The 70,216-nt window shown below is 51.3% G+C and overlaps 2 protein-coding genes and 3 long non-coding RNA genes across 5 annotated transcripts in view; 3 read left to right on the top strand and 2 right to left on the bottom strand.

The window, feature by feature from the left end:
* The first annotated feature begins 32,564 nt into the window (after positions 1 to 32,564).
* Positions 32,565 to 35,539, top strand: LOC137454033 (uncharacterized). The gene is made up of 3 exons (XR_010990524.1): positions 32,565 to 32,588; positions 34,323 to 34,442; positions 35,471 to 35,539. It is a non-coding gene; the product is annotated as an uncharacterized lncRNA (long non-coding RNA).
* Positions 35,540 to 46,818: 11,279 nt separating this feature from the next.
* Positions 46,819 to 50,637, bottom strand: FOXD2 (forkhead box D2). Its single transcript, XM_068163838.1, is given in 5 exon segments — positions 46,819 to 46,972; positions 48,744 to 49,386; positions 49,388 to 49,431; positions 49,434 to 50,025; positions 50,027 to 50,637. Coding segments are annotated over 4 exon segments (1,341 nt in total). The 5' UTR covers positions 50,222 to 50,637; the 3' UTR covers positions 46,819 to 46,972; positions 48,744 to 48,876.
* Positions 49,235 to 52,841, top strand: LOC137454011 (uncharacterized). Its single transcript, XR_010990522.1, has 3 exons — positions 49,235 to 49,343; positions 51,983 to 52,145; positions 52,718 to 52,841. It is a non-coding gene; the product is annotated as an uncharacterized lncRNA (long non-coding RNA).
* Positions 52,842 to 66,965: 14,124 nt separating this feature from the next.
* FOXE3 (forkhead box E3) lies at positions 66,966 to 68,819 on the bottom strand. The gene has a single exon (XM_068163839.1). It carries the CDS (start codon positions 68,757 to 68,759, stop codon positions 67,584 to 67,586), a length of 1,176 nt encoding a protein of 391 aa, XP_068019940.1. The 5' UTR covers positions 68,760 to 68,819; the 3' UTR covers positions 66,966 to 67,583.
* A 229-nt stretch (positions 68,820 to 69,048) lies between these two features.
* Positions 69,049 to 70,216, top strand: part of LOC137454017 (uncharacterized) — a 2,452-nt gene continuing 1,284 nt past the window's right edge. Inside the window, exons 1-3 of the long non-coding RNA XR_010990523.1 lie at positions 69,049 to 69,275; positions 69,595 to 69,857; positions 69,958 to 70,098. This is a non-coding gene — a long non-coding RNA (uncharacterized lncRNA). The remainder of the gene's footprint in view (positions 69,276 to 69,594; positions 69,858 to 69,957; positions 70,099 to 70,216) is intronic.

The raw sequence follows: 70,216 nt of genomic DNA, 5'->3' as shown, positions 1-70,216 counted from the left end.
GAAGTGCATTAATTGGAATATTGAGGTGGTGTTGGATTCCTCATCAGAAAGACACTTTTTTGCTGAGCAAAACTGATTATTAGCATTCAAGTCATGCAGGTTACACTCCAGCAGGCAAGAACTTTCCATAGTTACTTTAATATTTTCATAATATTAAGGTGATAGACAGTGAATTCATTTTCAGCCAATTATGCAGAACAAACACCAATATTTGGGTGGATCTAGGAAAGCAAATAACATTTGTTTCCAGAAGAGCTACATGGAACATTCATTGACTATGCTGCTAGGTAGCTCTCCAGTTATTCACTTTTCAGCAGTGTTGGCAGGGACCTCAAGGATCATCTACTTCCAACCCCCCTGCCAAGGGCAGGGAGACACCTCTCACTACATTAGGTTGCTCACAGCCACATCCAGCCTGGCTGCAAACACCTCCAGGCATGAGGCTTCCACTACCTCCCTGGGCAACCTGTTTCAGTCTCTCACCACCCTCATGGGGAAGAACTTCTTCCTAACATCCAATCTGAATCTACCCATTTCTAGTTTTGTTCCATTGCCCCTAGTCCTATCATTACCTGACACCCTAAAAAGTCCCTCCCCAGCTTTCTTGTAGGTCCCCTTCAGATACCAGAAGGCCACAATTAGGTCTCCTCAGAGCCTTCTCTTCTCCAGACTGAACAGCCTCAACTCTCTCAGTCTGTCCTCACAGGATAGCAGCTTCAGCCCTCTGATCATCCTCATGGCCCTTCTCTGGACACCTTCCAGCATGTCCAGAACCTTCCTGTAATAGGGGCTCCAGAACTGGACACAGTACACCAGGTGGGGTCTCACCATCACATAGTCAGTTTGCTCTACAGTAAACGTTAGTGGATTCAGGAGAAGAGAGGATAGAGAGCATCTTGCATCCTTCAGACTCCACATCATCAAGATAGTTCTGGATGGAAGTTTGTGCTGCCTTGGAAGGACTTACTGACACAGTTGCCTCTCATGGGAATACATAGAAAAATCTACCTTGGAGAAAAACCTGCAGAGTTGGAAGGAAGTACCTGAGAGGTTGTAAAAGGGGGGAGAAAGCACAGGTTACACCCTGTGAGCAGGGCCAGGACTGCTCTGAGAAGCAGCAAGTTCAGGAGCCCAGCACCTGCTTGGGGATGCTCACAGAAAGAATGCCCCTCTCATCTAGCAGACAGCAGATTGTGTTCTATGGTCATTAGCAGGACAACAAAACAGGTGCAACAAATATTCAAGTTATCAAAGTAAGTGGCAGGTGAGGAATATCCTCAGCTTCGGCATACCTGATTCATAGATTCACAGAATGGTGGAGGTTGGAAGGGACCTTGAAAATCATCTGGGTCCAAACCCTCTGGGACACCTTGCACTAGACCAGGTTGCTCAAGACATGATCCAGCCTGCCCTTGAACACCTCCAGGGAGGAGGCATCCACAACCTCCCTGGGCAACTTGTATCAGTGTCTCACCACCCTCACTGTAAAAAAATTCTTCCTAATATCCGGTCTAACTCTACCTTCATCAAGATCAAAGCCATTCTCTCTCATCCTATCACTACAACCCCTTATAAAAACTCCCTTCAGAGATTTCTTGTGGGCCCCTTTCAGGTACTGGAAGGCTGCTCTAAGGTCTCCCAGGGAGCCTTCTTTTCTTCAGGCTGAACAGCCCCAACTCCTGCAGCCTATCCCCATAGTTATTCTTCCTTCTGTTTGTTTCACCTAAATTTCTACTCCTATTCTTGAAATGCCAGAAGATTAAAGAAAGAGAAGACAGTAAGTGAATTGCACAGTTTACAAAGCTCCACTGAGCTTGGCAGCAGACACTGAATTTCCTCAGAGCACTCAAAATTTAATGCCTGAACCAATTCCCACTGGAGTTTTCCATTCATTCAGCAACAGAAGGATTGGGATGGTCAGTAAAAGGATAGGCAGGGGAGGGGCAGCTGCCCAGGAGAGCAGACAGCCAGGATGCCTGGCTTGCTTTCCCATCCCTGTCCCCAAACTCACAGCCTAACAAGCCCCTGGACCTCCCCATAACTCTTCCTTCATCACCCCATCTTTGAGAACAGCATTTGGCCATTTGTGCTGCTGCAGCTCTGCCCAAAATTCAGCCTTTTCAAAAGAGTTTCCCCTCCTCCTGATCCACAGGCTCAGAGACCAGAGATGAAGCCTGGGAAAGTCCAGCCCAGAAGGGAACATTTTGGATAGACATGAATATGTAAGAGCAGGGTGTGGAGACTGCACAGGCTTTGCCAAAACCAGACTGCCCGTGCGATAGTCAAGTCCCATTCGACATCCCAAGCTCCTGGAAAAACCTCTTCACTTCTCTGGGATACTTGAGCAGAGTGGGGAGGTGGGAGGCAGCTAAGCATTAACAGCTTGCACTACAGGATCAGGGCCTCCACCGAGGTCAGAGATACTCTTTATTCCTGGAACATCTCCAGTCCCTGGCCACCCTTGAAACCTGGGAACACAGCCACCTTTGCCCCACCTTCCCTGGCCATGCCAAGCTCAGGCTGGCTACCAGCCAGATTTGGGGCCACCAATTCTCATTTTTAAGTATAATAACAAAAAAAAAAAAGGGGGGGGGGGGGGGGGGAGGGGGAAAGGGAAGAGAAGAGGAACCAAGACACGGAAAGGGGTCAAGTGCCTTCGCCAAGGCTAAACGGCACATGAGTGGTGGAGCTGGCATTGGAGCAGAGGGGAGCCTGCTGTCTACGCCAGGGCTGAAGCATCCAGACCACCCTGCTGCCTCCAAGACCACACCGCCTCTGTGAAATGTGTGGAAATTCACAGGCATTTTCCCTGATTTTTTACAGGGCTTTTTTTGTTGTTGTTGTTGTTCCACACTTGGCTCACAGCTGTTTGCCAAAATCAAATTGCTGAGGTGTTTCTGTCTCTTTAAAACTTCATAAACACACACTTGGACAAAGACCATCAGTGAATCACAGCTGCAGTGAGGGGATTTGAATTAGCTAGGGCAGGCTGAAAGCGAGACACCCAAATCCAGATACATCCCTGCCCCTCTGCCAGCGCAGGCAGAGGCTCACAGCTGCACACAACCCCGCTGGCATCACCCACAGCCCCTTCGCTTGGGTTGGAAGCTGAGAGTGTCTCAAGAAGTGGACATCTCCAGTTCCCCCCTACAAATAAACCAGCATTTACTCCAATAACCATTTTATTCCTTACTTACAGAGGAAAATAAATCAAAGCAACATTCAGGTTCCCTCCTGTTCCAGTCTGGTGGCTCAGTTGGTAGCACATAAGACCCTTAATGGGAAGGTCTTGAGTTCAAGCCTGCAGTGGGCAGTAGTGTCCTCCCTACTCTAGTCTTGAGGTCTGTGGTGACAGGTTGGACTCGATGATCTTTGAGGTCCCTTCCAACCTTAGGAATACTGCTTACTTCACTCCATGTATACAAGGCTCTGTTGCAGCATGTCATCCATATTTCATAGTATCAGTCAGGGTTGGAAGGGACCACAAGGATCATCTAGTTCCAACCCCCCTGCCATGGGCAGGGACACCCCACACTAGATCAGCCTGGCCAGAGCCTCGTCCAGCCTGCGCTTAAACACCTCCAGGGATGGGGCCCCAACCACCTCCCTGGACAACACATTCCAGGGCTTCACCACTCTCATGGGGAAGAACTTCCTCCTCACCTCCAGCCTGAATCTCCCCACCTCCAGCTTCATTCCATTCCCCCTAGTCCTATGACTACCTGAGATCTTGAGAAGTCCCTCCCCAGACTTCCTGTAGGCCCCCTTCAGATACTGGAAGGCCACAATAAGGTCATCTTGGAGCCTTCTCTTCTCCAGACTGAACAGCCCCAACTCCTTCAGTCTGTCCTCACAGGAGAGGTGCTCCAGCCCTCTGCTCATCCTTGTGGCCTTTCTCTGGACACCTTCCAGCACATCCATATCCCTCTTATAATAGTGGCTGCTGAACTGGACGCAGTACTCCAGGTGGGGTCTCACCAGAGCTGAGTAGAGGGGGAGAATCACCTCCCTTGCCCTGCTGGCCACACTTCTCCTGGTGCAGCCCAGGATCTGATCGGCTTTGCGGGCTGCAAGTGCACACTGAGAGCTCCTGTTGAGCTTTTTGTCCACCAGCACCCCCAAGTCTCTCTTTCAGCAGGAGGATGTCAACTTCCTCAGCTAGACATCTGCAACTCACGCTTACCAGGCCCTATGTCCCCAGCTTATCCCCTTACTACTCTACTTGAGAGACATGAAGAGCCCCAACATCTTGAAAGCCAGCTGGAAACCCCTCCTGCCCCTTCTCAGCTCTCATCCCTGTTTCAGATAAACAGATTTCTTCTGCCCAGCACACTTGCCTTTGACATCCCTGCCAGTCCCACCGCCTTCCCTCTAGACCCCACAACTCCCAGCAAGCCAACCCCACGGCCCATCAGAGGAACAAGGAAAGACATCCAAGGCGGGGGCAATACTGCAGGCAAAGCACATGGAGATGCTCTATGTTTTCCCTCCTTTTAGTAAATACACAAATCAATAGAAAGAGGTAAAACATCAACACATCTGCAACCAAACCACATCCTGCAACTTGCCACCGAGGTCCTGCACAGCAAACAAAAGGTTAAACAAACAAAGCCTGAGCAATCTCTCAGGCTTGCCAGATGCAGTAAGTAAATAAATAAATAAAGCAAGCTCTCAGCCAGTGACATTTCTCCTTCCCCAGCTGTAGGTTCATATTTTGAATGTCAGATTGCAAAAATCATTTTTAAAAGGGGGGGGAAGGCAAAAAGCAGCAAAGGTTCAGCTGGCAGCTGGCTGGGAAGCTGCCTGGAAGCTCACCATTTTTTCTCCCTGGTGAAGAGAAGCCCACTGGTATGTGTAAGGTCCTGAAAACCTGTCCTGACATCAGCAGAAGTGTTGACCAGCAATTCCTCTCCCGTGCTGGCTCATGGGTTTCCTCCTATCTCACTTCATCTCTCACTAAGCTCAGGCAAGGCCAGGCTATTGCAGATTTATCGCCATCTGAAAAACATTAAATATCTCAGGGTTTCAAATATTTGCAGACAGCTGAAGAAGTGGCTGTGATGGAACTGTCTCTTTCTGGCATAAAGCTATCAATTTTCCATGAAAGTTGAGGCCTGGGGTTTTGGGTGGTTTTTTTTTTTGTTTTATTTTATTCCTTTCCCCCCCCTCCCCCCCCCCTTCTTTTTTTTTTACCCCTGGTAAAAACACTGTAACAAATGACTTATTCTCCTTGTAGCAAATGCAAAGGGAGCAGACAGTCATTATTACCAAATGTGTGCACACACAAGTAACTGAGGGAAAATAAATCCCATTTGAAGGTTAATTAACTAAGGCAGGGTCACAGCTTGACAATCTGCCCTCAGCAAAGGGGAAGCACAACGTCGGAGGGTCTACGAAGCAGAGCCATAATGAATTGTGACTTGAAGCTTGTCTGTGTGGGGAAATCACCATGTAGCAAGCTACAGGCTGGATTTATAGTGCTCACTCCACATTTATAGCATTAGACCCTTTGTGCAGACTAATTAGGAGCCAGTTTACCTCATTTACCTTCTGACAAATGCTGCTTTGCACAGAAGCCCACAAGAGCAAATTGAGATCCATCAACTCGTTGGGTTTTGCCTGCACCACTGGCCCTGCACAGTGACTAGCGAGTCTGAGCTGAAAAGTCAGGGAGGCATTAAAAGAAACACATTCAGCTCCCAGTATGTGAGCAAGAGCTTGGACTCAGCACCCTTAAGCATCCCCAGAAAGTCCCCAGGTTTGGCCAGAAACAAGTTTGTAACAACAGTTCCATACTCCCATGGGTGAAAACTGAGGGTGAAGCAACAGAGAATCCATGCATTTGTCATCCCAACATCTTGCCTAATCCACTTCCCAACCCATCCCTGCCTGCAGCACATGTCATAGCTTCCTGTGCCCAGTGGAGCAGGAAAATCCACAGCAATTTATCCCAGCAGGCTTGATGGAGTAAGAGCAGTGATAGTGAAGAGAGCCACGCTCTTCATGAAAGGCACCAAGGAGCTCTGACGGAGGGCAACAGCGCTAAGCCCAACCTTGATTTCATCCAAGAAAGTTTCTAAGAAGGACCTGCTGGCTCACTTGGCCAAGATGAAGGGCACTATGCCAACATCAGGCCCCTCAGTGCTGAACAAATACACTCGCCACAGAGGTTTTGTGCAAGTCAGTCACTCTGCTTGCACTCGTCTACCATACAAGAACAGGAGTTTAGGGTCAGCATGTTGCAAAGGTGAGCCATCAGCTGGCAAAGGGTGCAAGGGCTAGAGCTGGCACAGGCCATGCCAGGCTGGAGTCTGGACAGGAAAGGTGACAACATCATGGCACTATGCACCGATTAACAACTATCTAAAGCCACATCTTTCAGGGTTGTGTCACAGATGCAGGGTCACGCACGCAAAACTAGTCAAGACACCAGGTGCCAAAAATCACTGGGGGAAGGCTAAATGTGCCACCAGTGGTTGGAAACAAACACACATCTTCTGGCATTTGGGCCTCTTGAGGCACCATACAGACAGGGATATTAGCAGATGTCAGAAGGAGGAGGTGCGTGAAGAGCTGTCAGTGTGGGATCTGTTGCCAGCCCCAGTCATTTCAGCTCCCTGTTCTGCTCTGTCCCTTCAATAACAGATGGCAAGTGACCTCCTCTGAGGGCAAGCTTTCCAAGTCTTAGGGAGTAGCAAAACTCTGATGAGAAGCAACTCAAGCCATGGCTTTCTTAGTAAAGTGTGACTGCTTTCACACCTCATTTCCCCACACGGCAGAGAGGATGGTTGAGCTTGAGCTAACTGCAAGGTGCAAAACAGGCTGTCCACCATGGTCTCCACCACAATAAAACAGACCAGCCAGTGGGGAACACACTATATGGTGGGCTAAAAGCTCCCCCTTTTGGGGAGATCCCTTTGGACACAGCTCCAGCACAGGGAGGAGGTGTCTGGCAGAAACATTTCCATGCTAAAACCAGACATTGGTAGACTTCTCTGCTCTTATCTCTCATCTGCTGTGGAGCTAATGAAAGGGGTTCACTATTAATGTTCAATCATGCTCCTCCCCTTGGGGCTTAGAAGTCCACCACCTCCTGTCTGCAGCAGAAGTTTCTCATTTGCCACTTTATCTCCTTTTCCTCCTCACAAACAGTGGGTTCCACAAAGCTTCTGAGGCAGCTGCTTTACTGAAAAGGAAATACTTAAAAGCCAGCTTGACTACAAGGCAAGCCCTGCTGAAGGTTCCAAGTCAGCTGGTAAAAAGACTGTCTTGTCCCCAGTGGTCCAAAACTCAAAGGATGTGGATATAAAACATGAAACAGGTCATGAAAAGACAAAGCAAGTCACAAGAGGTACTGCTGAAGCAGAAGCAGATGGCAATATTGACCCTAGCCATCAAGAGATGTATGTCCACCCAGTGCCTGCTGGCATGCTCTCCAAGCACCTCATACAACACAAGTGACCTGCCCAAACTGGAAACTCCAACCAAGCCATTCAGCTAAGACTTCTTGAATCTCCTCTAAGACTTTTTTTCATCCTTTCCCCTACCTTGTGCTTTCTTTACCTTCCATTTTGCAGTCCTAGCTCATTGTCATCATCACCTAAGACTCTTCTCAAACTAAGCACTGAAGAACCACAGAGCCATAGAATGTTAGGGGTTGGAAGGGACTTCCAGAGATCATCTAGTCCAACTTCTCTGCCAAAGCAGAGACCTAGGCCAGGCCACACAGGAACACATCCAAATGGGTTTTCAAAGTCTCCAGAGAAGGACACTCCATGAACTCTCTGGATATCTTTTCCAGTGCTCTGTCACCCTCACAGTAAAGCTTCTCCTCATGCTGAGGCAGAGCTTCCTGTGTTCCAGCTTATACCTGCTGTTCCTTATCCTATTACTGGGCACCACGGAAAAGAGACTGGCAACTAAACCATGGCACCAAGCACCCCATCCAGTCTCTTCCTAAACACCTCCAGTGATGGTGACTCCACCACCTCCCTGGGCAGCACATTCCAATGGCCAAGCACTCTCTCTATGAAGAATTTCTTCCTAACATCCAGCCTAAACCTCCCCTGGCACAGCTTGAGACTGTGTCCTCTTGTTCTGATGCTGGTTGCCTGGGAGAAGAGACCAACCCCCACCTGGCTGCAACCTCTCTTCAAGTAGTTGTAGAGGGCAATAAGATCTCCTCTGAGCCTCCTCTTCTCCAGGCTAAGCAACCCCAGCTCCCTCAGCCTCTCCTCACAGGGCTGTGCTCCAAACCCCTCCCCAGCTTTGTTGCCCTTCTCTGGGCACCTTTCAGCAACTCAACATCTTTCCTAACCTGAGGGGCCCAGAACTGGACACAGGACTCAAGGTGTGGCCTAACCAGTGCTGAGTACGGGGGCACAATGACTTCCCAGCACCAGGCAATTCTGTGTGAAATCAATTACAAGCTGATGCTCCATCATGGTGAAAGGGCTCTTCTGATGGGCCAAGGTGAAGAGAAGGGGAGGCTCATGGGAGACCTTATTGCTGTCTACAACTACCTGAAGGAAGATTGTAGCGAGGTAGGGGTTGGTCTCTTCTCCCAGGCAACCAGCCCCAGAACAAGAGGACACAGTCTCAAGGTGTGCCAGGGGAAGTTTAGGCTGGAGGTGAGGAGAAAGTTCTTCGCAGAGAGAGTCATTCACCATCGAAATGTGCTGCCCAGGGAGGTGGTGGAGTCCCCATCCCTGGAGGTGTTCAAGAGGGGATTGAATGTGGCACTTGCTGCCATGGTTTAGTAGTCATGAGGTGTTGGGTGACAGGTTGGACTTGATGATCTTTGAGGCCTTTTCCAACCTTGTTGATTCTATGATTCTATGTGCACAAGAAATTTAGGGGATGGAGATAAAACAGAGTGGGGGAAACCTCTGTGAGGTTTTAGTTGTATCTCCAATGGTCTGTTTCAAGGTATAGCTTCACCTTCACCACTGCACAGACAGATGGCATGCTCCTGAAAGTGTAGATGGTCCCTTCTCCACGAAAAAGACCCTGGGGAATAAAATAGGTCTAAAGCTACATACTCTGCAGGCTGGTCCTATGATGTCACAGCCCACGGATGTGTGCATACTGTCATATGTTTACCTACTAAAATATAACTAATATTTTATGTAGAAGCCTATTTATGAGGCAGTATTTATGCAGAAATGAGAGGGCCTGTTCTACAGGAGAGGGGGAAGGTTAAAAGGGCTGTGTTGCTGCACTGATTTACTGGCTGCCTGAGTTTATTAGGATTTGAATATGATTATTTGGGGGGCTGTGGGTGGTCATTCACAAGGGAATGCCAATATCATCATCTGAAGGCTTTTCATTTATTTCACAGACTCATTTGACTGGATGGAATCTAAATACATGAAACTGCCAAAAACCTTCTTTTTAGGTGCTTTCTATAGTACTTTACCCAAAAATACCCCAAGAAACTGGTAAGAACCTTTGCTCCCCAATCTCTAAGGGCAAGGCTGCAACATCCATTCTACAGATGCACACTCTGGGGAACAGAGAGGTTAGGCAGCCTCATCCAGCACAAGGAAGAGCACGGTTTCCACCCATGTTGTCCGGAAGATGAGGCTCCCCTCCTTCACACCCCCACCTGCCTCCCATTCCTAGGCTCTGTGTGCTCATAGAGCCTTCTTTTAAGAACATTAATATACACATTTGAAAAGCTGAGCCATTAAAGAGTGGTTGGCTCAGAGTTTTACTGGAACACGTGCACAAATACCTTGTTTGGATATTTTTACGGCCATTAACTTTTCCATCCATAACCCAGACCTCCCATTAGGTGTTGTGAACTGGATCACCTCTTTACTTGCCAAGTTATATTTCAATTAAATTAAAGTCACCTTTGGTCCTAATGAACCCCTGTTGTTTGCCTAATGCCATGATTAATTCCAGCTGCAAGCAATGGTATTAGCTTGGGTGGGTACACGGCTGAAGACTGAGTCTCTTCCAAAATTTATGGGTGCTAGTGAGGGCTCCATAACTCATGTTGATGAGTCTTACTTCTCAGGCCATAAACAGAGGCCTCTGTCACAACAGGTGAAAACTAGCACTTAGAAGTTGAGTTTCACCCTAAGTTTGTTCCTTCAGGAGCACAGATACTCAAGTCCCCTGCAGGAAGGAATGCATCTCAACTACCTTGCACAGTCACCACAGGTGACAAGCACCCCCATGAGTGGGGACAGCATAACCAGGAGGAATTGCAGCCTGTACTCTCCATTTACACCCTTCAGAGAGGAAGAGTTTCCTCAGACCGTTGCACAAGGTTCAAAAGAGAAATGCAAGTGTAAACCAGACTCTTGTCTCATGATCCAAGAAGTTCTGAACTCTGGTTCTAGGGCTGAAGATTTATTCTGGACCCAAGACTGACTAGTTACTATGCCAAATAGCATTGGAAGGAGAAGCCATGGGCCACCAAAACCTGAGGTCTCTCACATATTTATCCAGCCCAGTAACATGCTTAGAAGGAAAGGTCGTGAGGTCTGTGTTGATAGGTTGGACTCGATGATCCTCGAGGTCTCTTCCAACCTTAGTTATACTGTGATACTGTGAAAAACACAGCTCTCACCACCCTTGAGAGGCTGTACTAAGTGGTGAATGTCAATGCCTCTAAGAGTGATCTTAGACACAGCTGAAGCACAGATCCCAAACCTGCAGGAGATACAGACCTGAAAATCTTTGCTATGAGCCAAAGACCACCTTTGGGATGAGGTCCCAGCATTGACAAAAGGACACTGCCTTAGTGCTGTAGCAGGAGCAAGTCTTAAGGTGCCCCAGCACTTCAGAGCAAAGATCATCCAAGTACACAGAACTTCTTTTTAAACAGTTTCCTATGGATCAAAGATTTCCATAACCAGTGGCCACTGATGATGTGACTGTATCTAATCCCTCTTGCACTTGTGATCTTCAGGGCATCAGAGTGCTACTGCTTTATTATCTCTGAGGTAGAAAAGGCAGGTGCCTGCCAGGGCACAGCCTGGTGCTCAAGGAGTTGAATCAACTCTGGCCACAGTACCTAAATTCTGACTGCACCACTCCATGAGATCCAAAGAGAAGTTCATAATGATCTACAAAGCTCTTGGCTTTTCTTTTTTCTTGTAAGACACAGGCTTACAGATTAATTTATTTGTGGCCAGTCCCTTCTCCATCTCCTTCCCCTCCTCCTCCTTCTCAATATTAAGTCCAGAGAAGTTGCTTCAGTATTCAAAACCATGAGTAGATTATCAGTCCTTTTCTTAGTGCCAGTAGCAATCTGATACCATGACCAGCCTGGCCACTTGCTTCACACCTTCCCAGTCAGCAAACACTGTCCTTAATCATAGCTGCAGGAGGATTTCCAGAGAAGAGGGAGATCTCAACAGCTCTGGCAGTACAAACTCAGAAAATAAAGCACAGTTTCGACTGTCCACTGACAGAACAAGGTAAGAGCAGAGGGATCTCATCTGTTCTCTTGCCAGAACTATGCTTTAGGATTGGATCTTTGTGAAATGATACCTGCTGCTGGCATCCAAGCCTGTCCTTCCCTGACAATCAGCCTACAGGATTAATTCTTAAGGGAATTCTTCCCTATTTAAACCCAGATAAATCAGGAATAGCTCAAGCTGGACAGAATTTAAGACAGAGATGAGAATAAAGCCTATGACATTAGAGAGGCCAGGGTAACAGAAGCAAATATCCATTAGCCTAACATTCAGAACTGTCTTACCTTGTACAATACAAATCACACTTTAAGTATGACACTAAGAAACAGTTGCACAATTAGCATATTCAGTTCCCATGACATCCCTGGCACCTCACCTCAGCCAGGACTGCATTTGAGCAAGAGTGAAAAGGCAGAGCCAAACCATCTTACATGCATAACTCCAAGAAGAAACACAGAGGTCCAATAGGCTTCAGACAAACCCAAGAATAACCATTGCACTGTGGAAAGTATTTGCCATTAAAACATTTTTCATTAAAACTGGCATTTCTGAGACTTCCATCCTGCTGAAAAGCAGCACCAGCCACACACCAGAAAGTCTTTCACAAAAGATTTCCATTGCTATATAATTAACTTCTCTGTGGAGCTTGTACCGTTCCCCTTTCATGGGGAAAAGCTCAGGGAGAAAAATAATCCTGGTTTAAGGGCAGCCCAAAAGGTATCCTGTTCCATTTTTCAGGAGCAGCTTTTGGTCACAAGGCATCTAGAACTTCAACTATACACAGGGTGCAGAGCAAACACAGGGTAAACATCTATCCCAATAAAACCATAGGAGAAGAATGGAATAGACCTTCGAGATCATCAAGTCCAACCTATCACCCAACACCATCTAATCAACTAAACCATGGCACCAAGCACCCCATCCAGTCTCTTCCTAAACACCTCCAGTGATGTTGACTCCACCACCTCCCTGGGCAGCACATTCCAATATCCAATCACTCTTTCTGTGAGTGATGATGAGGGATGAAAGGTCCAGTCAGTTCTATAAGCCAGCTTTCATGCTGAAGCAGCTACAAAGCACTATCCATTGGCCAACAGTTACCACAGAACCACAGAAGAGTCCAAAATGTTGCAATAACCAAGCTTTTACAGCATGTTAATTCTCCTGATACACCTTTCTTTTCAAGCCCCATTACTGACTTGCAAAATCAGATGTGAAGAGTCTGCAGAATGAAGACAAGAATCTTAGAATCATACAAGCAACCAGGTTGGAAAAGACCTCAGAGATCAAGTCCAACCTGTTACCTAATACTTAACACCTCATGACAACTCAACCATGACTTCAAGTGCCACATCCAATCCTTTTTTGAACACTTCCAGGGATGGGGACTCCACCACCTCCGTGGACAGCACATTCCAATGGCCAATTACTCTTTCTGGGAAGAACTTTCTCCTCACCTTGAGCCTAAGCTTTCCCTGGTGCAGCAAGGAACCTAAAAGCCAGTCCAAGAAGCTCAAGCAAGCTGCACCCCTACTGCAGTCCACTTCTAACCCAGCTTGCTTTCAACCCTGTCATTATTCCAGCAGGGAAAGACTTTAATACAGAAATTGGTATTGGTACCAGCACAGCACCTGATGTAATGCTGCCTTCTTACATACAAGTGACAGAAACTTCAGTAGTGGCCTTTTGTGTAGAGTTAGGCTTCCAGGATCTGGAGCTGATGTTGCCAGAGACTAGGACTCTCTTTGTAAACACCATGTCCCATTTTGCTACTGAACCTTGGCCCAGCAAAACTCCATCTTGGACAAATATCCCCTCTCCCAATCACTTACATATCACAGACACATGTGATTAACACCAGGTGAAACATGCCACTCAACATTGCAGCAAAACTGGCTTCAGGTGTTCCCGTGAAGCTCGTTGATTGTGGCAAACACAGTTAAGAGGCATCAGGACATAAAGCAGGGTTATGAAATAGCTGCAGAAAGTTCTCCACCTAATCAGCACTTTAATCTGCATTTTAATTGATAACTACAGGAAAAGGCATTTGTTTGGATTAATGTCTCTTTACTGTTGTAAAACCTATTGACACACAAAGAGTATATTCCTGTTTTATATAGGGAATAAAATCTTGTACAGACTTAAATCATCCCCAAAACCATTCAAGAACTGGTCCTAAAGTTGAACCATTTATCCTGACCCTCATAGTCAGGAAGACGAATCACCCATAAACAAAAAGAAACCAACAAAATTACTTCATTTTCCTTCCAGACCTGCTTGAGTCCCACTGACTAAGCAGCACCACAAAGAACTTTGCCAGAATGAATTTTTCTACCACCACAGGAGATCTGGTGACAGAAATGAACAGGGTAAAGTTGTGATAAGCTTCAGAGGACTACAACAAAGCAGTAACAATGACAACAATCAGCTTCACCTTTAAACTCATCTCTCCAAGAACAGTAAAGATTTCTTACCTGTGAGCCCATGGAAGTTGGAGACAAAGTGAAGATGACAAGCTGGCTGCCCAGCATAGCTGGTAGAGCTCCTCCTTTTCCTTCAGAACGAAGCATGTCCTTGTGTCCTTACCTTGTAATCCAGGAGCAAGTTTACAGTCAAGCACTGCTGTCCTGTTTGACCACTGATCCCAGTCTGCTGGCACGCCACAGAACCTGGACAGAAGACAAAGCATAGATCCATCACAAGCTGCCCTCGATGTCCCTCTCTTTCCAGACCCCAACCACCCAATTCTATCACTTACTAACATCTTCCTGGTGGTGGGGTGGGTCCATGGAACATGAACTGCCCTAGCAACAAAAGCCTGAAAGCTGCAGCCAACATCTCCATGCAAAAGGACAGATGAATCCAGAGCATGTCCTTCCCTTTCTCAAACAACAGCCAAAATGGATGTCTCCTCCTCCAGACAGACAAAGGCTGACACTGCAGGCAGGTTTGATAGCTAACTCTTTTCACCTGGGGTACTCAGAACTAAGCCCCAAATGGCTCTGCTGGCAGTGCTCACGCCCTGATGTCAAATTGCTGGCACCTGGCCATACCCCTGAGCAACAGAGCAGGCAAAAACAGAGAGAAAAATATGGGAAGAAGTCTTGGAGCAGCAAGAGGCTCAGGCTGGAGTTGAGACCCTTCATTTGGAGGTCAGCTCTGACTGACACTATGACAGCTAGGTCACGAGAATCTTCCTTCTACGAGAGGAGAAACTAATTAGCCCCATTCCCATTGCTTATTTTTCTCATACTCAGCACTAAAACCCTTATCTAGGCTGCAATTATTTCATGCTAGAGTTAAAGCATAGGCAGGCTTCGGGGATCACCAGGAAAAAAAATAATCTCTTCAGCAACATCTCTCCACTGCTCCACCTTTGAAAGAAACTTTAGGCCCTCCAGTTAAACTACAGGTATTTTGGTTTCAACAAGTGAAAGGCCCATTTAGAATAGAATAGAATAAACCAGGTTGGAAGAGACCTTCAAGAGCATCGTGTCCAACCTATCATCCGACACCACCTAATCAACTAAACCATGTAACCAAGCACCCTGTCAAGTCTCCTCCTGAACACCAGTGATGGTGACTCCACCACCTCCTCGGGCAGCCCATTCCAATGGGCAATCACTCTCTCTGTGTCAAACTTCCTCCGAACCTCCAGCCTAAACCTCCCCTGGCACAGCCTGAGACTGTGTCCTCTTGTTCTGGTGCTGGTTGCCTGGGAGAAGAGACAAACCTCTGCCTGTCTACAACCTCCCTTCAGGTAGTTGTAGAGAGCAAGAAGGTCTCCCCTGAGTCTCCTCTTCTCCAAGCTAAGCAACCCCAGCTCCCTCAGCCTCTCCTCATAGGGCTTGTGTTCCAAGCCCCTCCCCAACTTTGTTGCGCTTCTCTGGACACGCTCCAGCAAGTCAACATCCCTCCTAAGCTAAACAACTCTTTCTGCTCCATATATTTCAAGAATTAATGTTTATTCTCTAAAAAAAATGTTTCATGAATACTTTTCTCAAATAGGCCAAGGGACAGATGGGCAGAGTCCAAGGGCATGAGGTTTAACACATCTAAGTGCTGGCTTCTACACACTGGCCACAACAACCCCATGCAGTGCTACAGGCCTGGGTCAGAGTGGCTGGAGAGCAGCCAGGCAGAAAGGGACCTGGGGGTTCACAGGAAGAGTGATTGGCCATTGCATTGTGCTGCCCATGCAGGTGGTGGAGTCACCATCACTGAAGGTGTTTAGGAGGAGACTGGATGAGGCACTTGGTGCCATGGTTTAGTTGATTAGGTGGTGTTGGGTGATAGGTTGGATGTAATGATCTTGCAGGTCTTTTCCAATCTGGTTAATTCTATTCCATTCCATTCCATTCCAATAGCATTCAAGAGTCATAGAAGCATAGAATACATCAAGTTGGAAGGGACCCTCAAAGGTCATCTTGTCCAACTCACCTGCAGTAAGCAGGAACATCTTTAGCTAGATCAGGTTGCTCAAGGCCACATCAAGTTTGACTTTGAATGTCTCCAGGGTGGGGCCTCTACCACATATCTGGGCAACCTGTTCCAGTACTTCACCACTCTCATTGTAAAGAACTTCCTCCTGATGTCTAACCTAAATCTACCCTGCTGCAGTTTCAAAGCATTGCCCCTCATCCCATTGTTACAAGCCCTTCTAAGCAGTCCTTCCTCAGCCTTCCTGTAGGTCCCCTTCAGATATTGAAATGCTGCCATAAGGTCCTCCTGGAACCTTTTCTTCTCCAGGCTGAACAACCCCAACGCTCCCAGTCTGTCTTCATAGAAGAGGTGCCCCAGTCTTCCAATCATCTTTGTAACAGAAATAGAGAACTCCAAGCCAACTCCTACAACAATTAACATCTCCAACAAAATCCACTCTGAAACTTCTGCCAAGCCTCATCCAAGTGCTGGCCTAGGAAAGTAGGACAGAAATTCCCCTGTCACAGTCTGCAAAATCTCATTTTGTAATTCATGAGTGCTGCAGATTTATCAGAAGAGATGGGAAGTGCTGATCATACTACCTTGACCAAGCTCACCCTCCACCCTGACCTCCACCACATGCTGAGTTTAAACTAGATTGGCCACAAGCCTTCTGGATGTGACTGTGGAAACTGCTCCATGGTGGCTGAAGCCCAGCCAGGGCTTTGGTAGGCTCTGTGTGGTATTTCTGGGCTTTTCCACCCAGAAGAGATCATAAAAACCTCTGCTTTTTGGCATCTGTGCTAGAAACTGGGAAACACAGCATCTTCAAGCTGCAGTAACTTGTCTAATAATTTAACATTTCCAACACTGTTAAGGGTTCTGCCTCCTCTATCCTCAGAAACAAAACCAGAAGGGTTGAGAGGGTTCCATTTCAGCTCCACCTCCTCGAGGCTGTTCTGTACAACCCTGGGGGAACAAACTCTGAATTAACCTTTTCTGGTGTCCTGGTACATGGCAGCTCAGATACCTTACAGGGATTCCAGACAAATGCTGCATTCTCCTGGGAAAGCAGCATCTCCAGCCTGCTTTTTCCCTGGAAATACTCCAGCCAAACCCATGAATGGCAGAGCTGAATCTGGGATGATCAGATAGAAGCCCTTCATACTTCAAGATAAAATCTGGTTTCATTACAATTAGGTGAAATAAAAAACCTTTCTCTACCTGAAAAAGCACATTTTACTCTTCACATATATATATATATGTTGTTCCTTCCCTAGAATGGTGAGAAGAGCCACATTGATCCACAACTCCCTTGTAAGCATTTCATGCTTCTGAAGGCCATGTCCAGTCTAAAACTATTAGAGCTAATTGTTTACCTTTCATGTAAACAAGGCTCTAACACAGTCACAAACAGCTGGGTGTTCCTAGAGTTAGAGGAGACCAAGGATACCTGTTGGCATTTGCTCTTTGTGTGATCTCACTAGTGGTGTCCCCCAGGGATCAGTGCTGGGCCTCAGCCTGTTCAATATCTTTATTGATGACCTGGATAAGGTGATTGAGTCCATCATCAGTAAATTTGCAGGTGACAGCAAGCTGGGGGCAGGTGTTGATCTGTTAGAGGATAGGATTGGACGTGACACTTGGATGTAGCACTTGAAGCCATGGTTTAGCAGTCATGAGGTCTTGGGTGACAGGTTGGACTTGATGAACTTTGAGGTCTTTTCCAACCTTGTTGATTCTATGATTCTAAAGGAGAGCTCTGCAGAGGGACCTTGACAGGCTGGACAGATGGGCAGAATACAAGGGGATGAGATTGAACACATCCAAGTGCTGGGTTCTACACATTGGCCACAACAACCCCATGCAATGAGTGCTACAGGCTGGGGACAGAGTGGCTGGAGAGCAACCAGGCAGAAAGGGACCTGGGGGTACTGATTGATAGTAGGCTGAACAGGAGCCAGCAGTGTGCCCAGGTGCCCAAGAAGGCCAATGGCATCCTGGCCTGTATCAAGAATAGTGTGGCCAGCAGAAGAAGGGAAGTCATTGTGCTCCTGTACTCAGCACTGCTCAGGCCACACCTTGAGTCCTGTGTCCAGTTCTGGGGCCCTCAGTTTAAGGACATCAAGACACTTGAACATCTCCAGAGAAGGGCAACAAAGCTGGGGAGAGGTATGGAGCACAAGCCCTATGAGGAGAGGCTGAGGGAGCTGGGGTTGCTTAGCCTGGAGAAGAGGAGGCTCAAGGCAGACCTTATTGCCATCTACAACTACCTGAAGGAATGTTGTAGCCAGGTGGGGGTTGGTCTCTTCTCCCAGGCCACCAGCACCAGAACAAGAGGACACAGTCTCAAGCTGCATCAAGGGAGGTTCAGGCTGGATGTTAGGAAGAAGCTCTTCACAGAAAGAGAGATTGGTCATTGGAATGTGCTGCCCAGAGAGGTGGTGGAGTCACCATCACTGGAGGTGTTTAAGAAGAGACTGGATGGGGTGCTTGGTGCCATGGTTTAGTTGATTAGATGGTGCTGGGTGATAGATTGGATTTGATGATCTCAAAGGTCTTTCCCAACCTGTTCTGTTCTGTTCTATTCTATTCTATTCTATTCTATTCTATTCTATTCTATTCTATTCTATTCTATTCTATTCTTAGAGCTGTGAACATGCCACAGGAGCCACCACCTGTGTGAGGTGGGAGAGAAGGGTACAAGCAGAAGGCAGATAGAGTGGGAAACACAAGTGGGTGTGCACATGATTTGTTCTCCAGCTGCCACCAGAACATCTTTGCAAGCAGCTCTCTAACTCACGAGCCAGCCCCATTTTACAGACATGAGGTCTTGATGGTGTTACAGGGAGCATTTGCTAAGGCAGAGCCAATGTCCAAAGAGCTTTTTTTAATAACCAGATAGAACAGAATAGAAATAACCAGGTTGGAAAAGACCTCTGAGCTCATCAAGGCCAGCCTATCACCCAACACCATCTTATGAACTAAACCAGGGCACCCAGTGCCTCACCAGTCTCCTCTTAAACACCTCCAGTGATGATGACTCCACTACCTCCCTGGGCAGCACATTCCAATGGCCAATCACTCTTTCTGGGAAGAACTTCTTCCTAACAAAATACACCAAGCCTCACTTCATGCATAAGGGTGGTGAGAAGATGAGCAGGTTCCTGACACACTCCCACATTTGCTCTGCTTAACGCACTGCATGTGTGCTGCTGCAGCACCTGTACTCCCTTCTCCAACTCAAGCAGCCTTGGCTGTGAGCACACAGTGGCTCTGCTAGCTTCTGGTGGGTTTTGCAGGAGAAGGTCAGAGGGTTTATTTGAGGACATCCAAATTATTTAAAACATAGTACCCCATTCCTTTATCCTACAGTGCCTTAGGAGATACCCCTGCCTCTTCCTACACAGCACAGGAGATGTGGAGTCAGGAGCCTGAATGCAACTTTAAATCATTGCTGTAGATGCCTCAGCTTTACTGGTTCCCCTCAGGTCTCTACCTTCTCATGTCTCACACAGCCCCAGATTAAAGCCAGGGGACAGACAAGCAGCGCACAGAGTCTGGAAACATTGTATATTCCATCCCTTTCTCCATGACCTCTGTGGGCTTGTCTTCCAAGTTTTCATAGGTCTCCCTGGGCTTGACTGTTCATTTCATTGCTCCATGCTTGGCCTCTCCTCTGTCCTCCCCACAACTGCTCACAGTTGGGGGTCACTGGAGCTCAAGCTGCCTAGCCTCCGGGAGACCCCATCCCTCATTCCCAACCCATGAGTCACTTCCCCTCATCAAACCTCACCTTTCAACTTCCATTTTTCACTTGCTCACCATTTTCTCCCCAGCTCCGTAGGGTTTCTCGCTCCGCACCATTCGATCACAGCCCTGCTGGCGCAGCGGGGAGGGGGGAAGGCTGCTACTGGTTTCAGCAGCAAACGGAGGGGATGTGAAGACACCACATAAACACACAGGGCTGGATCTTCCCACCACACGACACAGCCCCAGCCCCTGTGGAGGCAGCCTGACTGAACATCAGCTGCAAAAAAACAAGCTGAACTGTGTTGCTGTGGTTTCTTTTCTCCCCCAGAAAATGATGTTAACGAAGGGTCAAAAGCTAATTGGAAATGGAAATAAATCCATCTGGGGGGAAAAAAAAAAGAAGAAAAAGAGAGAAAGAAAGAAAGAAAAAAATTCTTCCCAGATGCCTTAAAACTGGCATCTTTTGTCCAATTTTTCATGAGGACTTTTTGCTGAAGTTATTGTTATTTCTGGAAAGCATCAAAGCTTTTGGTCAGAAACTGGAGTGTCTGGCCAATAAAAGAATGGCTATCGGGATTTCAAAGAGCAGAGTGAAAAAAACACCTGCAATTACATCTAAAAGGGCAAAAAAATAGAAGTAAAAAAGAGAAAATATAATAATTGCTAATACAGTTCCATGAAATTTCATTTTAAAGTATCTTTAAAACTCTTGAACGTGTCCAGAGAAGGGCAAGGAGGCTGGGGAGAGGCCTCGAGCACAGCCCTGTGAGGAGAGGCTGAGGGAGCTGGGGTTGCTTAGCCTGGAGAAGAGGAGACTCAGGGGAGACCTCATTGCTCTCTACAACTACCTGAAGGGAGGTTGTAGCCAGGTGGGAATTGGTCTCTTCTCCCAGGCAACCAGCACCAGAACAATTGTGGCCTTCCAATAAGGACAGTGAGGACAGAGTGAAAGAGTTGGGGCTGTTCATTCTGGAGAAGAGAAGGCTCTGAGGTGACCTCATTGTGGCCTCCCAGTATCTGAAGGGGACCTACAAGAAGGCTGGGGAGGGACTTCTCAGGATCTCAGGTAGTGATAGGACTAGGGGGAATGGAATGAAGCTGGAGGTGGGGAGATTCGGGCTGGATGTGAAGAGGAGGTTCTTCACCATGAGGGTGGTGAAGCCCTGGAATGGGTTGTCCAGGGAGGTGGTTGGGGCGCCGTCCCTGGAGGTGTTTAAGCCCAGGCTGGATGAGGCTCTGGCCAGCCTGATCTAGTGTGGGGTGTCTCTGCCCATGGCAGGGGGGGTGGAACTGGATGATCCTTGTGGTCCCTTCCAACCCTGACTGATTCTATGATACTATGATACTATGAACAAGAGAACACAGTCTCAAGCTGTGCCAGGGGAAGTTTAGACTTGATGTGAGGAGAAAGGTCTCCACAGAAAAAATTGTTAGGCATTGGAATGTGCTGCCCAGGGAGGTGGTGGAGTCACCATCCCTGGAGGTGTTCAAGAGGGGATTGGATGTGGCACTTGGTGCCATGGTCCAGTAGTCATGAGGTGTTGGGTGACAGATTGGACTTGATGATCTTTGAGGTCTTTTCCAACCTTATTGATTCTATGATTTTATTCTAACTACCATAAACTTTCAACTCATAAAGTTGAGCATGCTGTCCATTGGGGGCTTTGCTCTCCTCAGCACTTGGCAACCATCAGCAAGGGTACTTCTGAATGGCTGGGTCCATCTGGGCCTCAGTGGTCTCTGATAGATGCAACCCCTGTGGCTCTGCCTCATTTTAAGTGTTGGATCTTACGTAATATCATCACTGAAGCAATCCTTATTCTGCTTTCACTGTGTCAGGTGTGAATCATAGAATTTTGAGGGTTGGAAGGGACCTCAAGGATCAGTCAGTTCCAATCCCCCTGCCATGGGCAGGGACACCTCACACTACATCAGGTTGCCCAGAGACACATCCAGCCTGTCTGCAAAAACCTCCAGGGATGAGGCTTCTACCACCTCCCTGGGCAACCTGTTCCAGTGTCTCACCACCCTCATGGGGAAGAACTTCTGACATCAAATCTGAATCTACCCATTTCTAGCTTTGCTCCATTCCCCATAGTCTTATTATTTCCTGGCACCCTAAAATGTTCTTCCCCAGCTTTCTCACAAGCTCTCTTCAGATACTGCAAGGCCACAATTAGGTCTTCTCAGAGCCTTCTCTTCTCCAGACTGAATAACCTCAACTCCCCCAGTCTGTCCTCATTGCAGAGGTGCTCCAGCCCTCTGATCATCTTTGTGGCCCTTCTCTGGACACCTTCCAGCACCTCCAGATCCTTCCTGTAATAGAGGCTCCAGAACTGGACACAGTACTCCAGGTGTGGTCTCACCAGAGGGGAGCAGAGGAGGAGAGTCAGCTCCCTCAACCTGCTGGCTTTGCTTCTCTTGCTGCAGCCCAGGATGTGACTGGCTTTCTGGGCTGCAGTGCACACTGCTGGCTCATGTTGAGCTTCTCATCCACCAGCCCCCCCAGGTGCTTTTCTTCAGGGCTGTTCTCAAGCCAGCCTCTGCCCAGCCTATGTCAGTGCCTGGGATTGCCCTGACCCAGATGCAGGACATTGCACTTGGTCTTGTTGAACCTCATGAGGTTGTCATGGGCTCACCTTTCCAGCCTGTTCAGGTCTCTCTGGATGGATCCCTTCCCTCTAGTGTGTCTGCTGCACCACACAGCTTGGTGTTATCAGCAAACCTGCTGAGGGTGCCCTCAATGCTGCTGTCCATGTCACCAACAAAGATGTTCAGCAAGACTGGTCCCAGGACTGATCCCTGAGGGACTCCAGATGACCTCAGGATTTTAGCATACATAATAAGCCATATTTAAGGTCAGAGCAGAGATAACCCATCAGCCAGTATTTCTGCTTCCAAACTGGCACTCCTGCTTTCAACATCCTTCTCCTGGGCTCTTCTTCCTTTGCACTCTCAGGTCATTCACTCTCAGTAACAGTCAGTGCCATTTCCCCAAGGAAGGTTAGAGAGGTAAAGAAGTTAAGTCAAAGGCCCTGCCAGAGGGTGGGAAATGTCAGTCCCTCAGACCAGCAAAGAAAGTCCTTTTCTGCAGCTTTGCTGCTCAATAGTCCCATGGACAAGCAAGACCATGTGAGCACTCTCCCTCCTACACCAAAGTTGATCTTGCCCAAAGGAGGTTCCTTCTCCTGGAGTCTCTTCTGAAGGTCCCTGTCTCTATCCAGTCCTCTGCAGCCAGATGTCACTTCTGTGTGGCCACTGGACACACACACCTCTAGGAACCCATGCAGCAGGGGTTGTATAATTGCAGCCATCCCAGGAGATAATAGCATTCTCCTTAATTTATGCCACCTCCTGCCAGCAATCTCAGACCCCTCAGATGCTGCCCAAGGCCATGTGCATGGGCTGAGAATTACATTTGCAATACAAGTTCATATGGCCACCAGCCCAGGCTGCTGATGAAAAACCACAAAGCTATACCAGGATCTGGGCTTTCTTCTCTGGTTTACTGGCAGCTTGTGTTTTCTCCTTCTGCTTATGACACTGACTCTCCCCAAACACACTCTCCCAGCACCTTCCCTAATGCAAAGTCCAACCCTTTAGTGGGGGTTGGTCACTGACCATGCTTGGACTCTCCCTCATTATCACTGGGATGGCAACAGATGCAGAACAAGGAGCAAAGAGTGAGCCCTGCCATAGGCAGGGGAGTGTTCTCCCAGGAATAATCCTCTCTATGCCTGGTAATTGTGGGTGTGTGACAAGGCAGGGCCCAGGGAACAAGGGCCAGAGGTGACTGGGAGGCTGTTCCAGTCCTTGTACCTGTCTCAGGGGAGCCCAGTGGTGTGAGTGCATCTTCCCCATCCTCAGCTCAGCAAGCCAGAGATGAATTACTGAGGACAGCTGAGACAAGAGGCAAATGGCATCACACTGAAGCCAAAGAGGGCCTGTAACTGTGCACTGTGGGATCCTAAATATTTGGAGAGCAAAGGTCAAGAGAACAGGACACTCCTCGGCGGTGAGTTTCTTCCCACCCCTGCAGCAGAGATGTGGGGCTGCTATGCCTGGAATGACCCCAGGCATTCAGTGGTACCCACAGGGAGGTCCTTGCTCCCCTCCAAGCTTCGGCTGCTGCTGAGACCCAGCATAACGCCCTTCCCACAGCCAGCTGGCATTTGCAACGGGCTGAAGCGGCACAGCCTGAAACCAGGACGAAGGTGCCTACTGACCACACCACATCCTCCATGGGGTATGGTAGGAGCTGCTGCTGTGCAGCAAATCCACCTTGCCACGTCCCCTGTGCCTGCTGGCCAGGCCCCCTGGCCGTTGCCAAAATAAACACTGAGGCATGGCAACGCTGACATTTGCTTTCCGCCAAGAGGCGCTGGGGGAAGGAGGCAGCCACGTTATTTTTTGCAGGCAGGTCACGAGGCTGCAGACAACCTGCTCAACATGGGGCATTGGGGATCACATTTGCTCTCGTGACTTTGCAGCCATCCACAGCTGACCCCTTCCACAGGAATCTCTGTGCCCACTGAGCCCACCGCAGTGCCCCGAGCCTTGATGACTCTCCTGGGTGTTTCTGCAGAGTTAAACATCCCTGGCCACCCTTTGCTGTTGCCACGCCAGGGCTGACAGAGTCCTCAGGGCAGCGGCCCCAAGAGTGGGAGCATTAAAGAGCAGTGGGCATGGCAGCCAGCATGCAGCCCATCCCTCCCCTTGAAAGATCACCCCTTCACTGAGGGGGTCACAGCTCTGCCCAGTACGACGATGCCAGCAGCCCCTGCTCTTGGCTGGTGGCTCTTGCTGAACTGTAGTGAGGGCCAACGAGCTGGGATTTCACCTGCTGGGTCTTTTCATGCTGTGGGAGGTTAAAAAGGCATCTGGAAGGAGGTTAGAGGGGTGAAGAAGTTAAGCCAAGGGCCCTGCCAGAAGATGGGAAAGGTCAGTCCATCAGATCAGCAAAATAAGTCCTTTTCTGCAGCTTTGCAGCTCACTTGTCCCACAGATGAGCAAAACCATCTGGGAGAAGGACAGGCAGCTCTGATTATATGTGCAGAATTCATTCCAGCAAGCTGCTGCTGTGGCTGCTTCCCTCCCCCAGAAGCCTGATGAGATGTGCACACAGAGGATCCCAAGGCCATCTGCACCCCAGCCCACACCCCAGCCCACCCACAGGAACAGGCATCTGTTAGACCTCTGACGGAGGAGGCATTGAGACAGTTCACAGGGGACAGGGAGAGCTGTCAGTGAGGACACCCACCCCCCGGTCCCCACTGCCACTGCAGCCTTTCTCATTCGTCCCAACTTCCCACTGTCATCCCATCTCAGGATTCAAGAATCAGGTAAATTCAGCTGGCTGAGCTCTGGCATGCCTGGGATTTCCCCCGGAGGGATGACTGGGGACAGAGGAGAGTCCGCGGGGATGTGGTGCCAGTCGGTTTTATCCTGGGAGCCACGCCAAAGCCGAGCACAGCTGCTGAAGCAGGGGCTTTCCTCACGAGCAGCCTGCTGTCCCACTGCCCCTGTCCTCGGGTGAACGCTGTGGGGGAAAGTGGGGAGAGATCACACATCCCTCCCCTGTACCCCCGAATCCTTCCCACACAGGGCAGAGGCATCAGTTTCCCCCCCAGCTACCCGGGCCAACTGGAATCCCGGTCTCCCATGGCTGGGGCTGTGTGAGCGCTGCTGTCACGCTCGTTAATTACCCAGATAATTCATCTCAGTGCAAAATGAAGGGGTTTATTTTTCTGGTTATTGCCCAGCCAGGTTAAGCCATCTGGAAACAACTCCCACATTTTTGAGCTGAACTGAGTGTAAGAGGACAAGTTGCAGCAGCAAAAGGTCAGGCTGCTCAGTTGGCCGACTTGGAATTAGCACAGCACGTTACAAAAGCCGGTGAGGAACAGCAGGGCTCCGCGGGGAAACTGAGGCACGGAGCGGCAAAGCAGCATCCTCCAAGAGCAGACAGGCTCTCTGCAGCCTCATCCCCAGGACCATCCTCATCTTCTGCTTGGCAGAAAGGCTGGGCCACACGCTCACTGAGCCAGCCCCAGATCTTACCCCTTGGACGGCAGCGGGCAAAGCAGATTCAGGGGATCCTGAGGGCACACGGCCCTCGGGGCCCATGCTAGCGGCATGGGTGAGTTTCTTGAAGCTGCTGGATGCTTCTCACAGCTGCAGAACAAATTCAATAACAATAGCATGAGCAATGCCTTTTTAATAGGCACGAGGTGAAAAGAACTCAGCGAATCAATATTTGTGGATGAAAACAAAATAAGCCAAGCTGTTAGCACAGAGGAATGCAAGGGAGGCCAGGAGGTGGCTGGGATAATTATTATTTCATCTGCCAGATAGCCGTGGTCCTGCCCACTGCCTTCTTTCCCCCACCCCCACCCCCTCTGCCCACGCTGCCTGCGCCGGAGGGAGGGCAGGGGAGAGGTGGAGAAGGGGCAGGAAAGAGCAAATGTTCTGGCTGCAGCAGCATCGGGCGTGTGGCTGGGCTGGCTCAGTGCTGCGGCCGCTGGAGGGTGAGCACTGCCCTGGCCCAAGTATTTAATGTCAGCGGCTGGAATGTGCTTAACACAACATTTTACAAGGGAACATTAGTCAAGCATCTGCACTGACAGAGCGGGTCAGCGATAAGGAGCCAGCGCATGGGAGCTGCAGGGAGGTGGCTCTTGTTTCAGGAGAAGAAGGGCAAGGCTTGCAGAGACAGTGCAAGGACAGGCTGAGGGTTAGGGGTACAAAATGGGCCAGGAAGCTCTGCTTTTGGTTGAACTGCCCTGACAAGCATTGCACTGTGGGGACAGCATCACCCTTACACCAGGGTCTCTCTTCCCACACTCTTTCAACTATTGTCTGTGCTCCTTGAGAGCCCTCCTCTAAAACCCCTTGCAAGGGACTTAGAGAAATCTGTCACAGAATCACAAAACTGTTTCAGTTGGAAAAGACCTTTAAGGTCATCAAGTCCAACCATCCACATAAGAGCACTGTGGCCATTAAACCACGTCCCAAAGTGCCATGTACACATGTTTCTTGAACACCTCCAGGGATGGTGACCCCACCACCTCTTTGAGCAACACTGCCCAAACGCCATTCCTTGCCACATGCTCTTGTTTGCAGGCTATCCACAGGCATTAGGCACAGGTGGGAGCTTTTACTGACGCAGCTCAGGCTTTGCCCCCTTGCAGCAGGGTCTCTCAAGGCAGCCACTTCTACCTGAGCCAGCACAACCAGGTCACAGCAAGGGACATCCATCCCTAAACAGCAAAGGGAGATGAGGCTCAGCCATCTCCCAGAAATCAGGTTGGTGAAATATTAGTCAGCTTTGCCTACAATCAGAACACAGCGCTACCCTTCCATCTATTCCCATGCTCTCCCTGTTCATTAGCCTTCCTGGCCCCCAAGGCTTAAAAAAATCCCCCAGTGTCATGACTCCTTAATAAGATGTCATCTTCAGCCATGACAAACATGAGTGCTCAGTAAATAATAGCCCTGCCATGTAATGTCATGCCTCTTCCATCTGTTGTAGCAATGACTGTGCCTCGCTCACCTGCCACCCTCTCCCGGCTGCTCCGTGCCGGCGGTGGCCAAGCCAAGGCAGCACTTCCCCGGCTGCTGCAGCAGCAGCAGCAGCTCTGACAGCTGCTGGGCTTGAGTTTGGGGTAGGCAGGGCAGCCCTTCTGCAGGGGAGGAAATGTGCTGGAACACAGATGGTGCTGGGTGGTCCAGTGCCATAGAATGGGTACACAGCCCTGCAGCATCCCACCACCCCGGTGAGCTGCAGAGGGGCTTCCTTACCTTCTTCCCCTTTTCCTTCTTCCCCTTCTCCTTCTTCCCCTTTTCCTTCTTCCCTTTTGCCACCTTACTCTTGTCCTTTTTTTAAAAATCTTTCCCTCTTTTTTTTTTCTAACTTTTTTTTCCTGTTTCTCTTTTCCCTTCTTTTCTTTTCCCTTCCCCTTTCCATTTCCCTTTCTTGATTTCCCTATTTCTATTTCCTTTCCTCACTGCCACAGTCCCTTGTCCTTGTTCTTGATGCCTGCAGGCCTGTTTCACCACAAACCCTCTGCTTTCTCTGCAAACTCATTTCTGAAAAGGTCTCCCAGCATTGCCTAAGGGACAGAACAAAGTTCTGAGGGAATTTGGAAAGCTCACCTCAGCAGTTTTGAAACACAGTTCCCCTCCTTCCCTCCTTTTCTCACACTAAAGAGCAGCAACTTCTTTGTGCCACAGTTCACCTGTCTGCATATCTGGATTAGGGACACATAGCAAACCTCCTGCCATAGGGTGGCTTTTTCATACTGGTTGGCTTTGCTCATCCAAAATCCACCTCATCTCTCAGCCGTGACAAGGAGAAACCCCTACAGAGCAGCCATTGCTCCCCACTGCTTAATATGCTCCAGCTTCATAGAACCATAGAATCAATAAGGTTGGAAAAGACTTCAGAGATCATCAAGTCCAACCTATCACCCAGCATCTCATGACTAAGCCATGGCTTCAAGTGCCACATCCAGTCCTGGTTTGAACACTGCAAGGGATGGGGACTCCACCACCTCCCTGGGCAGCACATTCCAATGGCAAATTACTCTTTCTCTGAAGAACTTTCTCCTCACCTCGAGCCTAAACTTCCCCTGGTGCAGCTTGAAACTGTGTCCTCTTGTTCTGGTGCTGGTTGCCTGGGGGAAGAGACCAACCACCCCCTGGCTACAACCTCCCTTCAGGTAGTTGTAGAGAGCAATGAGGTCTCCCCTGAGCCTCCTCTTCTCCAGGCTAAACAACCCCAGCTCCCTCAGCCTCTCCTCATAGGACTTGTGCTCCAGACCTCTCCTCAGCCTCGTTGCCCTCTCTGGATACATTCAAGTGTCTCAGTGTCCTTCTTAAATTGAGGGGCCCAGAACTGGACACAGTACTCAAGGTGTGTCCTGAGCAGTGCTGAGTACAGCACTGCTCCCCACTCCATGCCCATCACTGCCCCTTGGTGCAGCCCACTGTAGGGGCTGGAGAGACACCAGCATCAGGTTGGAGATGTGGAGCAGAGTTTATTGCTGGCAGCAATTACAACAATAATAATCATAATAAAACTTAAAAATGGTGTGGGCTAATCAAAGCTGATGCTAGGGGGATTTCAAGTGTGTAATGTCCACAGTCTGAAGTGAAGGGGGAGACAGATACTGCTTTCAGAAGACGTCTTTTTTGCTCCCCCTCCACCCTTTCCTGTGAAACTTGGGTTACACTGAGTGCATGAGGGATAGCAGGACGTGGCAGTGCTGTTTGCCATGAAAACTAATAGGGCCATGCCTGCTTTCATCAGGAGTGTAATCAGAGCCACGGATAATGTTTTAAAAGGCACAGCAGCTTCAAGTGCAAGCAGGGATTTATTAGTGAAAATGAAACCACACTCAAGCCTTTGTGAGTCTTATTTTAAGAGCCTGAGGCAGTAAGGGGGGGGGAAGCGAGCTGGCTGGGCGGCCAGGGAGATGATGTGGCCAGAGCTCTGCCATCTAGCAGTGGTGACAAGACCTCGCTCTGCTGCTGTGCTTACTCCACCACTGGTTGTCTGCACAACCTTTTTCATGTCACCTAGCTTCACTGTGCTTCAGCTACTGGCCTGCAGAGAGGGACAAAAGCCACTCCTCTGCTACTCCACAGAGAGATTACTCTGCCGTGTAAATAAGGATCATGCACCAGGGACACTTTCAGGCTCTGCAGTCCCTTTGGGGCTCCACAGAACCCAAGGAGCAGATATAGAAAGCAGATCTGGGATTTTCTTCCACGCTGGCACTGTCACCTGGACAGCACAACCATGCACAATGGGTGAGGACAGGAGGAGAAAGGTGGAAAAAGTCTCATCAGGTAGTCGTAGCAAGCAGATGGATGCCCAGACTCCCAGGCTCACTGGTTCTGCTACACTTCCAAGGTGCATCCCACATTGGAGGTCTTGAAACAAAGGCAGAACAGTGGCCTCATGCCACTGCTGAAAAGCTGAATTCCCAGTTTTGGCTGGTTCTTGGTGCTCCTGCTGCTACTCAACAGACTCAAACAGCTTCTCTGTGCTGATGTACAGAGGATGTCCCACCAGTTCTCAACTAGGTGGCATGAGACAGTGAACAAAGTCATCTCCTTGGGGTTTGGAAGAGATCTAAAAGTACATTTAAAGGCTGAATTTGATGCTAGGAGAAGATGAGAGCATGTTCCTGAGAGAATGACACAGGTTTGGAGTCTGTTCCTCCATCCCAAGGCCAGTGTGGCTGGTCAGCAGGGAAGAGCTGTGCAGAAAAGATCATCCTACATCTACTTGTCTCTTTGTGAAAGGGGGAAAGCCCTGCAGAGTGAGAAGTTCTGTTTGCAAGAAGCTTGTTGGTGAAGTTCTCTTGCCCTCAGACGCCCTTGCCATCTGCACTCATAAGAAACTCTTCATGAGGTTCTCATGTCCTCTTTATCTTTTTTATATAGACCATAATAAGATGCCTAATTTTAATGGACTGCATGCATCTCACTAGCAGGGAATGACTCCAGCAGAAAGGCTTTAACCCTCTATTTCAAAAGGATCAGCAGTGGTCCCTGGCTCAACTCCACTGCAGGAGCTGGGATTTCTGCAGCCACCTCCACCAATGCCCACCCTACCTGTTAGGAGATGCTTGGGCATAAGTGCCCCACATCCCTCTCCCTCAAGTGCTTGTGAAACAGTACAAGAAAATACTTTGCCAAGTGGAATGATGTGAAGGGAGCTAGATTTGTTTGGGCAGAGGAGAAGACTAATGGGTGGTTATAGAGAAAACAGAGCTGCAAGTCCTCTTTGGAGGCACATGGGAGACAATGGGCACAAGGCACAGCAAGGGAAATTCTATCTAGACATTAGGGAAAAATTCCTTGAGAGACTAATGACAAGACAGCTAGAAAAGCCCAGGGAGAGATGACCATTCTGGGTTGATCCTGGAAAAAATAAAGCCTGAAGATACGACACCAGGAGGTTGCAAATGGTCTCAGCACCACACCATGCCAAGTCTGCATCTGTGTTAAGGACCACTTAATGGTTTGGAGGGGCAGGGGGTAGCATAACCCAGCCCAAAATACATTATGGCATGCCTTGCTTGGGTCACAGCTCAACTCAAATGTGGGCAGTCTGGCTGGGAACCATGGCTGGGAAAGGCAGTGCACAGGAGCTGATGGAGCAGTTACACCAGACAGGGAAGGCAGAGTCAAGCAGTGAGGATGCACAGAACAAATGTCAGAGGAGCTGGGCTGGTTCCTGACAGCTCCTTTCTCCCAGAGCTCCTGGACAGGAGACAAAATGTGATTTCTTGCTCCTTCCCCTCAAAGGAGGCTGTGAAAGTCTGATTTATGCTCAACACTCTGGAAAAAGAAAAAAAGCTTGGCTGTAGAACCAAGTTCAGTTCCCAGCCAGGAAAACCTTGTATGGGATCTGCAAGTTTTAACCATGCAAATCGAATTTTGGTCCAAACAGAGCCCTGTTTAATGACTTCTGCCTCTCCCTCCCTTGCTGCATGGGGCCAGGCTGCGTTCTCCCTGAGCAAGCCCTCACATCCATCCCCAGAAGCAGGGGCAGGATGGCATGTCCATGCTCTTTTCTTTTCCTTTCCTTTCTTTTCTCCTTTCTTTTTTCTTCTTTTCTCACCTCTCCTCTCCCCTCCTCTCCTTCTCTAAGGTGCAGCCAAACATTTGTGATCTATATCACAGCTCTCTTTCACTGAGATGATTTTCAGCTGCCAAAATGTACTGAAGGAGGTTTGCCCACCTGTGAGCCTGTCACCAAAAGTTGTGGCTGAATGTGTCCTCATGTATGTGACCCCAGACAGCACAGGACCCTGGGGAGAAGGAATTGCTTGGCTCAGTTGCCAGCAGTGAAGGTGGGCAGGTGATCTTTCTCATCTGTGCCTTTGTTTCTCCAGGTGGATGCAGCAGACCAAGGACTGAGTCATGGGATCAATTGTTGGATGTTGTTTGGGGTGTCCAGTCATAGCAATAACAAACCCTCACCCTGTCCTAATACAGGTGAAACAGAGCCATCAGCAGTACTAATGCACCATGAAGAAGTGCAGCCTCCCATGCAGGCCTGCTCAGACATGGAAAATCCAACAGACCCAGAACCTGCTGTCTGAGCTGGGATTATCTCTGGAGCTTGTGCCCATCAACCTAGCTTACAAGGAACATACAACAGGACCTGAATACATCCCTCATGCACCTGGACATCCACCCAAGGTGTACAGTGGCAGAAGAAGAGGAAATGAACAAAACTGCAGAAGGGAAAGCTCTGATTAGGTATTAGAGGAGAAATTTACCCTGAGGATGGTTAAACACAAGGGACTGCAGAGGTGGAGGAATCTGCATTCTTGGAGACATTCAGAATTTGGTTGGACAAAGCCCTGGGCAATTTGATCTAAATTGGCTCTGCTTTCAGAGCTGTTGGACCAGAGACCTTCGGAGGTCCCTTCCAACCTAAATTCTCCTGTGACCTACATCCACAGCACTACCCAAGTTGCTCTTGCATCATCTAGAGTTCAATAAGCCCATCTGGGCTTCTGCTTCTATGTCAGCAGGATTCTAATTCTCCCTTATGATTTAATCCCTTAATTCATTTGCCATAATCCTGTAGTGTGTGGCTGGAGAAAAAGGAAACAACACAGCAAAGCAAACAGAGAAATGCAACCAGTACCCCTGAGAATAGTATATTACTCCTCTTCTTTCCTGTTTGCCTTCCCACTGTTCTGCTTCCATGAAAATCTGTGGGATTTCATCCAAAGCTTCAGTATCTCCTCTCCAGCGGTGGCTCACATGGACAATAAGGAAGAAAATATCAGAAACAGTGAGCACAGAATGATCCTCTCCCCTCTGCACCCTGCCAGCCTCTGGCAGCTGAAGCTTCAAGGACATCTGAAGCTAAAGGCCACGTCCGAACTTGAGTGCTTAGTAGTTACCATCTGAGAAGCTGTCAGTGGAGTGACAGTCACAGACAGCAGAGTGAGTTTTATGGAGTGCCCTGGGGAAAGGTATTTCCTTTTCTGCATGTGAAACAGGCTGCCTGGTCCTTTCACCTGGCACCTCCCTGTGTCCTTTTACCCCAGACCCAGCTCTTGGGGTGGGAACTAGAAAGGTACCAGCATCACTTGCTGGTGCTTATTGGTGGAAGCATTGCACCTGACCCACAGATGCAGAGTCTGAGCATTTCCTATACCTTCTCTCTCTTTCCTCTTCTTTTCTGTGCCTCCAATCCCACAGCAATCTTGGTAATTCATTAGTAAAAGCTGTCTCAGGGATAAAACACTAGCCCCCTTGCCTTAGCAGGCAGTGTTGGGATGCTGCTCAGCAGCATTGTGACTCAGCCCCAGCCATTGTTCACCCAGAGAAGTGCCAGGTGCCTCGGAGGTGTGTGTTTAGGTTGAAGAGCCCTTTGTAGACAATTCATCCACCCAGCCAGAATGGGAGCATTTTACACTTTGCTCCTCCCATGTGCTGCCAAGGACACCTCCCCACATGCACACACCCCTATACACACATGTACACACACTGCACACACAGAGCAGAGCCTGCAGCAGGAACCACTGGAGCAAGAAACCTGCTGCTGTTTTCAAACACCACACCCTGTGCTGGCAAGGCTGCTGAGCACCCTGACCCCGGGTTGGGATGCTGGGAGACAGGAGGTGAGTACAAGGCACGTGGTGCTCAGAGGCAATGCCAACCAGCGAGTCCTGCCAGCTCACAGGATCACAGGGGACAAATGGTGAGGGATGCTCCAGTCAAGGACATGGTCCAACCCCTTGTGCATATCTGAGGGAGTGTGTGCTGACAAGGCAAGGGCAGCTTTATGCCAGACTGTTTCTCAAGAGAGACCTCCTCATTTTCTGTAGTCCCTGCTCCTTTCCTTCCTCCTGCTGCCTTGGCATAGGTCACCTGAAACATGCTTATCTGAGGAACTGGATGAGTGTGTCAATACCCTCTGTTCCTCCAGAGTGGGCTGAAGGGGCAACAAGGTTGGTGAGAGGCCTTGAGCGCAAGCCCTGTGATGAGAGGCTGAGGGAGCTGGGATTGTTTAGCCTGGAGAAGAGGAGGCTCAGGGGTGACCTCATTGCTCTCTACAACTACCTGAAAGGTGGTTGTAGCCAGTAAGGGGTTGGTCTCTTCTCCCAGGCAACCAGCACCAGATCAAGAGAACACAGTCTCAAGCTGTGCCAGGGGAAGTTTAGGCTGAAGGTGAGCACAAAGTTCTTCACAGAGAGAGTCATTTGTCATTGGAATGTGCTGCCCAGGGAGGTGATGGAGCTGCTCTCCCTGGAGGTGTTCAAGAGGGGATTGAACATGGCACTTGGTGCCATGGTCTACTAGTCATGAGGTCTGCGGTGACAGATTGGACTTGATGATCTTTGAGATCTCTTCCAACCTTGGTGATACTGTGATACTGTGATACTGTGAAATGCAGCTTTATGGAAGAAAAGAAACTCCATGCATACTCACTGCTACTGGCCACCAATGAAGCACAGGGTGGTGGTAGGGATCCCCCTCTCTGGCATTTCTGGGTACTCAAAGTTCACACAATAGGCATCAGCTTGGAGAGGAGAGCGAGGGGATGCCTCTCCTGCCCCCTCGCTGACACTGTGGGGCTGGCTTAGAAAGGATGTCAGTGGAGTTTGGAAAAGAAGCAGAAATATGTATTTCCCCAATAATCTGAAAACTTCAATAAATGTTTTCTCTCAGTAGGACACAGCTGAGGAATCTGGGGAGCGTTGCCGGAGCCAGCCACTCTGAGAGGAGAAAGAGAAAAGCCAGTCCAAGTGCAACAACTGCCAGGACAATAAAGGGATCTGAAGGGGTTCAAGGGTAGGAGGAGGGGTTTTGTCTCTTTAGTGCTGTTTCTTGATTAATATTTACACACAGAACCAGCAAAGCACACCTCCAGATCACACACGGGATCTTTCTCTCCTTACTTGGACAACTGAACCTGTAGGCAGGACAATTGTGCAAACAGAGATGTGTGCCAAGCTCCCCATAAAGGAAAGAAATAAAAATACCAGTTATTTAAAACACATGTATTAACAGAGGGGTTCACCTCTTCCCTGCCTCTGTGCTCCCTTGGCATCACAGAGGCAGATGAAAAACCTCGCTGGAGCATCAGGGCTGACCTCAGTCCCCAGGAGATAGCGAACCTTGGCTCTGCTGGTCATCCCTGGGCCATCCTGGCCTGTATCAGGAACAGTGTGGCCAGCAGGAGCAGGGAAATCATTCTGACCCTGTACTCAGCACTGCTCAGGTCACACCTTGAGTCCTATGTCCAGTTCTGGGCCCCTCAGTTCAGGAAAGATGTTGAGATGCTGGAAGATGTCCAGAGAAGGGCAACAAAGCTGGGAAGGGGTTTGGAGCACAAGCCCTATCTATGAGGAGAGGCTAAAGGAGCTGGGGTTGCTTAGCCTGGAGAAGAGGAGGCTCAGGGGAGACCTTATTGCTGTCTGCAACTACCTGAAGGGAGGTTGTAGCCAGGTGGGGGTTGGTCTCTTCTCCCAGGCAACCAGCACCAGAAGAGGACACAGTCTTAAGCCGCACCAGGGGAGCTTTAGACTGGATGTTAGGAAGAAATTCTTCACAGAAAGAGAGATTGGCCATTGGAACGTGCTGCCCAGGGAGGTGGTGGAGTCACCATCACTGGAGGTGTTTAGGAGGAGACTGAATGAGGCACTTTGTGCCATGGATTAGTTGATTAGATGATGTTGGATGATAGGCTGCACTTGATGATCTCAAAGGTCTCTTCCAACTTGGTTAATTTTATTCTATTCTATTCTATTCTATTCCATTCTATTCCATTGGCACCTGCACCTTCACCCACACTCACAAGCACCTCTCTGCCCCAGCAGGGTGATGGAGAGCAGGACATGGATACAGGAGAAGATGGTGGAAATTCCCAGCCCATCCCTTCTAGGGAGAATTACAGCTTTGATTTAAATTGAAGGGAAAGGCGAAGTGGGTGCAGTGTCATGATACCTGAGGTGGGAATCCTCTTGCCTGGCTGAACCTCATCTGCACATGGATTGCATCCTAGGTACAGTAATGGATGACAGCCACAAAGGGACAGCATCCAGACAAATCAACATCATGCTGGTAAAACTGTAACACTTTCCCCTTCCCATATCCCTCTCACCACCCTCCCTCCCCTTTTCAAATGCTCTGAAAAGATTTTAGCCCAAACATTCCAAATTTGGGGCTGAGCAGCATTCCCAATATTTATGCTTTGCAGAACAGCAAAGGACTGGTTCCACCCAGCCCCTTCCCACAGCCCAGCTTTGCACTGAGAGGCCAAACCCTGAAGAGAATTGCTGGGTCCTGCCTGGGGATCCTCCATTCCCCAAGTAATTATGGCAATGTGATCTGGGTGCTTCATCACATAGCAAGGAGGGCAGCACAAAGCCCTCAAGAAGATAATGGGAGCCAAAAGGTCTTACCAGCTTCTTGGAGGGCAGAGTCAAGCTCTTCAAATGAAAGCCCTTGAGGAAGCAGAGAGGATCTTCCCTCAAGTGTCAGGCATGTTTCAGCAGTTTGTAACTACTGATGGCCTCCCTCCACCACATTTAGCCTCACAGCATTGCCTGCATCCTCAGCCCTGGAACCTGTCCTGACAGAGCTGAGCACCTGAGCTTGATTTGGCCACAGGAAGGTGGGATCAGGCCTCAGGTGTGTGTGTGTTTCCAGAGGCATCTTCAGCTACCATTGCTTGGTTTGGGCTTCTCAGGTTTGGGTTATGGTTTTTTCTACACACAGTCCAAAGGGGTTAAACTGAGCTCACCTTTCTGGGAGCAGAACAAGACAGTCACTTGGCTTGAAAGGGAGCAGGACCCACTCTCTTTCTCTCACCATTCCTCTCCCCAGCCCTGATTCTCTCCTGCACACCCTGCTGCTGAAAGCACTTAGCCTGCTACAGGGTCTCCTCAGGTACCTTGATGATGACCTAATGATGGGAGGCATCAGACTTCAGGAATGATTCCAGCCATGTCAGGGGCTTCCCAGTGCATCCATAATTGGGACCAAACATGCACAGTGGGGGTCACTAGCCACATACCCTCAGGGCAGAGATAGGGCTCTCTCCAGGTGTCCACTCCCCCATTTTTTCCCAGCTGTTGCTCTCCTGAGTGGGAGAGTGACACATAGGAGAATACAGCCCCCGGACCTGCTCACCCAGCACAGACAGGCTAACCCTTTCCCTCTGCTGTGACACACTCCAGCCTGCTGAGACCTGCAGAGGATGGGAAAGGGGCTGGAGTGTCCCACACCCCAATAGATTGAGGGTGAGTTAGATCTGGTCTTACCTTTGCCAGGAACAGGAGGATTTTAGCAGCACAACACCTTCTGCCAGCTGGGCTCACTGCTAATAAAAGGGTCTGTGTTTAGAAAGAGTAAATAGAAAGCTCCTAGGGTTGTTTGGCAGACAGACTAGGGAGAGGGGGTGAGAACAAGCATTTTCCTGAGCATCCCCGTGGCCCCTGAGAAGGAGATGGGTTTGCTGCTGATTGCAGTCCGCATCCAGGCTGCAGTCGCTGTGCTTGGCTAGAAAGGGAGCTGAGTCCACTGCTCTGCTCAGCCCTCCCACCTCCTGCCACCTGTCAGGAGCAGGAGGTTGATGTGGGAAGGGAGTAAACAGAGCTGAGAGCTCCCAGCCTCAAGGCACCTAGGGATGGTGCCACTGGTTTCCAGTGCAATCCCAGCCCTCAGTTTCCCTTGGATCTACCTCCTGTTTAAAGTCGAGGTGGGACTGCCTCAAAAGGTCTGTGAGGTTTGGGGATTGCTGGGGTTATTTCTCCAGTCCTGGGAACAAAGGAAGCATCCTGAGATGGAGACCTGTGTCTTTGCAAGGGTAATCAAATCCCACCTGGCCATCTTTTTGACCCTCTGAGGTGAATTTTAGGGTGAGGTCAGCAGAGACCCCCAAAACGGCTCAAGGACTGGTGGTTGTGGCTGGGCTCCCGGGAGAATGGCTGGAGTGAGTGGGGCAGGGGAATGGGTTTTCCAGCGATGATTCCCCGGAGGACACCGGCCAACCCTCTCTGCGCTGGTTCCTGTCTCTGCCCCCGGGTTCCTCCTAACGAGGTTTCCAGCTCGGTTGAACCCCCGCGTTGCTTTTAGAACCGCAGCCGCCCGGGGCTGGGGAATCGCCATCCCCGGAATTCTCCTCCCCAGAATTAGCGAGGACTCTGGTTACATCGAACAAACGCCAAAGCGGGGCAAAACCGGGGGGGGGGCAAAAAATATTGTCCCCGATTCGTGGGGAAAAAATAAAAGCGGGGGGGGGGGGGTGAGTTTGAAAACCCTCTGACAATGCTCCCTTTGAGAGGGGGCGGCTCGGGGCTGCTTTCGGCGGTGGTCGCCGCACCCTGTGCAGGAGTTTGTGATGGAAAGTCTGCAAAAGCCATTAGGACTCTAGGGCTGGGGCACTAGAAAAGCAACGCAGACACCACTCACTTTTCTAAATAAACATTAGTCTTAAAAAGTTTGCACTGCTGACCCCCGCAGCTCTGATTACTTCTAATTCTCTGAACCATATTTTAAGGTTTCAAACTATGTTTTTTTGCGGGGAGGGGGCGGATTTTTTTCACCCCTTCCTGCGGCCGTGCCACGGATATGCCGCCGGTACTGAGCGCTCCGGGGGTGGTGAAGCGGGGCGGGGGGATCTCTACCCACACTCCAGGCAGGTCCTTATCCCCAGTCCCGCAACCAGAGCCTCCCCACGTGTGCAACCCCCTCCACGTTCCCCCGGGGAAGCATTTTCTTTCTTTCTTCTTTTTTTGGAGGGGTCAGAGCCACATCCGCGATCTCGGTGGAGAGATGCTGTTTGTCTCTTCTGGCTCCCCAGGCGGGCAGAGGCTCCATCCATACCAGGCTGTGCCCCAAACAACCCCAGGTCCCCCTCCCCAACCCCTCCTAAACAGCCACATCTTGGCAGCGCGGCGGAGGCAGCTGCACCGAGGTATCATCAGTGTAATTGGAAGGGTCACATGTTAAACCCTCGCTGTTGTTCGCGGCAATGTAGCTGCGTCCCTCGGTTGCACATTTACCGATTTCTCTCAAACCAACCATTGTCACAAGGTTCATTCCAGGAGGAGTGATCCAATGGGTTGCCACGGCAACTATAATGACATTAAAATTGAGGCGGCAGCCGCCGCCCCCCTCCTCCCTGGCAGAGCCCTCCCCCGCTCTGAGCCTCTCCCTCCTCAAAAACCGGCAGCAGCCCGGCAAAATCCCGCACCTTTCCCATCGTGGCAGTCCGGGACATAACACCAGCACCCAGATGCAAACAAATAGGGGGGAGAGGGGTGACTGGGGAGGGGGATGGTTTATTTAAACCTTCCCGGGAAAAGCAGCCGAGGGAAAACAATCTACCCGCGGCAGGAGCAGCGCGGAGCCGGCCGCCGTAGCCCCGATCCGCTCCCGCGGAAGGTGCAGTTGACCAAATCTGGTCAGTTCTCAGGAGCGGGGTGCGGTGAGCAGAGCGCGGTCCCGCCCGCGGGACAGAGGTGCAGGCAGCAGGGATTTGGGAGAGGGGTGCAACAAGAGTCGATCCCTGCCCCAGACGCTCGCCGGGAGCGAGGAAAAGGGTACAAACCTGGGGCTTAGAAAGTCCCTGACACCTGCGGCTTGGGACCTTTTCCCTGGGGCCGGCTCTGGAAACAGACTTTCCGCCCCTTGGTTTGCGGGCAAACTTTCGTTTCCCAGTGATCTTTTTCTTCATTGTTTTTCATCGGGGCTGCTACGCCGCTTTCCCACTTTTTTATTTTTCTTTTTCCCTCGAAATTTCGGGGCGAGAAAAGGTGTTTTTAGAAAAACGACCCGTGTTTCGTATTATCACAAGACATCCTTCCCTCTCGATGAGTATTTCCCATATGCTCTGTTGCGGGCAGATAATAAAAGCGCGACCAAGGCATGCTGCTCAAAAGCAAAAGGAAAAAAATGGGAATATCGAGTATAACATCGGTTGGATCTGGCGGGAGAATCCAGTGGGTTCACTTTTCATGTGGGAGAATGTACCGATCGTCTTTTGTCACCGACACCCGACAGCAAAGCCCGAAATCAGGCTCTCCGGGTTTTCAGCAGCGCTTTCCTAAATACCTTTCCTCAGCTCTTGAGTGGGGCCGGGAAACGGCTCAGCTCTATCGATTTCTAACCTTTTTAAAATTGTTTTTTCCACGGGAACCCGTGGGCAGAAGTTTACCGGGCAAGGACGGAGGGGGACGACCAGGCAGCTGCGCTCTGAGCGGCGGTTTCGTTTCTGCGACCAAAATGTGCCTGACACCTGCGTGCGGTTGGGGCAAATCCGCCCCCCCAGGCAGACCGCGTAGCATGCTCAGGGCTGGCAGCACCAACAAAAACATAAGGGGAAAAATCAGGGCAACCTGAACCGGAGCCGCCCGCAGATGGTTCACACGCGGTTCGTGGTAACGAACAGGCGTCTTCCGGCCGGCTCCTACGGCAGAGCTGGCGGCATCGGCTCTAGCACTGATACCGGCTCTGAGAGGCCGAGGCCAAACCGAGGGGCGGCTCCACGGTCCCCCCTCGGAACGCCTGTGAACACTCTGGAAGGAGCCGAGGCTCGCTGCGACACGGACGGCGGGGCCCAGCGCTCCGGCGGTGCAGGGTCTGGGGGGCATCACTGCGCTCGGGCTCCCTGAGGGCTGCACTTCCCTCCGGAGCTGCCTCCCTCACATAACCTGCACATAACCTGTGCAACTGCGGTGCTGCTGCCCGGGGCGCAGGACACACTATTCCTAATGTCACCCATCTCACAGGGGATGTGGGGAGTACCCGGGGCACCCTCGCATCCTGGTCGCAGCTGGAAATGCACTTGGGATGGGGATGGGGTCGGGGAGACACGGGACACACAACGCCAGAGGTGGGCTGTTTGGCCAGCCGCCGTTCCTCGAAGCAACCCGAGGGGATGATCTCCCCCAGGAGCTAGGGCAGGGAAGAGAGAAGATCGCTGGGCGCAGGCGGCTGCGGGTGGGTCTCGGAAGGGTCCCGGCCATCAATCCCAACTGCAGCTCCTTGAGGCAGAGCGCAGGGAGTGCGGGACCCCCACAGTGAGGAGGGAGGGGAACCCCGGAGCGAGGGGCTGCGAGGAAGCAGCTGGGGCGGAGCTCGCCGCAGCTCCCGGGAGGCCAGATCTGCCCTCCGTTTTCGGCGTTCTCCTGAGCTGAAGAGAAACGTCCCTCTGAAGTGATCCTCTTGGTAGGGCTTATTGGAAGAGATATACTGAGTAGGAGAGTGCCTGGGAAATGTGGGACAGGGGGGCAAATGAAATTAACACCGAATTAAAAAGAAAAGGGAAAGAGAGAGAGAAAAGTGAGGAAACGAAATATTCTCCTTGTGAAACGTATCGGACTTCTCCGGAGCAACTGCAAAAGGGAGGCCTTTCCACCAGGGTGGATAAATTTACTCGTGTCCCACATGACCGAGAGTGGGGGACCCGGGGCGGGGGGGGTGGGGGGTGGGGGGTCGAGAGAGAAAGGTCATGGGACTGGGATTTAGGTTGTAAGTCACAGAGGAGACGTGGATTTCAGTGCCGGGATCCGCGTTAGGCGGCAGCGGCCTCGGGTTTTTGCGAAAGAAGTTATTAAACAAGACCAAAGGCGGGGGGGGGGGGGGGGGGGAATGGGGGGAAATGAGGAAAGGGTATTTCGGAAATAACCTCAGTAAAATCCTTGGGGGTTAGTGGTGGGAAGGTGTGTTGCGGGGGGCAGAGACCCAGAAGAGCATCGCTGCGAGACCGCGCTTGCTAAAGAAGGGGTTGCCCCCCACATCACCCTTCGAGTCGGCGGTATGTCCCGCCTCGGTGGGTGCCCTGCTCGCTCCTTCTGTTGCCTCTATTTTGCGGCCACCTCTGTCTCCTGGGAAAAGGAGGGGGGATCCCAAGAGCGCTGAAGGGGTGTGGCACACTGCTCCTCCATCCGTTTCACATCTCACTCCCCTCAACCCCACGCACCCTATGCTGAAAGGGAGAGCCGCGGTCCGAAGTGAGTGGAGTGCGTCTGGTTGGACCCTGGCATTTTTGGGGCCCCAGACAGAGGAAGCTCTTCCTTCCCCACTTTGTTTAAACTTAAAGGGACGGTGATGGCCCCTCTGTCCCCGGTCCGCCGAGGGTGCCCCGAGCACGACTCCTCTCCCATCCGGTTGTTGAGTTTCCTACAGCCGAGCGCTTGTCCTGTGCTCCACCCTCTCCCTCTCCCTCTGACCAGGGCTAATGGCGGGGGGCACACAGGTAATCCACTCTGGGTGAGGGGGAAAAATTCCCAAGGATTTCGCAGGGAATCCGTCTGGAATTAGAGGCGATCGTGTGCCCCGCAAACGGCTCTCACCACTGAGGAGGGATTTGGAGGGAGAGTGAGGGCTCATTAAGATTACACGGACTTTCTGAGGATTCTCCACTCGCCTTCGTCATCAAGGAAAAGTGGAGTACCCGAGAATTTTGCGAGAGTGAAAGGAGTGGCCAGAGTTGGTTTAGCCCGTTTCCAACCCCCTGTGCTAACGAAAGAGAAACATAATTTCACCTAAAAGGTGAGTTAGAGTGAGGAAATCGAAATCTAATCGAAACGGACAGGAGTGACCCCAAAAAAACACTTCTCTGCCTCCCTGCGACATAGAGACCGACCTTGATACCCAGAGAGAATCAGGGGTTGGAAGAGACACCACGAAATCAGCAATCAAGAAAATACAGAGGCACGAACACAAAGCTTCCCCCATAGGAACCGACACACAAACCCATCACACCTCTTCGGGCTCCAGCCCGACCTCTTCACAGGGAGATGATCTTGGTTTTCATTCGGGTTTAGGAGACATGCTTTAGCACACAGAGAGACGAATGTTTGTAACGCACTCTATGTACATGTAACTAATTTATCCAGATCCCAAAGAGAGGGATGCGACTGGGAAGCGAGGTACCCCTCCTTCCCTCCGCTGGGGAAGGCCGATGAGTTCCGTGCAGCTTGGTACCGGCTGCCCACGGGTGAGACCCTGCTCGGGCAGCAAGTGAGAGGACTCCGGAACCATCCGTTAGCATTTGAATGAGGAAACGTTGGGAACTCCTGATCAGTCCCTGTCGCGAGTGTTTTCCTTCCCGTACTGGATCGCAGCATCACCTGTTGCTGCCCTGGGCTTGGGAGGTCAATTTGCATCTTATGTAATGAAATAATAAAATGAGAATTGGTCCCAGACGGGCCCCAGGGCCCGTCCGTGCTCGGGGGGAGCGGGGACCGGCACACGCTCGCCCTTTGCAAACCTCCCTGGGCCGAGAACTACGCCTCCCTCACAGACACTCACGGTAAATGCACCGACGGCCTGAAGAGGTACGGGGATGTGCCTCCAAGACTGCCGTGCTGCAGGGCCGAGGTGCCTGGCTCCGGGAAAAGTGCCCTGGTTCGAAACAGGGGGGGAATGACCCCCTGCTGCTGATGGGTTAGAGATTCCTGGAGGTGGACGAAGCTGGAAACCTGGAGAGAGCGGGAAAGTGACCCTCGATGAACCTGGGATGAAGTGGGTGAGACTGAAGACATCCCCAGGGTGAAAAAGATGGAGGAAGAAAGAAAGAGAAAAGAAGAGCTAAGAGAAAGGGGGGGAGGAGGGGGGGAAGGAGAAGAAGCAACAAAAAAAAACGGCAAAAGATAGAAAGGAGGAGAAAGATATCAAAAGCAAAAGGGGGAAAAAAAAGGATAAGGACAAGGTGAGAAAGGCAAAAGAAGTAAAAGAGAAAAGAGAAAAGAGAAAAGAGAAAAGAGAAAAGAGGAGGAAAAGGAGGAGAGGAAGAAAGAAGGAAAGGAAGAAAGGAAGAAAGAAAGGAAGAAAGGAAGAAAGGAAGAAAGGAAGAAAGGAAGAAAGGGAGAAAGGAAGAGAGAAAGAGAGAAAGAGAGAGAGAAAGAGAAAGAGAGAAAGAGAGAAAGAGAAAGAAAGAAAGAAAGAAAGAAAGAAAGGAAAGAAAGGAAGAAAGAAAGAAAGAAAGAAAGAAAGAAAGAAAGAAAGAAAGAAAGAAAGAAAGAAAGAAAGAAAGAAAGAAAGAAAGAAAGAAAGAAAGAAAGAAAGAAAGAAAGAAAGAAAGAAAGAAAGAAAGAAAGAAAGAAAGAAAGAAAAAGAAAGAAAGAAAGCAAGCGAGAAAGAAAAGAAAGAGAGAAAGAGAGAAAGAAGAAAAAGAAAGATAAAAAGAATTGGAGAAGGAGGGAGGTAATACAAGCCGTGGTGCAGGAGGTGAGGGTAGAGCACAGAGCCCTTGCCCCACTCCTCTCGAGAGAGACAGACGAAGGGATGAGTGCAGGACCCTGACCTAATGCGAACATCTCGAGAAGGTTTTTGAAAGCACCAACTTAATTTCCAGGGCAATTTTTCTTTGGCTGAATCGGCTGCAACAGTTCCTCCCTCCCCATATTGGAAAACGTTTTGTTTCGTTCTAAACCTTGTTTCTCTATTTGCTGCGTCGGGAAAAAAAAGAATTTGAAAGGGAAATGGGGAAGGAAAGAAGATGCTGGAGGGCAGCTACTTTTCAAAGTTATGAGGCAGAAAATGTTTTGAGGTCAGGCACTGGGGCACAAGGAGACCGGGCGTTATTATTAAATCCTATGTCCACCGTGAAAATAGGAGCTTCTGCTCAGTCAGAGGGAAGGGCCAGGGCAGTCCTGGAGGAAGGGCCCAGCTCATGGAAAAGATGCTCTTGATGTCTAAAGGTGGTTTCTATAATCCAGGTTGATTTATTTTTGTTCGGGGCTGCGAGGAACTAGAAAGAAAAAACCGAAAAGCTACCGGAGAAAGGAATAAGATCTTGACCTTTCCTAATTCTTCAAATCGGCAGTAATGGAAAGCAGAAGGTGCCAGGGGAGAAGGCAGAAGGTGAAAGCCGAACGAGCCGGTGCAACTAGACCGGCCGGGCCGGGGTCCCGCAGCCCTCTGCCATCCTCGGGACGCGCTCTGCTTGACGAGGGCTTAGTGAAGCGAAAGCAAAGAAAGAAATGATCCCTCACTGCCACCCCGCTGCGGTCCCGACGAGGATATTCCAGGGCAGGATCGTTTTATCCTTCTCGGATAAACCCACGTTTTCCGCCTCTCTGGGCCTGCGCCCGCACCACCGAGCAGTAAACACACGGAGAGCATCTCGGGTTTGGTGCAACTCCTTCATCTGACACACAGAAAGGAGACAAGTGGCACATTAATATATATATAAAATCAGCTCCGCAGATGTCTGAGCAAAGTCAAAGCAAGTCAGGGGAATTCACATCCCTCCTTTTGGAAACAGCCGCCGAACCAAGACTCGGAGCTAAACTGAGAAGGGAAAAAAACCCCAAACCAGCGGCAAAGGATCAGACCTCGAGATGGGAACGGACTGGCCATCGACTAGGCTTTACCAGAGATTTAACGCTGAAAAACAAACACCGAAAAGTAACCCAGAGAACCGAGCGGGTCGCCTACGGACGAGAGGTGAAGGAAATGCCGGGTCGCCTTTTTGGCCAGGGACTCCCGAGCAACGACTGCAACAGCTAATTATTTTCCTTTCAGTGCTCGGTTATTGCTGGTGTCCTCCCCGCCTCTCCCCCCCCCGCCACCCCCTCCAATAAATAAATAAAACCCTCCTTTAGTCAGTGAGGCGTGAAAAATGATCCTTGCTGAACGCTTAAAAATAATGTCCCGTGAAGATCGGGGCTGCGGAGCCAGCCAGCCCCGTAATTAGAAGCCATTATCCGTCCTGCCTCACCGAAGCAAGATTTCGCCTTTACCCCTCCGACTCGATCTCGGCCAGGGGTTCCCGACCCCAGTGGGACCCTCTAGTCCGGGTCCTTCCCCGCCCCGTCTACCGGGAGGAGCCGATTCCCAGCGGGGCTCCGCCGATTCTCTCCTCCACAAATCCTCAAGCGACGCAGATATTGGCAGGCGGCGGGGCAGGGAAAGGGCTCGGGTCCCTGTGAGAAATGTAGGGGATGGGAAAAATCTAAAGTTGGAGACCCTTGAAGATGTGTCCCCTTCTCAAAAATACCCCCTTAAAACGGCGTCGGCACTCGCAGCCCCCACAGAGGCCCGGGAGAGCCGAACCCGGCCCGGCTAGCAGCTCCGGCAGCCGACGGCTCTTCTGGTCTTTCCTACAGGGGGGTACCATGACTCCCAGTTAAGGGGGAAATTCCTCCCTGCTCCCAAGTCAGCTCAGCTTCAATCCCGGCCGGCGAGTGCGGCTTAAAAACCTGCAATGACTCCGCAAGGCAAAAGAAAGGGAACGGAGCCGAGGAAAGGTGTCCCTGCGCCAGATCCTCCCCTGCCTCCTCCCCCGAGTGTGTGGGGGAAGGGGTCTCTACGGGGAAACACCGCTTCCCCGCCGAGAGGACCCCCCTCCATCCCTCCAGACCTTGAGACCACCAACTTGGAGAACCCCCCTGTATCCAGCAGAGCCGCAGGGCCGAGAGGCGCTCGTCCGTCCATCCCGGCGGGCACCGGCGGCTGTTCCTAATCCGCTCCTGGCACCCTTGGCACGTTTTCCTCCCACAATTCGCAAACAAGAAAAAAAAAATAATTAAAAATCGCTACTTTATATTAAAATAAGCCGCTCCCCCCCTCCCTTTTCCAGACACACAACCACCACCCAGCCTCGCTGCACATCGCTTTCTTCCTTCGGATCCCGTCTCCTCAAAGCAGGCTCGGTTATTAAAGGAGGCTGAACAAAGATAGCCCCGAGAGCGGCTATCAGCGCATTTTAACTTCATCAAAGACTTCGGGGGAGAGGGAGAGGAGGGGTCTGGCACCTTCTAGTAATGAGCTTGTCAGGAACACCCCTGCCAGAGCAATTGAACAATTTGCACACAAGCAAAAGAAAAGGAGCAGGGAGGGAGGGAGGAAGGGGAAATGCTACAAAAGCCCCTTCAATTTCCAACCATGTGCTTGGCAATCTGGAAAATAGATTCATTGGCCTCCTTATTTCTCCCATGTCGAGTCTTGTAGCCCCTTTTGTAGGAGCTGGACATGAAAGGGAGACAACCAAGTGCCGGACACGAAGATCGCTTTTCAAAAGCAAATGTGTGTGAAGGCGAGATGTGAGACCGCTCGCTGCGGGGAGGCGGCACGTTCAGGAACAACATCAACAAACTGCGCGGAGGTTCGAGGTGGTACAGACAGGGGAGGGGGGAATTAAAAAAGAGGAGAGGAGGGGAGGGGGGAGAAAGGCCGACACCCCTCCGGCACACACCGCCTGGCTCCTGCCTGCGCCCCAGCGGGCCCCGCACAAGGCCCCGCTCGCCCGGGGACAAGCTCCGTCCCCCGCTCTCTGCCTCGAACCTCTCAGCTCTTTTCTTTTTCTCCTTCTCCTTCAGCTGGCTGCCCGGGTAGAAAGGCCTTGATTCTTTACATCAGAGTCCCTGCCAACAAACAAACCAAAGAGCCACGCTTGGTTCCTGAAACAAATAATTTTGGCGGCGGGGTGGGGGGAAAGTTTGGAAAAGAAGGGAGCGCTTAAAGATGTTTATTTACTTTGCAAGTTGTTGCAAAATTTAGGCAGAGATCAAGTTTCATTCGGTCATTCAAATGCTGCAGGCCCAAGGGGGACGTGTGTGCGGGGGGGAAACCCTGCAACTTATTTTCTCATGTGTCAACTTTTTGAAAAAAATAAATAAATAAAAAAATAAAGAGAAGGAGGGGGACAGAGAAGGGATAACCTTCCTCCTGGCCCCCACCTCCTTCCCCCTGGAAATAGGCATGGGGGGTTTTGTTTGGTTGGTTTGTTTTGTTTGAGGGGGGGAACACCGAAAAACAAATATAATTAAAAGGAAAAAAAAATTAAAAGGAAGAAAGAAATCCGGACGGTCCTTTCCCTTGCCGGCCAGAGGACTCAAAGCGGGGCCCCCACCCGCGGCCGGCCGGGAAAGGCCCGAGGGAGGTGATGCCAGTGTGGCAGCCTGTAGCGGTGGGACGGGGCCGGCTGCACGCCCGGCCGCGGAGGTGAGGGAGACACTCGCTTCCGAGCGGGGCTCTCGGCTCTCTCAGCGTGACAAAGGACATCGCAAAGAATTATCCGGATGATGATGATGATTATTATTATTATTATTATCATTATTACTTTTTAACCAGGTCACAAACATTTATTAATTTACACCAACGGCGGACAAAATTCTGTTGCCTTTTCCACATCAAATTATTCACAGATTCTCTCAATAAAATAGATATGACGGATGCACAACCAGTGAGGAGTTAACTGTACTCCGCTCATTAGCTCCCGAATAATCTATATACAAATAATTACCAATACACCAAAAAAAAAAAAAAACCCCCACGCACAGAGGGGGTGGGAAAACAGGGATTTAAAAATAAAAGAAAAACAATAAAAAAAAAGAAGAAAATAAAAAGTATGGAACTCTCCAAACTTTCTGACAGAGCAGATTTTCTTTTAAACGTGCATTTGAATGTCTCCTTGGGAAGGAAAAAAAAAATGAGAGAGAGAGAGAGAGAGAGACAGAGAAAAAAAAAATAAACCACAGTCCTGAGTTTCACCGACTTCGTCTCAAAAATAAAGAAACCCTAAACAGTGCCTTTTAAAACCAAACCCGAAGCTTCAAAGAAACTAAAAATAAGATCGAACCATTAAAAAACATTTTCTTTGAGAGCCGGGGCGAGACAGACACACATGGCCAAAACCGCCCGGGAGAGAGAGACATGCAGGAACGCAAACTGGCTCTCTGCGACCGGGGGTGCCTGCAACTTCTCTGACCGAATTCCCAGGCGATTTGGGGGACCCCCGCGGAAAACCCGCGCCTCTCAAAGGAAACATTTATCACCCTAAGACCTCCGATTTTTTTTTTTTCTTCCTTCCCCTCCTCACGCCCTACAAGACGTTGAGTGTTCAACCAGCCCAAGTCCCAGATTCTCTTACGGCCACTTTATAAATACGCTTTGGCGCTTGCAGGACCAAAACATGTTTTGGTTTTTTTTTTCCTTTCCTCCCTCCCGATTTATTTAGTTATTATTGTTTTCCCGAGCAAAAAAAAAAAAAAGAAAAAAGAAAGAAAAAAGAAAAACCAAACAAAAACAAACCACAAACAGATCTGGATGCCACAGAGCTTGGAAATTAAGTAAAAACTTAAAAGAAAAAAAAAAAAAAAAAAAAGAAAAAAAAAAAGAGGAAATCTTTCCTACCTTAAAACACAACAGGAGGAGATGGAAGGGGGGAGAACAGGGAGAGGGAAGGGGAGCAGTTTCGGAGGAGGAGGGAGAGTTGGGAAGGGGCCGTTTGCTTCGCGAATCTCTCCCCCCCCCTCCCCAGCGCACTTTAAAAATGACAGCTGCTGAGGGATGTGATTTTACTGGAAAAGTTCTGGGCCGGCTGCAGGAGCGGCTCGTGTGCCAGGCTGACCTGGGGCTGTGCGGGGGCCAAGGCGGGGCTCAGCACTGCCAGGACCTGCGCCGGGGGGCCCGCCTGACCGGCGGGGTAGGGTGCGGCGGGCGCGGCGCTGGGGTTGGTACTGGGCGGAGGGGGCACAGCCCCCCCGATGATGTTGTCTATGGAAAAAGAGGGCCGGGAGGGGTGGTTGGTGCTGCCGCCGCTGCCGCCGCCGCCACCGCCGCCGGCGGGCGTGGGGTCCGGCTTCAGGGTCTGGAGTAGGGCGGCGGGCAAGGCGGTAGGGCTCAGCTGGGGGTGGTAGAAGGACTTCCTGCAGTTCAGCTCACCGCCCAGGAAGGAGGGCAGCCCCGAGGCGGCTGAGAAGACGGAGGCGGCGGCGGGAGGCGGCGGAGCCGGTAACGGGCAGTGCGGCGCCGGGAAGGGGAAGGCGCCCGTGGCGCCGCCGCCGCCTCCAGCGGGGTGGTGGTGGTGGTGGTGGGGGTAGCCCTGGAGCTGCAGGCCGTAGTTGTAGCCGTAGGGTCCGTAGGCGAAGCCGGGCAGAAAGGCGGCGGGGTCGGCGGCCCCGGCCCGCAGCAACAGCTCGGGGTGCGGCGGGTGCAGCTGCTGCTGCCTCTTGAAGCGCTTCCTCCGGCGCAGGAAGCTCCCGTTGTCGAACATGTCGGCGGACTCGGGGTCCAGCGTCCAGTAGTTACCCTTGCCCGGGTTGCCGGGCTCCCGGGGGATCTTGACGAAGCAGTCGTTGAGGGAGAGGTTGTGGCGGATGCTGTTTTGCCAGGCGGGGAACTTCTCCCGGTAGTACGGGAAGCGCCCGCTGATGAACTCGCAGATCTCGCTCAGCGTCAGCCGCTTCTTGGGGCTCTGCAGGATGGCCATGGTGATGAGGGCGATGTAGGAATAAGGCGGCTTCACCAGCGGGTTTTTCCCTCCCGCGCTGCCGCCGCCACCCGCGGGCCCCTTCTCCCCGGGCGCGGCGCCGCGGGCGCAAGACGGCTCCGAGCCGCCGGCGGGAGAGAGCCGCTCCGGGGACCCCCCCCATGCGCGCTTTGGCGGCCCCGCTCCGCCGCAGGGCCAGCCCCAACGGGTCGCCGCCGTCCTCTTCGTCCTCCTCCTCTTCGTCTTCCTCCTCCTCCTCGTCCTCGCTGTACTTGCCCCCATCCTGGGTCGGGCCCACCACGTCGATATCTGCGTCCTCCACCTCGGATAGCGGCTCTTCCTCCGGAGAGTGCTCGGACATGATCACGCAGCCGCCGCCGCCGCTGCTGCCCAAAGTCATTGTTGTGCGGCCGGGGCGGCCGGGGCCGGGCTCCCCCCCCCACCTAGCGGCGGCTCCCGGGATGGGCCCGGGGCCGTGCTGGAGGGCTGCGGTCGCCGCTGGGACTCCGCGCCCGGGCGCCGCCGCTCCGCTCCGCGCCCCGTTCGGCCGCGCCGCTGCTGGCGGGGCCGCGGCAGGGCTGCGGGGTGGTGGCTGCGGAGGGAGGGGCGGCGGAGGGGGCGCGGGGCGGGGGCGGAGGGATGGGGCGCCCGGAGGCTGGGTAGGGAGCTTGGAAGCAGCGGTAATAAATAATAGTAATAATGATAATAAAAGGAGAGAGAGAGGAAAAGAGAGGGAGAGGAAAGGGGAAAAAAAATAAAATCGGGGGCTGTGTCGGCTCCGTCGCTGGTCTGGGGGGAGGGAGGGGCGGGGGAAGAGGGAGGGGGGAGGGCAGAAGTTGGGAAGGCGGCTCCCCCCTCCCCACCCCTCCCGAGCTGGGACCCGGTGGAAACGCTCCCACTATGTGTCTGCTGCCAGCGCTCCCCAGGACTTTATACGGCCGCCCCGGCATCACGTGGCGACCGCCGCCCGCCGGCAGCCTCACGGGGCACGGCAAGGGGCTGCCCGGCACGGCCCGGGTCCTCGGGGAGCGCAGCCCCCATCCCCGACGGGGTTGCTGTCGAGGAAAGGCGTTGCCCGCTCCCTCGGTGCTCGGCTGCCCCCGGCTACACCGGGAGCCGGCTGCCGTGGGAAGGGCGATCGGCGCTGGAAAAAGCCCCCCCACTCCAGGCACCTCGCGGTGCTGGAAGTTTCCAGGGCCCGCTCCTGCAGGATGGGACGGCTGCCTCCCTCCTCTGGGAGCTGTGGAGGGTCCCTTCCGCTCCCGGGGGCTGCTCATTCCGGGGACTGAGAGCTGAGCTGCCGTTCTCCAGCAGTCTCGCCAACTAGGACCCTTGTTTTTTCTTGGGCCGAACTCTCGCCCCCTTTGAGGGGTCGTGTGAATTTGGGGCTCCCTTCTCTTCTCCCCTTCTCCGTGCGCTCACGTCACCAACACGTCACATAGCCCAGGGCACCCTGATTGGAAACTCTCCTCCCCAGAGGGCTGCCCCGGGCCCGCACCCGCCGAAGGGATGCTGCCATCGTGCAGGTGTAGGGCGGAAGGCGTGGAGTCACGCTGGGTCCAGCCTCCCTCCCACGCGAGAAATAACCAAAGCAAAGGCCGTGCGTGTCCCCGTGGTGCTGGGACGGCATCCTACTCGACGGGGCCTGCTCGGCCGGGTACCACTTCGCGGGTGGCCCACCAGCAGCCCGGCCAGGCCCCTTCCGGGATGAGGAATCTCCTCCGGCCTCGGGATCCCCCGTCCGCCGCTCCCCTGCCAGCACCGCCCCCGAGGCGCAGCATCCCCCGACGGCTGTCAGGGAGAACTGATAGGCAGCGGACACTCACCCTGCGCTGACTGCAACTAAAGCGTCGGGATTTTGTTGTAACCAGGGGCAGTCCACGCTCCCCCCGCAGCCACAGCGATGTCCCGGTGGGTGGCAGAGTCCCGCTCCCCAGTCTGTGACCGCTGGTTCCCAGGGCAATGACGGGGCGGCCACCCTGGTGCAGGGCGGGGGATAAGGCCACGGCTGCAGTCGCCCTCCCCACGCCCCGTGGGTAGCTGTGGCAGACTGTTGTCCCTGTGTCTGCTACGGACACACGGATCCACTCTCGCGCGGTTTGGGATTTTTGTTTGGTTTGGGTTTTGGGTTGTTTTGTTGTTTTGTTTTGTTCCCTTAGAGGCTCTGCAAACACGCAGCGGCTTTCCCGGGGAAGGATGCCTGGGTAGAGAGGAAGAAGATGGTTTCCTCTAGAGGGGTGCCAGGGCGAGATCCCCCGGACCGGGGCCGCGTTCGGCAGTGTGAGAATCCGCGGTGATGAATTGCAAGTCGCTGCCGTTAACAGGTGCGAGCATTTGGTGATAAAATCTCCAGCACTAATACCGGGGACCCGGGCCAAACAGCTGCGCGGCCCCGCTTCCAAATGCCGGTCACAATTACTCAAGCCCTAACGACTCGGTGCACTGGCTCGCCGAGCTCTGGGGAACCCCGAGAAGCGGGCAGGAGCGGGCAGGATCGGCCGGCGCTTCGCCCTCCCGTCTTCGACTGCAGCAGCTATTGCAAAGCCGGAGCCTCTGCGCGGACTCGGTCGCGTCCCTCTCCCTCGCCGCCAGCGCTGCGACTGGGGAGGATTTTTCGACTGGAGGGTTAAAAATAGTTTAATAATTATGCTAGGAGTTGCACAGGAAGGTGGGAAAATCTGTCCCACGGCCGTGTGTCAGGGCTGGGAGAACTTTCTTGAGCTCTTTCACTTTTATACTCCGGTGCCGATAACGTGCGTTCGCACGGGCATCTCACTTGCAGTGTATGCTTTGTTTTGTTTTGGTTTTTACCTATATATATTTATAGTCACATGTATTTCCTATATATTTTTCCTTTATTTTTCTCTTCTATAAATATATATGTACCTATAATTAGCTAACACGGAAACATGCTTCAGAGACGCCGCATCTTTCCTACGGACTTTCTTTTAACCCTCCGTTCATCAGCCCCGTGGAAGGGCGATGGGAAGAACAAATGGAAAGAACGGAGAGGGAAAAGACTCGAGCTGCTTTCCATTTTTATTAAATAAAATAATAGTTATGTCTCCCCTACATAAACGAAAGTGTCATAAAAAATTCCGAAGCAGCTGCCAGAGATTTCGACCACACACGCAACGGGGCGATTGAATTTCCACTTGGTGCATTTCATGGCAGCGAGGAACCAGCCTGGAGCTGCTCCTTGTGCCTCTTCTGGGCGGCGAAAGGGAGGGCAGGGGGAACACTAAAATAACGTGCTGCGAGCAGCCGAGGGCAGCGGGCACCGCCTGGGGGATGCCCCGCAGCCCCCTCAGAGCCCTGTCGCGGGTTGATCTAAGGTTGGTCGTCCCTGACGGCCCTGCACGGAAGTTGGTCCCGCACGGTTCGAAGGGAAGAAGATGTGAGGGTCCGAGAGTCCGCTGCCCAGACCCCTCGTCCCTACCCTTTCCCTGGCTGCCGGCTCCCCTCTGCCTTGGCGGCAGTCCTCGAGGGGACCCCCCGGCAACGAGCGGCTCAGTGGAGCCCTTTCGCTGCTGTATTCATGGACATCGGAACCATGAAACGGGGAGGGATGGAGGAGAGGCGAGAAGGGTGGATACAAGGCGGTTGTTGGTGGGGTATAACTGGGGTCTTGTCCCCACTCCTTCAGCATCGCCCTTCCAAAGCCGCCGCAGCTCCAGAAACAGCGTGTCCCAATCAGCCATTATCGATACGATTCCTGCCTGTTTTAAGGCAAAATATCGTCCCCATTAAAGTCGGGAGTGACCCGAAAAGAGCCGACAGCGAGTCCCTCCGTCTGCAAGCAACTCCGGTTCGCCGAGTCTGTTTAGCCTCGGCTTTACCACTCGAGATCGGCTGCAGAAACACATCGAAACGAGAAAAAGTACCTAAACTGCACCCGTTCTGAAAAGATTCAACAAAGGCAAGCCCCGTACTGAAACAAACCAGATGGTCGGATCCCAGCCACGTATAGATATGCACGCGCTCCCAGCCGTGCATCCACGCACAGAGCGAGGGGTGAGCGTCAATCGCAGGTTAAACGCCGGGGTAAGAAATGAGGCGGTCTCCCGACAGAGAAACCCTATCGATCTGCCCGAAAAGCTTGCCTTGTCATCGGCCCGCTGTTCCCAGGCGTGCCGGGCTGGGAGGGAAGCATTTTGCCTTGGGTAGATTTCTGATTTTCCTGCTCTCCCCTCTGAAGCATTTCCTTACAGCCAGCCTTCCTTCCCATCTCCTGTTTTAATCCGACTCTGCTTTACATTTCACGTTAAACTGCGGTACGGTGCGTGCATGGCGCTGAGAGCTGGAGGGGTGGGGAGAGTCACCAAAAAGCCTCAGAAGTGAAGGGGATGGGGTGAAAAAAAAAAAAATCAGGGATTTTTAATTGTTTTTTTTCTCCCTCCTTTAAATTGACTCTCACCGCCTGTCCCGTCTGACTTAATGAGGCGTTTGGTGCCGGCGTGCTGATGCCCTGCAGACCGCTTTAGCAGGTGGATCCTCCCAGTGGAGGTTTCCCCCCATCCGGGTGTCCCTGTGTCCCCGCCCGGGCAGCTTCATGCAACGACCAGGCACCTTTTATATTCTTTTTCCGAGCCGGACAAATCTCTTTCTTTGCCTCTCCGCCCAGACCATGGGGTATAAGGTATAAAGAAGGGCAAGGAGACCAACCCCAGAGCAGCGATCGCTGCTCCTGTCCCAGCACTGGCCATGTAAACGCCTAAAGGAGTGGGTCCTGATCGGAGCGTCCTCCTGCACTGTGGTTCACTTGGGGGCAAAGCCCTGGGAAGGGCAGCACCAGGCCCTGCAGCAGCTCCGTGCACTGCCTTTGGCAGCGTGGGAGTTCAGATCCAGCCCAGGCGATGCTGTTCTCAGATCCTTCCACATGATACTGCTTTGCAGTACAAAATCGTTCTTGTTTCTTCTGCCGAGCAGCATCTAAATTCCTCAATTCTGATGAGAACTGCATCTACAAATCCCTCAAGACCTGGTGATGGATTTTTCTGCATTACCTTGTTATCAAGCTTGCCTGACCTCTAACTTCTCAGAAAACGTGAACAAGACAGACCCTGCATCTGCCCAGGCTGCCCCAGGGGGCTCCTTTTCCACTTATGTGATTTCCTTTGATATTATTTCTCTTCTTTCTATATCCAAGGCTCAGACCTTCAGTGCTCCCTGCAGTTCAAGCTTTTTGCTATTTTTTTTTTGTTCCAGCCCCATACTGCCAGCTCCCAGCTTGCAAACATCAGTTTGCAGCCTGCACACCAAACACTGCCAGTGCAGGGAGATAAGTGGGAATGGTGATGCCAAACAGTGTGAGATGCATGAAATTCCTAGTTTGGAAACCACGGCAGCCAAGTGCCTGTATCCATCCCTGCAGGGCTCAGATGTTGGACAGCTCGGTTTTGTCGACTTGCATTTGCAATCACAGGCATCTCAAAATCCACACCAAATAAAAACCCCTGGATTTCAAGGGAGGTTTTTCCCAGGCACCCCACCTGCAAAGCTGAACCTTCATCAGCCTCTGGAGAACAAGTCTCCCAGTCTTTCCTGCTCTTCAGATGAATGGGCAACTCCTCTCCTCCTATACACATACTTAACTAGATGCTGTGATCTGTCTTTAGGACCTTGGGTTTGGGCTTGCAGTTCCCAAACTCTATCTGCTGCCCTCTACCTATAATTGATCCTATCCCACGTTGATTTGAAGCCCACCAGGCAAGCTCATATGCAGCTTAACACTCAACTGATTAACTGGCTTGGTATAAGCTTCTTTCCCATAGCCTTCTTCAGCCATCTGACATGAAAAGAGATGGACACACACACTTACATGACTCAGAGGAACGCAGTGATTTTAAGCCATAAACCACCAGGTGCACTTCTGAGCCTCATCAAAGCCAGCTCTCCCAGTTGCCATAAAAAACACATTAGCCAAAGGCTGATGCACGTGGAGGGCAATTATGCTCTGGCACATGGCAACTAGTATAGAACAGCCTGGTAACTGTGCCTACCACACAAGGTAAAATATCCCTGTGAAAACAGTCCTGCTAAATCACTTCACTCTTCCCTGAATCCCCTGAAAATAAAAGAAAGGACTTGGGGGCTCAAGGGTAGGGAGGGAGTTATATGTGAGAGGGAATCATGGTTTCCCAAACTGGGTGCACCAGTTGCAAGCACCTAATTAAACAGCTACATTCACAGGGATGGAGAAGCTTGTGGTGATGTATCCTAGTCTAAGTTTTGCTTGTTAGCAACTGATCATGCCAAAAGTGCCCAGGGAATCGCTGCTGCTGAATTCTCTGCGTTCAGCAGTTCCACAGCCTGAGTGCCCACCTCACTCACTGAGTTCTCACAAGACCATTTCTGCCAGAAATGTCAACTGAGGACCCTCAGCTTGGGGCCAGGAGCAATACAGAGGGACATCCTTCAAAGGAAGAAATTACAGAGAATTGCTGAGAGATAGTTTGATTAGGACAAAAAAAAATGTTTTACTCTTCTACTACTTCATGCATTCAGCAAATGGATGGAGATACCAGCCTGAGCATCTTGATCTACCTAGCAGGCTCCACCTCCAATCAAGTTGAGGTGAATCCTTGTAAGAAAATCAGCCCTGCACGTACATGCCAATATCTACAGTAGCTTTGCAGATATATTTTGCCTCTTGGCCTCAAATAAGACTATGCCACACTGAGCTGGAGGCTGTGATGTTGCTACTGCACAGGAATATAGCACAGGGCTCCTTTTCTCTCTTCCATTCTTGGGAAAGAGCTAAATAAACAGAGGGAAAACACTGCAATGTAAAGTATGGGGAGGGAGGTGGAGTCTGGAGAAGAGAAGGCTCCAAGGTGACCTAATTGTGGCCTTCCAGTATCTGAAGGGCCTACAAGAAGGCTGGGGAGGGACTTCTCAGGATCTCAGGTAGTGATAGGACTAGGGGGAATGGAATGAAGCTGCAGGTGGGGAGATTCAGGCTGGATGTGAGGAGGAAGTTCTTCATTATGAGAGTGGTGAAGTCCTGGAATGGGTTGTCCAGGGAGGTGGTTGAGGCCCCGTCCCTGGAGGTGTTTAAGCCCAGGCTGGATGAGGCTGTGGCCAGCCTGACCTAGTGTGGGGTGTCCCTGCCCATGGCAGGGGGGTTGGAACTAGATGATCCTTGTGTTCCCTTCCAACCCTGACTGATATTATACTATGATACTCTGAAGTATCTCGCTCATGCAGAGAAGTAGAGGCAGAGCCAAAGCCCTTAACTCTGTCCCATTATCTACTTAAGGACAACCAGTTAGAAAACAAATACCAAACCAGGCATCAGTGTAATAGTCCAGGGTTCAACATGCAGAGAAGAGTGGATCTCAGCTCTGCTACTCCACTGGTGTATGGCTATGTGTGCTAATTCCTCCACTGCATCTCTAGCAGGTCACAGCTCCTCCCCATAGCCCAGCTGTAGTACTTCCACACCTCAGCAACTCTTTTCTTATGGTCTGGGACCCAAAAAATAACCCCTGCTTTTTGCACTGGGACACACAGCCTCCTGGGATGACTTTGAGGCAGTATGGCTGTGAGGGACTATTCTCTATCTCTATAAAAGGGGTGCTCTGCAGGTGCACCACAGGCAAAAGGGACACAGGAGAAACCCATTCACAGCACATCCAGAGCAAAGTGAACTTCCCCCACCCCTGTGGTCTTCAAAGCACCAGAAGAAATTACTACCCCAGCCTGCACAGAGGCAAGAGAGGGGAGGCCTGTCAACACAAATTAAAATGAATCCAGCCACTCTGGGGGTGTTGAAGCTTCATGTATACACACTCCTCCCCTTCTTTACTGCAGGTGAACCTTTGCTTAGGGGAAGAGGGATAGGAAGAGGAAGCTCCATCACTTGGATGGAAGAAACGACACTGAGAGGAAAGGCATCACGAGGTTTCACATCTGGCTTTATGTCACCTGGTTTTTGCAGGATGGATACTCAGCACCACCCAGCTATCCTGATCCCACTAGTGCTCACTAAAAAATGCCTTTTTCTTATTAGCATTTTCCAGGTTTTTGCATAGTCTAGATATCAAGCATTGAAGATGTATTCTAAGAGGGATTGAGGCGCTGGAGTAAGTCAACTGCTCCCTGAAAATACATAGCTGGGGTCCCATAGAGAAGTAGGCTGGTGGGGCTTCCTTCCCAGCACAGAGATAAGCATGCCATCTAGAGGAAATCCCCTTCACTGCCAGGATTGGCAGCTGAAAATTATCCAATAAAGCATAATTAACCTCTGGCTCCAGAGAAAATCCTTCATCCGTGCCCTGCTGCTCTGGGCTGCTGCACAGCGTGTCGCCGCAGGCTGGCAATGTGCCAAGGCGTTGGGCGGCTCAGGAAGGTCCTGAGCACTCAAAGACTGTCCCAGCCCATGCTGGCACATGCTGGCCTGTCCTTTCCACCAAAGGCAATGTCAGTTGCCTGACCTCCCTCCTACGGGGTTTTGAATGTAAAGGAGGAGACGGCAATGTGGGTGCTTCCACAGCACGTGCTCTCTACCTCAAAGGAAGGTGAGGAGGCTGCACATATGGCAGGATAAGTAGCTATATATATTGTATAATGCCCTCCAGTGGCTGCTAGCAGCAGTCCTGGACCTCTGGGTGCCAATGCTTGAGCTGTGGGTGAAGGCCCAAGTATATTAGTGGAAGCAGTGGCAGGGTCACCTCCTCCATCAGCAGCACCCACCTTTGTGAGACACGACCCTGCCGAGACCTTGAGGGGCTGATATGCTTGTGTGGAGTACAGCCTAGCAGTGGGGATGGGGCTCTGGCCTCCCATGGGACAGAGCCACAGGTCCACTCATTTTTTCCCTGAGGAAAAATCTCCTTCACTGCTAACTTCCCAGGCTGGATTGTTCTCACACACTGCTGCTGTCACGAGCACCCTCATCCAAACACTCAGGCCTAGGACATGAGCTGTGGAAGCATGTGAGACATATACTATAGGTCTTCTGTGGTCAAAGTCATAGAATCACAGTATCACCAAGGTTGGAAGAGACCTCAAAGATCATCAAATCCAACCTGTCACCACAGACCTCATGACTAAACCATGGCACCAAGTGCCACATCCAATCCCCTCTTGAACACCTCCAGGGATGGTGACTCCACCACCTCCCTGGGCAGCCCATTCCAATGGATCTTCATGATTCCCTGGCTATCCAGGTGCTATCAGAGCTCACTGTCCACAGCCTCCCCACTTCACCCTTCACAGGCAGCCCACCGAAGCCCACAGCATCTGTACCCCACACATTTCACGTCTTCTCTTCCCAGCACTCCAACAGTGGATAGCATGTCTGCAGTTACCAGCACAAGGCTCTTGTCCCACTAGTAAAAACAAATCCTTCCAGCCCTAAAGATAACTGAAAAACAGTGACCTAGGTCCAAACAGAGAGACAAGTGCTACTGCCCAGCAGGTAGTTGTCTTGTAAAAATGGAAAGTCTTGCCAAAAAACCCAGATTCAGAGATGGGGAAAGAGCAGGAAAGGTTTCATGTGAGAAATAAACACCTTATTCTGCAGAAAAAGCATCTGCATGTGTAGAGAATGTTTGGAGAGGAGCTATTATTGCATTGATTTGCTCATTCTGCAGGGTTTTGTTGTTGTTGTATTTCCATCACTTTTTTTGAACAAGTTGAGACTGCTGACAATTTTGCCACCATCTCAGAAGCTCCTCAAAACGCTGCTCTCTGGTCTTCCCAGGCAGAGCTGAGCCCCAACAATATCTGCAGCACCTTTTTTTTGCTGTCAACAGCAACCCTGTTTCTATTTTTCACCCTCCTCACTGCCTTCTTCCTCACACCAGCGGGCTCTCAGACCCAGCTCTTAATCCAGGTCTTGGAGACCATAGCAAGGATTCACTCATGGCGCCCTCACCGCTTTCACAGCTGCTGTTCCTCACACTCCATGGCAGGGAGGGAAGGCAGGGACGTCCCCATGGCCCATCACAGGCACTTGCCACTCACATGGAGTGGAGGGCTTTGTGGCATTGCCTTAGGAGCCGGTGGGCTTTACAGGTCTCTTATTTCCTGTCATTATCGAGAAGAGCCTAGCTGCAATAAAAATCTGGGCTGAGATCCTACAAACACTTATGCCTGAGCTTAGCTCTAAGCACGTGAGCCGTCAAAGGGGACTATTCATGTGCTTAAAATTTAAGCATGTGCTTAAGCGTCTGTAGGCCTGGAGCCTGTCAGTGTGGGGATTTGTGCCTTAAGCCCATATTCTGGGTCATTATCCTTTTCATGTCTTCTCTGGCATCTCAGAAGATGCTTCAAAGGGGAATTTTCAAGTTCTTCAATAAACTTTGCCTTCCCCAGCAGCCTGGATTCTTGCCTATTCTATGGGGCAATTCTCCTCCCTTGCCTCCCCTCCCCCTGCCAGCGATAATCCTGTGCTATTTCATGCTTGGCCAGACAATTAAGCCCTCTTGCTGCTTGGCTCTGTCTTTGTTATGTATAATTGTTCCAAATAATTAGCCACTATTGCACGCTATTCTGAAACTACTTTGTATTGCAATTATACTTAGAGGGTGAGCATCAGCTCAGGGAGAATCCAAGCAGCAGACAGCCTGGAAAGAAAGGGCTTCGAGCTGGGAGAAGATGGGTATATGCTTAAACCAACACTGCAGAAAATCTAACAATAAATAACCAGCAAGGAGTAAACGTGGCTTGGAGAGGGTCTGCGCCTGGTGGGGTCTGGGCAGGAGATCTGAGGGTGGGCTGCAGGATCTTGGCCAGGGTGTCACCTGGCTGCCACCTCGTGGGTGCTGGCAATGGTGCAAAAAGGCAAAACCATATTCCACTCCCATCACTCCCATGGTGGCTTGAAGGGAGAATCTTGGCCAAGGGACTGGTCTTGTCATCACCATACGATGTAAGGAGGGCACAGAGGTGCATTTGGGGCCTGACAGCTAAAAGGTTCCTAATCCTATCTTTGGGATGTCAAAATTTGTGGTTCCTCGAGGGTACAGACTCCAGATGATGGAACCATGTCATCAGACTCCTGTCTTCACTCCAGCAAAAGCTTCTCTGTGGAGGCTGAGTGCTAGATATGGTGCTCTGTGGAGTTACAGCTCCATGTGAAGCATCTTTTTGAAAATGATCTGGTGCAGCAGAGTCCACTTAACATCTCCCAGCCTCTTGCCTCTCAAGCAGGAAAAACATTAAAAGCATAGGACCAAGGAGCTGATTTGGCCTGACCTGAACTGGTAAATGAATTCCTTTACTGAAACTGGCCTGGTCTAAGCCAGGAGCCAAGGTAGCCAGTGGCAGTGTGCTGGGACAGTTCTGTGCTTTTTGAGATCAATTTTCTTTAGCCAGCCTGAGCTGCTTGAAGCCTTCTGAAAATTAATCTACAGGTCAGCTGGGTTTGGTTTCCAACACCCAGCTAGCTGAAGGGGGTTTAAAACCCAGTGGAGATGTCTGCAGTGCTGATAGAAAGCTCTCAAAATACTGAGGCAGTTTGGTCCATTCTCTGCAGACATCATAAGCTGCTTCCTTTGACTCAGAACAGCCAACAAATGGAAAATGGAACATTTTCCACGTGTGGGGAGAGCTGGTCAAGGTGCACCCTTCCCCCATGCAGCACCCAAGGTGTCCTGAGCCAGGCACGCTTGTTGGTGTTGGGATAGCACAGTTGATTCAATACATGCATAAAACCAACTGTTGCAGTGTAACCACTTCAGCAATCCCACTACAAAGGCTGTGAAATGAGTGGACCTTGGATGCTCTCCCAAGAGCTTGTAGGTGGTGTGCTGCTAACACTCAGGCTCTACCACTTTGCTGTGTAACTGCAGCCTTGCTCCTTGGGTGCTGTAAGGGTCAGGCCATCCCCAGACCTGCCACTTGCATACACCATGTAGCATGTTTGAAACTCATAGCCAGGCTGGCTGCTGCAGACAAGTGCTCCTTCATTGCTGCCCCCTCACCTTAGATCAAGGGTCCAGGTTCTCACTGTGCTTCCACTGTTTCCCTATTTTTCACTCCAGGAAGAAGAACTGCAGGGGAACAGCCAATGCCACCCAGCCCTGCATCCTGTACCCAACAGTGGACTGCCCTGGATGCTTAGGAAAGAGTAAACCAGGTTCTAGCCAGAGAAATCCTTCCTCTCTGGAATCTTCCCAGTCAGTAATTGGTATGTTAGGGATTTCCCAGCCTGGAGGTTGCACCCAGGTTGCACTGTGTTTAATAACAACCCTCTCTGAATGAGCCTCATGTCGTTCTCATCCTGACCCTACCCCAGAGGTCCACGATGTCCTGCCTTAACCCACGGAGCCACGGGCAGGACAGACCCCAGAGCCAGGATGCTGACCGTGTGTGCCAACCCTCCTCGGGTCCCCAGGCCCGGGGAGCGGCTTCCCAGGGCTTTCCACTGGAGGTCAGTGTTGGCCTGAGCACGGCCGCAGGCACCCAGGGCCACCTCGCCCCTGTCAAACCCCCCCGCCGGGGCGATAATCCGATGGGGTAAAGCAGCGAAAGGCAGGGCAGTGTCGCTCTGGCTTTGTTCAAACACAGCAGCTGCAGCAACTGCTCCTGACTAAGTAAGAAGGTCCGAAATATAAAGGACCCAAATATAGTGCAGAAGAGGCAGTGATGGACACCCAATACTCTGAGACAGAGCTCAGGCAGTGCTGACTACCAGACACTCATTTGTTAAAAACTTATTATCAGGTGGCAGAGCTGACCTCAGCCGGTCCTGCTGTCGCCACTGCCCATCACCCCATCACCAGCTGATTTCCCCCACTCAGCCTTGGCTTCAAAGAGACACTGCTGAGTGTCTTCAAGTTGTGTATTTGCAAAGGGCAAAGCACTGCACAGAATAAAAGGTATAGAAGTATAAAAGAGTATAAAAGTGGCAACACTGGGACTGCCAATGGACAACTCTTGGCATCCAGACAAAGCTGAAGACTACTACAAGTTCTCAAGGAAATGTGCTTTGAGTAAAATTTCATCTTGCAACAGAGTGGAAAACACTGTTTATAGCTTGGGAATATCCTCTGGAAAGAACATTCCTTACTGCTTGTTTTAACCTATGGGGAAGCTGTAGGAAAGGGATACAAGAAAGAAACATGGAGAAGGCTGTTGTACACAGGCACACATGGCAGCTCATTTGGTCCTCCCCAGCAGACACTATTTCCCAGGCAACTTTCTCAGAGAGGAGTCTCATTTTGGTTATTTGTTTGTGAAGAGATCTGAATTCAGCCTCATTTGCAATGGGCCATGCCCTGGGAAGTCAGACTGTCCTGGCAATAGCCCATATCTCCACACAAATCCCTTCGGTGTTCAGCATCAGCTTCAGCTTCCCCTCTGCATCTCACAGGCTCGAGAGAGTGCTCTTCTTATCACAGGATGTCTAGAGGACCACTTGCCATCACCCTGAGAGCTGACATTCGTTCTACAATCTCAGAGAGCACAGAAAGTTTTGCCTCTGTTTTTCATGTGGGCAAGAAGGGGAGAGTTATGATTGCCATTATCTGATACTCACTGAGCTCCCTAAATAGAGGAGGATTTCGAAGGAGACTTGGATTCATAGTTGAAATCTGAGTGATAATTACTCCTGTTTCATTCAAATTCTTCTTATTCACTCAGCAGGGACATTGGGAAGACAATAAACCCAATGAAGGGCACACCTATAAACTTCACAAAGCTTAGAACTCCTCTGTCCCAGCAAGGCTCATGCTTTACATGACACTTTAATCCTACTCATTTGCTAGATTCACCCTAACTGTAAACAAAGCTTTGAAAGGAAAGCTTAAAAGCCTGGCTGGGATACATTAAGTTAACCAAGAAGACACTTTTAAGGCATTAGTTTAATGACAATCCCAATACAATTTGCCAGAGGTTTGTGCATGTGAGAATTAATATCTGCAGGAAAAGAAGTAGTCTGTTCCCCACGCTTTCTATGGGGTTTGGCAGCATAAAGTCTATGGGTGAGGGTGGTTTATTGTCACTTGCAAGGGGCTCTGGGCTGAGGCTGTGTGGCTGACAGGGAGGCACGGGGCCCTGGGAAGATGTGCAACCCAGTGCTGCACAGCAGGAGTTGTAATGACACATCAGGGTAGAGTTGCCTGCTCTCTCTGCATTAAGTTTTCAGGGATCCAGTTCATTGTGGTGACTCTCTTTGCATGCCAGAACCCCCTTAAATTATGAGACCCCTTTTACACAAGCATGGATAAGGAAGACATTGAGGTCCTGGGGCATGTCCAGGGAAGAGCAATGAGGCTGGTGAAGGGTTTGGATGGCTTATTATAGGAGGAGTGGCTGAAGGAGCTGGGGTAGTTTAGTCTGGAGGAGAAAAGGCTAAGGGGAGATCTTATTGCTCTCTACAACAACCTGAAAGGAGGTTGTATTAAGGCTGGTGTTGGTCTCTTCTCCCAAGTAACTAGTGATAGGATGAGAGGAAATGGGTTTAAGTTGTGTCAGGGGAGGTTTAGATTGGACACTAGGAAAAAATTCTTTACTGAGAGACTGGTGAGGCATAGGAACAGGCTGCCCAGGGAGGTGGAGGAGTCACCATCCCTGGAGGTGTTCAAGAATCATATATACGTGGCACTTCAGGACATGGTGTAGTGGTCATGGCAGCTGGGTTACGGTTGGACTCAGTGTTCTTAAAGGTCTTTTCCAGCCTTAGTGATTCTATGATTCTGCAGACCCCTCTCTCCAGATCTGGAGCTGGGTGCTGCACTCCAGAGAGCCCCATGACAGGAGAGCACAGGCAGATGGGGGACAGGAACAAGTCACAGCCCAGCTATTCAGGCACCTCTGGGTCCACCACCACTTAACACTCAGAAACACCAAGAACATGGAAAGCCCTTTCTGTCAGCAGCAGGGACTCCTGACGGTTTCAAAGGTGATGGGAAGGTGCAGGCTCATCCAGGTCTGAGATGCCCTGACTCAACCATCTCTTCCCAGTGTATGACATCCAGGCAGAACCACAGTATTTCTTGCCTGTCTCCTCCATCCAAAGGAAAACACTGTTCCCCTTTCATGCTAGTACTTGGTTCCCCCCTACCTCAGTGACTCTCCTGCTCGAGATGCAAACCCAGCAGAATCCCAGCCCAGCCCCCAGCAATGCTGGAGGGAAGCCGGCAGGCTCAGTACTTCAGGCACATGGCTGGCTCTGACTCCGTGGGTACTTAGGCAAGACTTCAAAAGTGATTTCATTTGCACAACATTGCAGGATCAGGTCCTGGGAACGATGTGAGAAGCCTCCTTTCTTCTGACTGTCCTTGTAAGCAATTACTTCAGCATCCCTTCCATTCCTTCTATAGAGACTCTGTGTTACAGACAGGGATGGCAAACTTCCATTAGATAAGAATACCTCTGTCTATAGATAACATCTGTAGAGAGAGGATTTTTTTTTAAAGAGAGACTTTTTTCCCCTACAACACTGTTTCCAAGGAGGGATATCGCTAAGGGATGTGAGAGAAATCTGAAAAGGTGAAGCTGGAGGGACCAGAGAGGACACCCAAAGCCCAGGAGATCAGCTGAAGGCAGCAGATCAAAGCTAGCCCAGTTTTTAGGAAGAGATGAAGCCCCAGTTTTAAAAAGGCCAAGACAAAATAAAAGCATTTTCTTTCATCTCATTCTAAGCCACTCTCAGTTTCTGTGGAGTGGATGGGATAAAAGAATAAAGAAACACAAGCTCCCATACTGTGGGCAAAAGCTGACTCCTTGGGTACTTGCCTGTGCAGCCACAAACAGCAGCCAGAGAATGAGATGCTCAGTTTTGCACCAAACCTTAACTGATATCCAGCTGCTCCTTATGCAGGAGAAATCACAGAATCACAGAAACATCGAGGTTGAAAAGGACTCTCAGGATCACCAAGTCCAACCCAGAACCCCACTCTACAAAGTTCACCCCTAAACCGTATCCACAAATACCACATCCAAACGACCTTTAGAATCATAGAATCAACAAGGTTGGAAAAGACCTCAAAGATCATCAAGTCCAACCTGTCACCCAAGACCTCATGACTGCTAAACCATGGCTTCAAGTGCCACATCCAAGTGTCACGTCCAGTCCCTTTTTGAACACCTCCAGGGACGGTGACTCCACCACCTCCCTGGGCAGCACATTCCAATGGCAAACTACTCTTTCTGGGAAGAACTTTCTCCTCACCTCCAGCCTAAACTTCCCCTGGCGTAGCTTGAGACTGTGTCCTCTTGTTCTGGTGCTGGTTGCCTGGGAGAAGAGACCAACCCCCACCTGGCCACAATCTCCCTTCAGGTAGTTACAGAGAGCAAACATATCCAAAGTTGGTGACTCAACCACCTCCCCGGGCAGCTCATTCCAATGCCGGACCACTCTTGCTGTGAACATTTATTTCCTAATGTCCAGTCTAAACCTACCGAGTCGTAGCTTGAGGCCATTCCCTCTTGTTCTATCGCTAACTACCTGTAAGAAGAGACCAGCACCAACCTCTCTGCAACGTCCTTTCAGGTGGTTGCAGAGAGCGATGAGGAAGCTGCAACAGGGACTGCAATGAACTGCTCTGCTTCAGGGGGCACCCTCGGAACACAGGCGAGAAAGCATAGCTTGCTGCTTGGACCTGGAGGATGTTTAAATTAATAATGATGATGATGATGATGATGATGATGATAATAATAATAATAATAATAATAATAATAATAATAATAATAATAATAATAATAATAATAATAATAATAGAAGCTAAATTGGGGGTTGGGGAATTCTGCCTTCAAACCTGGCGAGGTGGTCTGGCTGTCAGTCCTGTAAATAAAGAGCAGCAGCCTGGCCAGCGAGCATGTTGGAACTGTAATCGATGTCGTTGCCAGAACATAACCTGCAAGGCCTTCCTCAGAGGGAAGACAGGTTCCCTGTTATGCAAATAGGAGCCATTGAGCCCAGTAAGAGCTGCATGGGCGAACCTTGCTGGCGACGGAGAGCTTATTGCAGCCTCCACACGGCTCAGCAGCGGTTGGCTACCCTCCGCTTTTCAGGAAATCACAACAAAGTAGAGAGCTTCAGAAGGTGTCACTAAACATGCAAGACGTGGCGGCAAGTCACAAAAGCTAGCAGCACGAGTCTGTCTCCCACCAGTTAGCAAGGCCGACAATTTCCTCTCCCCAAAGTCCAGGCGGAGCCAGAGGAATAGCAGCACTGGGCTGGTTGGAAGAAGCAGCTTTATTATACAAAAGTCCTTTCTAACAATAAAAGTTATCTTTAAAAACAGTAAAAAGAAGTATTTAGGGTGTTTGGGGGGGGGGGGGGGGGGTCCTACAGAGAAAGGAAATTATAAACATCTTAAATATTCATTCAAAATCCAGTGAATTCCTTTAGCGAGGGGCTTGGATAACTTTCCAGTTACACAGGAGGCGCTCAGGGAAGGGAGGAGAAAGCCCTTTTGGGAGACAGTTCCTGCACATTACACCACGAACCCACCTCCTAGGTGTGCTTCTCCTCATCCCAGGGTTGCCCTCGGGTGCCCCAGGGCACCCTGCTGGGTCAGGCTGTGCAGAAGGGCCAGCCCTGAGCATGGGGAGCCCAGCCGAGGAGCTGCAGCCAGCCAGAGAGCACCTTATCCGGCAGAGGATGGGGCAGAACAATAGATCACCTTGCCTCCAGTTAAAAATGAGCTGAGAAAGAGAGAAGTTAAGTTTCCCTGCAGGTGTGTGCCCACACACAACCAGAGGCCAGGGACCCCTGAGCCCACCCCAGATGATGCCCACGGTGAGAAGTCCACATTTCCAGAGACACTTGTGGGAGCCTAGGAATGTCCACCCGAGCTCCATCATCACATGTACCGCTCCAGGCCAGTGGGGAAATTGGGCTGCCTCATGTAGGCGTTGCTAGAGCCAAACTGGCTGAGGGGTGATGCTGAGAGCCCCAAGAGCTGCTCACTGTGCTCGGTGCAGGCGGGGGGCCTCATGGCCGGCAGGGTCAGTCTGTTGGGAGCCCCATACAGCTGTGGGCTGCTGGGTGAGTAGCTGCCCTGTGCCACAGGCAGGTGAGGGGGCGAGGCGGCATAGGGATAAGCCAGGGTGTTGGGTCCGGCTCGGCCCAACAAGCCGGGGCTGACAGGCTGTGCCTGGAAGCAGGGAGGCTCGGAGCTGCCGGCGGAGCAGGTAGGAGCCAGTTCAGCCCCAGACAAACCCAGCGATGGGTGGCCCAGCTCGGCTGGCGGTGAGGGCTGCAGGGCCTGCTGCCCGCTGATGAGGCTGTCGATGCTGAACATCCTGGGATGCTGCGCTGGCGGTGCTGCCCCAGCCGCGTAGGGGTGGAAGACGGTGCTGGAGAGCTGGGGGCCGTAGCCGGGAGAGCAGAGGGTGTTGGGGTAGGGTGCTGTTGGTGCCGCGGGGCGGCCAGTGGGTGGAGGTGTGAAGGCACTGGAGTTCTGCATGTAGCCAGGATAGGTGGTGATGTCGGTGCGCTTGAACCGCTTCCTCCGGCGCAGGAAGCTCCCGTTGTCAAACATGTCCTCTGCGGCTGGATCCAGTGTCCAGTAGTTGCCCTTGCCGGGGTGGCCGGGTTCCCGGGGGATCTTGACGAAGCAGTCGTTGAGGGTGAGGTTGTGGCGGATGCTGTTCTGCCATTTCTTGGGGTTCTCCCTGTAGAAGGGAAAGCGCTCAGTGATGAACTTGTAGATGCCCCCCAAGGTGAGCTTCCTTTCGGCGGCGTTGGCGATGGCCATGGCGATGAGGGCGATGTAAGAATAGGGGGGTTTGCCCCGCTGCACTGGCCGCTTCCTCCGGCGACCCCCGGCTGGGGGCGGCGGTTCCTCGGGGGGCGGCGGCGGCGGGGGAGGAGGGCTGCTCCTAGAGCCCTGCGGTTCCGGCTTCACCGGAGGCGCCTGGCCGGCGGCAGGAGATGCCCGGGGCGGCCCCGGGGAGCCAGGGCTGGCCGCGGCTGCGGGGCTGGGCGCCGGTAGCGTGCACATACTTTGCAGGCAGGGGAAGCCGGCCGCGTTCATATACGGCCCTCGCCTTCCTCCTCCTCCTCCTCGGAGGATGAGGGGGGGGCGATGGGAGAAAGACCCCCCCCGAGGGAGGGGAAGGGGGGAGAGGAAGGGGAAGGGGAGGGGGACAGGCGCCGCGATAGCTCCCGGCGACAGGGAGGTCGGTCCCAAGCAGGTTTGCAATATATAGGGCAGCAGCCCCCCCGGAGGGGCGTGTGGTGCCCGGCCCGCCCCGACCCCTTTTCCCCGGCAGGAGGAGGAGGAGGAAGCCCCTGGGGAGGGGTCCTGCCTCCCGCCGCTAAATCCCACAGTCTCTCCCCAGGGTTTTATTTCGCAGCCATGCCCTGGAGCGGTCACTCCCCCGGGGGTCCCGGGTGCCAGCGCGGCGGCCGGCTCGGATCCCGGGTTGCTCTCTCCGGCGCTTTTTTGTTGGTGATTCCTCCCAGGAGAGAAATTAACAAAACTAAACGAGTCCCGACTGCCAGACCGGGGCGAATTTGGTGCCGAGGCCAGCCCCAAGCAGCAGAGCAGGTAACCTCCCGCCGGGACTTCCCCACCGCTTGGTTTTCGTTGTCTTATTATCCCTGGGAAAAACACTCAGGCGGCAGCAGCCCGGAGTTTATCTCCCAAACGAAGCTCATCGGTTTAGCTACTTTTCAGGCTGGTGTAGACCTACTGGGTAAGGAAATCCTGTGGGGACAGAAAAGAGAGCACAGACTTCGGGGCTCTCTGCAGGTACCTCCCGCGGGGTGGGCAAGAGACGCAGGACAGGGATGGCGTTTTGGAAGCAGCCAGGGGAAGCAGATCTTTCTCTATCAGGACAGGTAACTTTATCACTTCTCTATCATAGGTGAAAAAAGACAGCACTCTCAGAACGTCCTGCTGGGGTTTTGGGGGAGACCTCTTCCGATTTCATCCCACACTCCAAAGCTGGCTGGATGGAACCACAGGCCCCCATCCACAGCACATGTGGATATGTGGGCAGAGCCAGGGGCTGCTGCCTGCTTCATCAGTGCTGAAAAAGCCATGGGCTTTCACACTGTCCTCATCTATCGCTGCTGAACACCACCTTTAAGCCAGATACCCTCCCAGGGAGAGCCTGGCCTGGAGCAGGTAAGAAAACCACTGCATACTGGTGGGTTGGACAAGCTGGGAGGAGTTTTATAGCCAGATCACAGCTTTACATGTAGCTACACATCCATGTCCTGACCAGACAGGTGGAAATGCCTACACCAGTAATGCAATGGCAGATCCCTCCATGCGTCCTTCATGCAGCCTTCAACTATCATGACTTGGTTGGAACGATTTCCAGTGCCAGAGCAGGATGAAAGTCTTTTTCCACGGAGGCAAGCAGGTGATCTTGACCTATTTGGTCACACCATTCTGTTCCTTTCCTTTTAAAACCTAACATCTATCTAGCCTTTTGGAAAAGACTCTTCAGCCATTTCATTTAAGCATTTCCTAGTGGTTTT

The sequence above is a fragment of the Melanerpes formicivorus genome, unplaced genomic scaffold, assembly GCF_026170545.1.
Source record: "Melanerpes formicivorus ecotype bairdi unplaced genomic scaffold, bMelFor1.0.p_v2 SCAF_75, whole genome shotgun sequence".
Taxonomy (NCBI): domain Eukaryota; kingdom Metazoa; phylum Chordata; class Aves; order Piciformes; family Picidae; genus Melanerpes; species Melanerpes formicivorus.
The sequence above is the reverse complement of the archived record's forward strand: the minus strand, read 5'-3'. Positions and strand labels throughout refer to the sequence as shown.

Coding starts and splice junctions, on each gene's coding strand:
- FOXE3 (XM_068163839.1), bottom strand. CDS start 68,759: ATGAACGCGGCCGGCTTCCCCTGCCTGCAAAGTATGTGCACGCTACCG.